This window comes from Colossoma macropomum, unplaced genomic scaffold, assembly GCF_904425465.1.
Source record: "Colossoma macropomum unplaced genomic scaffold, Colossoma_macropomum, whole genome shotgun sequence".
NCBI lineage: Eukaryota > Metazoa > Chordata > Actinopteri > Characiformes > Serrasalmidae > Colossoma > Colossoma macropomum.
Window position 1 is genome coordinate 7,579,500 of NW_023494793.1, and position 60,948 is coordinate 7,640,447.

Genomic DNA, 60,948 nt, shown 5'->3' on the forward strand with positions numbered 1-60,948 from the left:
TGGGGGACGCTACCCCCAGGCCTGGCTCCAGGGGTAGGTCCCAGGTGACCCTCTCCCGGGCAGGGTACACGATTGTCCGTGTCCATTTTTCATAGAGGATTTTTGGATCGAGTTAGTCTGGGTCTTCACTCCAGACCTGTTCGCCCTGGGAGACCCTACCAGGAGCATACTGCTCCTGACGACTTAGCTCTGAAGATCCCTGGACCACACAAGCCCTTCTGCCTCAACAAGGCCCCGATCCAGGAAGGGCATTTATTTTCACTGAAAGTTATTTGGTAAATGTTGACGTCACATGTATTTCCACAGTAACTACTTCATGAATGACTGGAGTCACAAATTTCCTCTTCGACTTGCTGCCCTGCGACAGGCTTTCACCATAAGTGCACCACATCATTTCTCACATTTTAGGCTCACTGTCTTTTAGTAGTAATGTGTGTCCTGCCCTTACCTCCCTCACACTCCTTTCTCCGTTTCACTCTATAGATCATTCTAAGCAACCCACAGTATTGTCACTATCTCTCGTGCTGGCAGACTGATTCTTGGTGGAATGGCCACGTTCAACTCAAGGGTAACAAAGTGATCATGAACACACATTTACTAAACAAATCAGTATGATTTAAATGGTTTAATGCTGACATTTAGAATATCTATCTTCTTTCTGCAGAATCTAGCTCTCTTCCAGGACATGTATGACCACTTGTTGCTCATTGCTTAGAATCCTTCACATGTTGAGTGGATCCAAACGGAGCTGGCTGAGATTGGGGTGAGTTTGACTAGCTGTGCTTTAGTCAGATCAGTAGCACTTTTTGTGATTTGTACAGCTGATGTCACAGTGATATGTGCTGTGACACTAATGTTTTCTTTTACTTTCAGATTCAGCAGTTCAACTTTATAGACATCATCTATGAGTTGGTGCTGCTTGGAGTCCTGAGAGGAGTGAGGCCTCCAGTCTTTTCAGTAAGAAATTGTTTTTTGCTGTAGAGTTTATGTCCTTCCTTTCCTTTCACCCTTTCTTCCACATTAGATAGATAAAAATAAGATAATGTAAGATAAGTTATTATAAGATAGGATAAGTTAGTGTAAGATAAGATAGAATAAGATAAGTTAGTGTAAGATAAGATAGAATAATTAGTATAAGATGGTATAAGATAGAAATAAGATAAGTTAGTATGATAGAATAAGTCAGTATAAGATAAGATAGGATAGGATAAGTTAGTATAAGACAGAATCATCTAAACATCTCTTTCTTCGACATTCCAGTCTCAAGCCTTATTTTTCCTAGTCTATCACAGGCTTCGAAGCCAAGCATAATTCTAGCTGGCAGCCCCAGTGTTCAGTGTGTCCTATATCATTGTGTCACATACTGGCTACTAGGAGAATCAAGATTAACCAATCAGCGCTATACACTGTTCTTGGTAAGGTAATTAAATTTGAAGACTTCATTCATTTTTAGTGGAATTATCCCTTTAAAAAAGTATTATAGTAGAATAACATACCACACAAGTATTATAGATGACTATAAGACAGTAACGTTACACACTTAAAAAAAGATGGTTCTTTAAGGGTTCTTTAGTAAAGACAGTGGTGCTATATTACACCATAAACACTCAAAGAGCCATTTGCATGCTTAAATACTTCTTTGCATGGTGAAATCGTTCTTCAAATTGATGGAGAACGTGTTGTGTACGGATCTATATGGCACCAAAGAGGTTTCTGCTACTGTTACGATGTCAAGCTTGTAATAGAAGAACGCTTTTTGGTACGACATAGAACGCTTTTCAGAAAGCTTCTTTGTAGAACCATATACAACACATTCTCTATCGGTTATTACTGTCTTTTTGGCTGCTGTAAATCCAGGCAAAAAAAAAATACAGTAGTATTTATACTTTTTTAGTATATTAGACAGTACCTTGAACAGAGGATCAGAATACATCCACAATAGGACACACCTAAAACATGTGCATATACAAGCCAACTACTGTTGAGTTACAGTAAGGGTTGTGCCTAACTTTAAATTTAGACAAAAAATTAGGTATAGCATATGCCTTTTGTATGAACTTAAAATTAATCGTTTGGTGTGGTGAGATCCAAATGGTGACCCATTTAGGTTTCCCAAAACAAAGAAACTGTTAATTAAATAAATAAATAATAGAGATATGTTAAATCATTAGAACAGAGTTACAGTAGTTATTCACTCACAAAAAAATACTGCTGTATCCCGTAGAAAACAGGGCACATGCTTTTTTTGCTTCTTAATGACGATTCACAACTACAGCTCAATGAGAAACAGAGGAAAATTATGTTTGCTGGTTTGACCGCAGCAAAAAAACTGATAGTTCAGCGTTGGATGCCCCCTTATATGTTGCATAGTAGAAAGTGGTTATTTTATTTTCATGATATAGTTATGATGGAGCTTTCTACTGCTAGAATTCACAATGCTAAGGCTCCAACGATCCAAATATGGGAAAATCTGGCTAGTAAGATTAGTGAATTACTTAATGCATGAGTAAAGGGTGTGAAAATGGTAAATTAGGGATATAGAGTAACTTATACTGTAATGCACGCAAAGACAGGACGGCAGATTATTCTTTTTGTTTTCACTCTGTTAACTCCAGCAAAATTTATTTATTTGTTTGTTTATTTTTATTTTATTTATTTATTTATTTATTTTATTATTTTTTTAAATGTGTCAGCAAGGGTCTGCATGCATACAAGTGCATGTATCTATGTATATGGACGTATATACTAAGCTATTGTAGATTTATGGTGTGTATCTTGTGTTAATTGTGGCGGTTTTCCAACTGGTGGTGGGTGGAGGGGAGTTGGGGGTGGAGGAAGGGAGTTCAGGGGGGAAAGCATTTATTTGTATCTGTGTTGTCATTGTACATTTTGTTTCTGTTTAGTATTGAAAAAAAAAATTGTTCACAAAAAAAAAGAAAACAGGGCACATGCAATGTTATTTTTGTGGCTTGTAACATCAACTGATACACTTTGGTATTTATATTTTATATTTTAATTTTATAGTGTCAGTTCTCAATCTCATTGTTCTCAACACTTCTAAAATTTGAATGATTAGCAGAAAATCAGTCTTAAGTAGGGGTGGAAATCTCCAGACACCTCACGATTCGATTCAATTACGATTCAGAGGGCTCCGATGCGATTATAAAACGATTATTGATGCATCTTAATTCATCTTTTTTTTTCTATACAGGATTTCTTTTTTCTCACTGTGTGAGGACTTGGTACTTTTAAAGCAAAGTATTTGTAATGCTCCATAATGAATTTATCTCCAATATCTTTTTATTAATAAAACAAATGGAAATGATGTGGCGAGTGAACTAGAAAGCTCTCATTCACTGCTCTAGTCTGGAGCACATGAGACACTGGCTGCCACTCATCTGTGATAAAATGCGCTGTTACAGTGAAATAAGATTTTTTTTTTTTGTAACTTCGGGTTTGGTGTCGTTGTAGAGAGTGGGGGGATCACTGTGTCAGTAAAATATCTTCGAGACTGGACGCTGTATCTCGACTCCAAAGTGTGCAACATAGCTGCAGGTCACATAGCAACGCAATCTCGCCTCGCTAGTCGCTAACGAAAAGACAAAGAGACAAATTTAATACGAACATTTGAGATTAATGGACTTATTCGCATTTATAAGCAGCGCAGTTGGTTTCCTGGCACATTAAACCTGCAGTGAGAGACTGTCAAACACTAAAAAGTTGCGAGGCTGAAGTCAGCTTCTCTTTCGATTTCCCTGTTCCACCTTAAATGGTGCTGTACTTACATTCTGGCGCCTCAGGCAGAATTTAAGGTGGAATGGGAAAATTCGAACAAGAAGCTGGAGAATAAGAAGCGACTTTAGCCTTGTGAAACAGTTGAACGTTTACTGTTCAGCTTTTGAGGAAAGTTTTCTGGCAGAGATGGGAGGAAAGCGGCTATAGCTGAATCTTAAAGCAGAGCGAAGTAAATCTGCGCTTTGGTTTATATTTTTTAGCCTATACTAGGACATTATCACATACTGAGACATACTGGACATTAAATGTTGTGGCTCCCAAGGTGGTTTGATTTTTGTTGAAAGGACAAAATGTCTCTTCTTAACATTTGTATTGCGACTCCTGACCTGACCTGGCTTTAACGCAGAGGGTGCTGGTCGGATTTCTCGCTCATCCAGTTGTGTTTTTGTTATGTTCCGCCACAGACTGTCCGGGTGCTGCACTTCCGCACTTCCAAGTTCTGCCCTTTGCGTTCCGTCAACACTACATTATAAATGAAATATTTAGAAAATCGATTTTTGACATTTGTGAATCGATTCAGAATCATCCATGTCCGCATCGCGATGCATCTAAGAATCGATTTTCCCTCCACCCCTAGTCTTAAGTAATATAAATATTGTAGCACTCAGTGCAGAGCTATTAATAGTTTGCAGGATTGGTTTCTGTTAATTACCTAATATTTATTTTTATTAGTTCTCTCAATAAATCATATTGTTTTTTGGCTAAATGTTAGGTTTGGATATGGTTTTCATAATTTTTCTTGTTCTAATCATGATAGTTTCTTGTGTTCAGATTTACCAGTTCAGCATACATTGCTGTCACATTATCAGCTGTGGATGATATGCAGTGTTATTACCAATACCAGTAAAACCAATATTTCAGTTGGGCCTCAGTGAAAATATAAAAAGGTATAAAAATAAATTACAGTAAACAGATCATACTTCTCATGCATTATTCACTCACATAGTAGACACCAAGCACAGGTTAATGTCATTGGAACTATTGAATTCTTTGACGATTTGGACGTGCTCTTTACACTTGGTGGTTCCATCCAGCCAATGGTTCTTCAGACCCTCAGCCATGCAGTAGCTCTCTAGAACAACCAGGAGCTATAAGAGGAGACCTCAGGCTTAGAATAAGCCCTTCATGTCTAAATAGTGGATGGGTCCTTTTCCACTATGTTGGGCTGCCATGTTTCTACAGAAGCCCAGAACAGACAAACCAAACACTGGCTTTAGAGACCATGTGTCAAACACAAGGCCTGTGGGCCAGATCAGGCTCTCAACACAATTCTCTCCCCGCAGACATATTTAGTAATTTTCTATTAATAATTGCCTGTTTTACAATGTGCTGTACTACAGTCCCCAGTATGCACTGCAATGTTATGTGCACTCCGACTCTCCTACCCCAACAGCAATCTATGGGACAGCAGTTACACCTCAATTCTATGCAATTCAGTGCAATTCCACACCAGTCATATCACAGAACTGTAGCGAACACTGGCTGAAACTTTACCCCCAGGCTGAGTGTTTCTAACGTATCAACAACCCAAAGTTAAGGGCCTTTTGGCTCCAGCGAGTCTGGAGTTGAAAGTGTAAATCTGTCACTTAACACTCCCAACCCCCAAACCCAAGAACCAGCACCCCTCTCCCTCAACCCAGGGGGCAACACCTCCCTGGAATATTGGTCACATGGCCCTCCAAAGTCCTGTGGACAACTTTATCTTTAAGTAACAGAAAGTACATTTCTAAGGTATATGTCCACTCCAAACTGCAACCATTCGTTAGAACTCTTTTTAACTAAACTAGACATACCAAGAACGGATCTCAAACGACAATTTGGACGGCAAATTTCAACTTTCTAAATTCCCTAGGGATCTCAAGCATGGACCCACAGCACCCCCAAGTGGTGAAACCGCAAATTACCACATCACCACCGTAAGGACTTGTGCTTATAAGGAACCCAAGAAACTTCTTGCTTTGTCTGCTTGATTATCAACATTTATATAATCTGTAAGCAATACTACTTGTTGTATTAATCTTGTTGTTGTGTAGTACCTACATATTACATATCTTTTTCTATTATTAAGTGCTAGAAATACATAGAGTATAACTTTGATAACAGACAGACCCAACCATTTAATTGCTATGAGTTTAGACCATTGACCAATATGTATCCTGAATGTGGTTTTCTTTTCTTCCTTTGTTCCTTTCCTTTTATTGTCAATTTTATTTTTTTTTATAAATTGGGTCATATTCAGATATGATAGGCAAATATTACCTGTGTTCTTTGACATGTGTTGTGTATCAGGTAACAAGGGTTAAACTCTCTCTTAGAAACATGCCTGAATATTCTAGTTGTCATTCCTTGATTTTGAAAGTTAAACCAATTTGATGATATAAGAATGTTTCTTTTTCTTTGTTTAAACTAGCTGAAACAAAGGAGGCAGTGATTCTGGGGAAGGCATTCCTAAAATTATGCACAACCAATCAGAGTTGGAAACAATGAGTAGCTAGTTAACCTTAGGTGAGGAGAACCTATCAGCACTCTGGCTCCACCTCCAAAGGGTAGGGCCTCCAGTTGAGCGAAACCAGAGTGCACCGCAAATTTCGGTAGTTCAGTTCAGATTCCTGCGTTAGCAACAGGTGGATAGCTAAATTTCTAAGTTTGTGCCGGCCTTGGTCAGAAAGACAGGTCAGAAGTATTAGAACGCTAAATTTTCAGATCTGAAACCTTTGTTTGTTTTGTAACTTGCCTGTTCGTCTACACACCTTAAGTTAACCACCCTCAGAGAAGGAAGGTGGATATTTCTTGTCTGGCCAGGGAGAATATATCCATAACTTTCGATTCTGCTAAAGAGAGGTAGTTAGTTAAATAAGTATCACCAGCCTCAGAACCCTGATTGCAACCTGAACCTCGCCAGCGGAGTGGGAGCAGTTCTGACGCCACGGAGACCCAGCATCGCACCCGGAGCCACGCACTGATCTGCGAACAGATCGACCATCGAAAGGCCGCCCAAACTCCACCGTCAGACGGCCACGACACACCTCCGCCCAATCACTGACGGAAAGGCGCGTGCCCGCACGGAGACGCAGCATCCACGGCCAGCGAGGAGAGGAACCACCGCGTGAGCTCCAGCCTTCGATCGAGTCCGTCCTGAGACGACCCCGCCTGAAGTCAGCCCCCGACTCCAACGTAAGCTGGTTCCATCAATTTGCAATCAGGGCCCTGACGCCAATTTATTTAATAAGAGAACTTATATAGGTACATCCAGCCATATAGTTACTCCCGTCCAGGCTTAGGTTAATTCTCTGGAGGCTCTCCCAAGCGACTTCCCAAACCACACTGCCTCATACCGGTTAGCCGTCAATCACTCTAACTTACTTGAGCTATTTTGTCTTTCATTACTTTGTTTTGTTTTGTTTTCTGGTATTATTTTCTTTTGTTTATCATTGAATGTAGTCCAAAAGTAGTTTGATATTTAGCCAATAAATTCCCTTTTCTGAAGCATCCTTGGTGCGAGCATTTCTCTCTTGCCCTGGTCTGTAGACTTCAAATAAATCCGGGTTACCCCACACCCTCACATAAGGTTCTAGCAATAATAATATTAAAAATTGCAAAACCCGTTACAGAACACACTTGCTGCATTTCAGCTGCAGTTCAACCGGTATAAACACTAAACATTAGCTCAACAGCTCAGAAATTGTCTTAATGAACTTGCAGCAAACAAAGGATGCCAGGTGCCTAGTTCAAGTAGATAGTTCAGTTTAAAAGACTGAGCACCTGGGGACATTTAAAGTTTTAATATTTTTTCATGTAATATTTCAAGGTTTACTACAAGTGTCTGTATTTCACTGCTGACGTTTTCACAAATGTTGAATAATCAATGGCCAGTTTGGGTTATAACACAACATTAATTAAAATTGAAATAAAAACTTTTTCAAATCTGGCCCACAGATTTGTTGAGATTTTCTAATATCGCCCTTTTACTTGTTGAGTTTGACGCCCTGCTCTAGGCAGACTCCTTATAACTATGGTCGAGAAATGAAGACGTGTTAACTTCAACGGTTATTCTTCAGAGATGCTGTCATAAAGTGGCTGTAACAGCTGGCCCAGTAAAGCCATCTGGGGAGGACTGGGAGAGGGAGTGCTGGAGGGGCGAGAAAGTCACCACTTCAAATTATAGCAGGACCACCATTTCTGGCGCATAAACGGTTTAAGAGGAATGTAAAACGTGTGAAATAAACATAAACTAGCAGGCTAGCCAGTGAAAAACAGGATGCGTAGGGCTTAAAAAGTGCTAAGATTCGTCATGAAAATGCTTAATATATTTTTAAGTTTAAAAGGTCAACAGTGCTGCCCTGACAAACTGTTGAATAATTAAAAAATCAAAACAATAAATGAACTTAAATGTGCAACATGTCCAGAGCAATGACTGTAAAGAGAGTCACAAAGTTCATCTTTACATTTCAGATTACAAACAATCCATTATTTTAATAAATAGACTCTTACTCACTCTCACATAGAAATGTCTTTAGCTCTTACATGTACAGAACTGGATTATAGTACAGTTATTTACATATGTATATATAAGTGGGAAATAAACATTGTAAATAAACACTGAGCCACACTGATTGTGACATTTGAATAGTAAGCTGGGAAATCAGATGTGCAATTTTTCATGGTTCATTGCAGGAAAAAAAGATGGTACTGTTGGCCTATGCATTAACTGCCCGAGCAATTCACATTCATAACAATGCCCAACATACATCAGCTCTATGAAAACAAAACAAAATTTTGGGTCTGTTCACAGAGCAACAGCATTTCTCAGCATCACTTATTAAATGTTAAGAAAAAAAAACTTAGTAAATAAGAGTTAAAAACATGTAAAATAAACAAAAATACACACGTGTGCTCAGCTGTTTTTGTAATTACAAGTATATCATGTACACTACAGAATCAAGGGGTTAACAAATTATAAAAAATTACAAGCACGCAGTAGAAATAAGCAGACATATAAAATGGAATCTGATCACTGTGAAAAATAAATGCACAATGTAAGGGTTTAGGACTTAATACTCTCATACAGTATTGCTACGTGTTTGGGGTTTTGTAGATCTCTTAGGGCAGAATCCCTTTACAGATATTTTATAGCTTTTGGTCAAATGAATGAAGAGGATGAAATAAAAACATATGTACAGGTATAAACCATGTTCAACATGATGTTCAGTAAAAAAGGAGTCCTTTCAGAGACCTTATGTACACTATTTGATGCAAATGTATTACAGCAAATGAATGCTGGCCACTCTCAGATGCATTGTGCCATGATATCAGTGTTCTCAGGCATTTTGATTTGGCCAACCTCATTCGGCTACTGGTACAGTCCATCCTTCCCTCTGCTTCTAACAGCGTATTATTGCTATTTTTTGGATTCTTCAACATGCCTTGAAGCTTTTTTTCCTTCTTCTAAGATATAAAAACCAAACACCAATACAATCTCAAGCTACCTTGTAAAAATTCACTTCTAGTAATGTAAAGATCTAGCTCCCCCCATTAAAAGCCCTTTGCAAACCTTCCAATACTTTTATCAACCATGGTCAAATTTTGACGTTTCTGTCCATGATTACCGGCTTTGGGGCCCTCTCTCTCTGACCCGAAGAGACATTGACTGCCTGATCAGCTTCCTCGCCCTTCCTCCCACTCATTCATTGACTGGCTCTGTCCATCTGTCACATCTCACTGTCAGAAAGAGGTAACACATGTCATTTCATCAGCGAGCTCATCCTCGTCTCGGCCCCTGACTGGCTCCTCATCGCTGTAGAGGGGTCCTAAGTCTGTGTGGTTGAGGAAGCCCCCTCCAGAACTCCCCGTGCTCCCCCGGCTCAACAGGTCACTCGCTGCACTTTCCATTTCATCTATGGTCATGTGACACGCATCAGCAATCTCTCGCTTAGCAAAGGCAACAAATTTGGGGTCCTTTGCATAAAGGCCAAGGCCCTCGGAGATTAATACCTGAGGAAGAGCAGAAATTTTATTAAGACAGGGACTTACTATTTACTAAACAATCTAACATTTATTTGAAGGTGAAGTCCCAACAATAAGGAAAAAACTTATCAGCCTCATCTAAGTTTCTTTTTACTCATAATATCCTTAATATGGTCAGAACCCACACCTGGACAGAACACACACATGTACACTCATTCAAAACAGCTATAATGTAACACCCAGTCAAAACAGGCAAATCAGACAGCAAGACCTACTAAATTGTAGGCTTGCAGTTGTCATGTTAAACTTTGCAAAGAAAATGCATTTCTGCCAACGGGACAAAGTTATGTTGCTTAGAGCATCAATGCATTTCAATTCTTTGAGTAGGAGAAAACTACCAGCTTCAGTTGGGGAGTACCCTTCATTGCCAGTTCAATTTCTATGAGAGCCACCAACAAGCCAGCGAATAGCAGCCCTTATGTAGAATCATCAGCCTGTTAGATGTAAGTGAGTGAACCAGGTCTATGAGGTGCTGAAAATACTTCAGTAGGTACTTGGGGTTGCTTCACATCCAGCTGGGATAACCAACCAACGACTACAGACTGCGATTACTTTTGGTAAAAATGAAGTCGAAGACTATGGTACACATAATCTATCGTCTAACAGCTGGAGAAGCATCTGCGCGTGGAAGAGCACTAATGTACTATATCACTGTTGTCGGAAGAAAACCTCGTATCTCCAAAATGCCAACTTTACAAGAAAACCTACTTTACTTTTAATGTTAGCTAATGTAACCAGACTTTTTTCCAAGTTATTTTGGGCTGTTTCTTTTGGTCCATTCCTCATTAAATTTACAAACAATGTAAAGGATAACGGGTATCTTCAAATTATGTCAAAAACTGAAAAACAACAAAAATGGAGATACAAGGTTTTCTTCCGACGGCAATGATATGTAATACAAGTTTTAATGTACATAATAAAATAGAATAGCTATCTTACCGCCTCCACCAGGCTGTCAGCACTACCTCTCTTCTCACTGTAATGTGGACTGAGCTGGGTGGGCACTCTCAGAGTGGTGTATGCCCTGTAAGGCTGGCCTGTTCGCCCACCCGAGGGCCCTGAGTACCAGCCTGGTCGCTCTGCCACAGGTGCATTAGCACTTCCAGCCTTCTTATCCCAGATGCCCACACTGCCAGCACCAGCTGCCCCCTCATCCTCGACCAGAATGAGTGGAGCGTACAGCAGACGACCCCGTCGGGGGCTGGGGTTTGCCCAGGAGGCCGTGGAGCCCATGGAGGAGTGGCTGCTGCTGCGGCGGGAGTCATAACTGCCATACGGCTGAGAGCAGACAGAGATGAAAGAGATAGGGGGGTTAATAAAAAGTAATAAAAGAGTGAGAGAAAAGCCATTGGATTTAGAAAAACTATGAAATCACTTATAAGATTGCCTGAATGTGTAATAATGATTAGACATCAAGCATGCATAATTATATTGTTATTAGTTTGTTATAATAAAATTAGACGAATAATAAAGTAAAGAAGACATCACATGACACAAAACTATCAGTTCCAACATGCCTTTCTATATTGCTGCTGTCATATCAAAACCTTGTATGATTTTTCTCCACCTGAAAACGTCAACTGCCCTACACATTGTGTAAATATTACTTTATTACTTTTAGGAAAACTCATGACATTAATATGCAAGAAAGCTATGTTTTTTCCTCCTCCTATAAAGTTACTTTTTCTGAGATACATTAGAGTTCGGGATGGGTTAAAGCTGGAGGGTTCAACCAACAAAGAGGGGAAGGGGTACTGGCTGGAAAAAGCCTTTTCATATATGTCATCTTATACTGTGATTTACCTGCCCTTGTTTCTTTAAATAAGACAAAGTATGTTCTGTTTAACAAACTATAACTTTTGTATAACAAACCGTAAACTTCACTGTTCTAATAATCATTTATACATTTATACAGGATATGTTTCAACCTCAGATTTTGTATCAAACCACTTTCATTAGCTTTGCTGTCATCAGTTAGCATTGGGGTCAGTCCCATCCCTTTCAGACTCTGAGCTATTTGGTGGTTTCTGTCAAAATGCACAGCTCTCTAAAGTAGCTATTTTCCATCCTCAACTCTGTAAGACATGAGCTACTCAGTACTACTCGTGCTCACTTGCTACATGCAATGCTTGATCGTTTACTGCTAGTTTTTGAAGCAGAATTATATTCCCTTGAACAAAACTCTCCTCAACAATTACCAACTACATTTGCAATATCAGGTCTCTGCATATCTCCACATATCATCTATACATATTCTTACCATCAGTGTAATGTCGCCATTTGCATTTGCATAAAATATCTGTCCATCAGAAGCTAAAACGTTACAATTTTCTCCCATAACAGCACTTTCACTAGCCCCGTGGACCTGGCAACCTTGACGATGGATATGCATGCTGTACGAAACACAACACAGCAATACCAATAAGAAGGGAAAGCATGGAGTTCTACGTAGTATCTTCTTCTGTAGGTGTGCATGTACTCTGCCCTCATCACAGACTGTTTGTTTGACATGAAGAACATACGTGGATGGAAAGAAAATATCGATAATAGAGATGTTAAGAGATCAACGAGTGAGTAAAAAGGGGGTAATGGCCACTTTACAAGGGGATAGTTTTTGTCATTTTGTCAATTTTTTAAACAAGGTAGTGGCATCCCATCAGCCACCCCACACTGAGCCCTGGTTACACATCTAATGCGTGGCTAGTACAGCATCTGGGGAGAGGTACCTGTGAGCGTGCCCTGCAGGGCGGAGAATTCTGGTGGTAAGTGCCTGGGATGGGCAGATCATCATTGCTGCCCTGCCTCCTCAGACACTGGATGTTAAAAGATGGCTTCCGCCCTGGGAAAGAAGAAGAAAAGGAGGACATGCTAAAAATACTGTCTATATTGTTACCAAAAAAGTTAAAACAACCGGTGGGAATGGGTTTCCTGTGGTTTGTGTTCATAAACTGCAATGCTTAAAGGAATCATTGGTTGAAAGAGCTGATATATGGGAGGAGAGAGTAAGTGGTATTATTAATTGTACCAGTGGGGGTTGCAGGCAGCAGACGTCTCCTGGCTGTCCTCCTGGCCTCGCCATAACCATTTCCATAATGATTATTATACGCAAGATGCCCATCATAACCATGTTCTCTATGGCCAGGATACACAGGGCCCTCCTCTGGGTATCCATGCCTGAGGAGAAAACAAGGATATCTCTCCATCTTGAAGGAAAGAACTTTAACTGAAAGAACACTGCTGAACCTCAAAAAACAACAGGAAAAGTTTGCTTAGACTACCTTAAGGATTTGATAAAGTATTGCACAATGGTTGTGATGTCCTTTTGCTGGTACTATTGTGAGCAAGATAATTCTTCAGGGTGTAACTGGATTTAACACATACAGAGTAGATAAGAAAAGAAGAGGACCTGTCTCTGGACGCAATGGCCTCCTCGTCGTCCTCCCTACTGTAGAAATTCTGCTCCCCTGGGTAGCCCTCCTCTCCATCCATTCTCCGAGAGAGTGGAGAGCTGAAGCGGTCCCTGGAGTCCCTCCTGAGGAGAGGAGAGGGCACAATGTGAGGACAACAGAAAAAAAGACTAATAAAGAGGTGGCCATTATGTGACGGTGTGGACTATATTCAAAGCCTACCTTGGGTTCTTGTAATATGAAGACCTACAACACAGCAGAAAGTAAAACAGAAACAATTATAGCAGATTGCTCAGTGACTGAAAATACAGGATAATTATTTCTGCATAAATGATGTCAGAACAGACAGCAAATGCAAACTAAACCCCAAATGTATTCCCCGAATTCTGGACTGAAGCATAGACTCAGAATTCTGCATATATTCTAATAATGTATATTGTCTGTATTATTTTTCTACCTCATTTCAACTCAGCAAATGTCCTTTACATTGTCTGAAAACTTTTCACATTAATTTACATTAAAAATGAATAATGTTTTTGCCATGTAAAGTTACCATTTTTGAGATTAATGATTTTTGGACAATAATAATATATCATAATAATTCAGTTATTTACTCAGTAGTCCATATAGCCTTCATTTTATCATTTGGTTTACTTATTCATTTGGTTTTGTATTTTTATTTTACATTTTTTTACTTCATATTTGTATTAATTTATTTAATGCATGAGCTATGATGAGAACAATCAACTAATCATCAAGGTCTTTCTTCAGGAACACTGTTCATAATAGTGCAAATGAGGCAGATGTTTAAATGAAGATTTTCTAGATACTAGAGAGCAAATGGTCCTGGAGATCATATCATATATTGTTTGGTTGTACGGCCAAACATATTCATGTGTTACCCAGCCATATGTAAGTGAACGCTCAGTATAGTAATTCTTGTATAGTATAGCATTTGGCTTTGACTTTATGTTCTTCCATACCAATATATAATAAATGTCAGTGGCAAATTATTATTAAGCATTTCCCTCATTCATTTGGAAAAATTTGTTGAAGATTTGGAAACAGTATCTCTGACCTCTTTGGTGGCTGGTCAATCATTCCATTCTTATTGTGGTGATGGAAGGAGGAGCGCATGTTCTCTCCTCTTGTGAAATTCTCCTGCTCCAGTACACTGCTGCCATTGGCCGTTTTGGCTAGGGAGGGTCTGCGAGATGGCCCCCCATTGGAAATGCCCTCTCCTGGGGCAGAAGTACCAGTGGGTGTGGAGGCCAGTCTCTGCCGGTCTTTGGCTGAGTGCTCAGCGTGACCTGTGTAACCTTTCTCATTCTTTAAGAACAGAGATGTATATTTAAACAGGAGAAAATGAAAGGGAGTATGTTATCCGTTATATCATCGTATATAACACCATGGCTATGATTTAATTAACACAGATCATCACAGCTGAGATGTCTGTTGCGATAACACACAACCTTTCTACAACAGTTTTGCAAACTCAAAATAAAAATGCAAAGAAGCCCCGGATATTTAAAAAAAAATGTGTTAAATATTGGCAATTCATTTTACCCACAAGTGTGTACAGCAGTTTAGAGTAAAGTATACTGTTGTGCCTCAGCAACTGGTAGTGAGCGGAGTAAAACAGGTATGGCGTAAAAATGTGCTGTTTTCACACATAAAAACATGAGTAGACCACTTTTTAACCAAAACAACTGTTGTATAAATAACAGTACCTTTCTGTTATCTCATCAGTAATCAGAAAATAGGAGAATAGGAGAATTGTTTTTTATAGATTAATCCATGTGGCACCCACCACAAGTCTCCCCTTAAATACCTTATAGTGTGCATCATTCTCCTCTTGCTCTTCCTCCAGGCCTTCTTCGTCCTCCTCGAGGTCTGCATTCATGGCCAGTCGAATCTCTGGCCCTAGATCTTGCAGGGTGCGCAGACCCGCCTGACACAGATGCACGCGGAGAAAGAGAGGGGGCCACAGTATATATGCTGCACAGGACAGTGGCTTACAACACACAAACATGCATTGGGAGCCAAGCTACACATATACGTACATAAAATAGGCCAACATTAATTATGTAAAGTAGAATGCCCTTTTGTTTCAACACCATAAGGGTATGGTGCTATGTGGCAGCTTGATTGAAGAAGGCTATTTCTGCCCTCTCCAACCTTATAAATGAGGCTACAAATACAAGTCCACCGCAAAGGCAAACTAATACTTGCTAATAGAAAATCAACACTGGCTTTGAGTATTCCATACTGTATGCCATCAACACTAAACAGCCAGCAGTAAATGCATCTGTGTTTTGTTTGCCTGCTGTCATTAAGTAGGTCATTTCTCACTGTGAGATCCATGTGTATGCATCTCGAGAATGGGTAGCTCATCTGTTATCTTTGTGTGTGTTCCCTGATTCCTACCAATCATCCCAATAAAGCCTTTTAAGCAGAAGTGATTCTGTTGTTGACTTGCGACAAAAGTGAAGTTTCAGGAAATATTCATGTTTACTTTCTTTGAGAGTTTACCAGAATACTTTCTTAATTTTCAGAGTATGCACCCAGAAATGGAACCCATGTGCTGACTGCCAGATTGAACCCAGTAAACAAAATCCTTAAGATGTTCAGAATGGCTTTAAAAGTTGTATTTTGTGGACTCCAACATATAGTCTTTTCTGGCATCCTCACAATAGTTCATGAATATCCCTATGCTATTATAGTACACATTTTTATACCTACCTGAACATTTTCCGATTCACGGGATGTTACTCTCCTACCTTTATTTCAAATCCTACTTTAGACATTCAAAGCCTATACAATAAATGCATTATAAATAATGTTTCAGGGTATGATAAAATGAAGTTTTAAAATAGCTAAAGTGTGGGAAGAAGACCACACCTGAAATACCCACTGCTTCCTAACTTCCTCCCTCTAAAATTCCATTTCTGTTGTTCAAAACAAAGTTTTCTGGAGTTTTTGAGTATCTTGAGCTTGAATTTTGTCTGTTGTCTATTGGGAGTTATTAAGTATCGACAGCAAGAAAGCAAGATAACTAATCAGTCAATCTGGACACTTGGCTTGCACTTCAGCAGCTTCATACAATGAACAAAAAAAAGACAATTACTTAAAATGACTGCAATAGGCCTAACTATGAATTATTGTGTGGTCTGAACTATTAATTATTTATAATAGTTTATTTATAATAATTACTTTATTTTAAACTATTTACATGATGTCCATTGCTTTTGTATTTTGTGCACAATTTTATTCAGTGCACCAAACTAGAACACTTGCCAATATTAACAGGGTGCACCTTGTTAGCTGCAATGTCTGTTGTGCAATCTCTGCCACCATAACTATGAGTGGAAAATAAATGCAGCAGTGCAATATGGTGTGGCAGGCTCTAGAAATAGCAGTAATATCTGTAATGTAAAGTTAGATGTACCTTTATGATATCAGGATCAGAGTTACTGCTTGTGATGGAGAAATGGGCCAGCTGTAATTATCAATGAATGTGCAATAGACTCCATTGTCTACATCAGGCGTCTACATGCATCACTCCTGGTCTACATGCATGGAAAAATAGGTCTAGGTGAAAAAAGCCCTTTGGAGCAGACTGGGTTAGACATGTACCTGGAGAGCTGATGGGTTTTTGGGGTCTGGATCTCCCAGACCCACTTTCTCTTTTCTCCTGCGGAACTTCCTGAAGTAGTCCTGGATCAGGAACGTGGCATAGAACTTACCCACAGTCACCTCTTCCTCTGTACAGGAGGAACAGAGAAAGAGAGAGAGAGAGAAAGAGTCAATGCAATGATCAATCAGTAAAGTGAGTAATATTTTGTGGTAGTAACTTAAAGGAATGGTTCATTTGAAAATCAAATTACCCAATTTTCTCTAATCCCTTTCCCTTATCCTAAATGTTGTGATATCTTTGGTGTCTGACTGCTTCTTCATTACTGGACTGGAGCTATGAGGCTAATATAACAGAAGTCTATATCAATGAACTGAAACTTTATGACCATGTGGAGCCGCCGCAGATAAGATTCTTGTTCCAGCACATCCCACAGATGCTTGAGTGAATTGAGATCTGGGTGATTTGGAGGTCAGGGCAACATCTTATACGTCATATTCCTCAAACCATTTCCAAATAATGTGTGCAGAGTGGCAGGGTGCAATATCCTGCAGAAAGAGGCCACTGCCATCAGGGAATACCACTGCAATTAAGGGGTGTACCTAGTCTGCAATAGTGTTTAGATAGGTGGCACGAAATTGACATCCATGTAATGCCTGAACCCAGGGTTTCCCAGCAGAACATTGCCCAGAGCATCACACTCCCTCTACCAGCTTGTCTTCTTCCCACAGTCCATCCTGGTACACTAACTTCCCCAGACCAACAACGCACATGTACCCACCCATCCAAAGAAAATGGGATCAAGCAATTGTATTGATACAAACCATCATTAAAAAATTTCTGCGACATAAGCTACAGTACCACTTTTGTTGCTTTTTGTCACCAGACAAGATAGCCTTTGTTAGCCTCGCACATCAATGAGCCCTGGCTGCCCAATACCCTGTCACTGGTTTGTGGTTTGTGTCTCTTCAGATGATTTGGCCTTGGTCAAAGTCACTCAAGTCTTCATGCTTGCCCATTTCTCCCAGATCCAACACATCAACTGCAGCAACCAAATGTTCACTTGCCACCTAGTATATCCTAGACCCTGACATGTGCCGTCTTCACAAGACTATCAATATTATTTGTGTCATCTGTGAGTAGTCATAATATTTTGACTCACTGGTGTATATCACCCAAAAAATTAAGTATTAGCTTCACATTAGCCCTGAAGCTCGAATACAAAACTGTAGAAGCAAACTTCACACACCAAATAAGACTTGACTGTTTAACTATGTTTGGGGACAGCTGTATAAATTAGATTTTTCAGTGTAGTGGACTGAGTTCCTCCCAAAGAGGAGTAAATAAATCAAAAAAAGAAAAGGTGTAAAGAAATACAATTAGGTGAACAGACTGACTCTTAAATAGACAACTGGGAGACAGAGCAACAACAATAAAAGATGAGCAGGAAACAAATTAAAGCATTTTAAAATGATTGCTGCAACACCTAACAACAACAGTAGAAACACATAAGAGATGCAAAAGTAAAATAATGATTCCAAATCACTGCCATGGAAATGTGACCCGTTAAGCTGCCTTTAAGCTCAGTGCTCAGCAAAAGCATACCAATCCTTCTCACCAGTGGCTGGGGGAATAACCTCATCCAGGATTTTGGGCTTCATGCGCTTCCAGATCTTTTTAATGATAATCCTCAGCTCCTCGTTTTCCTGGTCTGGGTGACCTGAAAACACACACCAACAAGGTTCAATACTCTGTGGTGTTTTATAATGGATCAGATTTTAACCCTACATCAAGAACAAACAAAGCAAAGTAACATGACTCAGTTTTGTACTGCTATGAAGACTCCTCTTATGGTGTTGATTGACCATTCTCCTCAAGCACAACACGGGTAAACTCATTACTGTCCAGCTGTGATAACTCAATCCAGACATATGTGATTCATCTATGCTTAATGTGTGAGTAAGTCATGTATGTTGTGTGTGTACACATCCATGCCTGCTGTACTAACCTTCAGTTTTAATCTTCAGGGCAGTTCTGACTAGGGCGAACAGGGTGGCATTGAAGGTCACCGTGCCATCTGAGTTTAGAGGCATGTTCATAGCAACCAGTCTCTGCCCAAGAGAGAGAGAGAGAAATAGAGTGACAACACTGTATGTGCATATGAATGTCCTGAATCTAAAGCTGTACCCTGTGCATTTGCATATGTTTCTGTGATTGTTTAAACTATAATTGTTGTTTTACCCTCACTTTAGGCTCAATTCTCCTGAGCATGTTTCAGACCAGTTGCAGTGAAACATATTTCATTTTTTCAGCTTGACTCTGAGCATACACTATTAGTGAAACAGGACTCAATCAAAATTCATTCTTCCAACAGTCAATGGTAAATATAACAAATAATTTAAAAAGATTTTATATTGAGTGTGTGTGTGTGTATGCAAGGGTGCTGTATTCTTTAGATGTGTGTGTGGCTTGGTGTATCTATCTGCATGTGTTGTACCTTGCAGGCCACACGGTGGGGACAGAGTTTTCCAAAACCCAGAGGAGGCTGGATCCTCCTGAGCAGAGCCACCACATCTAAGTGCTTTATGCGACCCCTCCATAAAAAAATCATATACAACACACTGAAGGGTGGGCAAAGAGAGCGAAAAACACAGACATGACAACAGAATACAGAGAAGTAGATCTTACTTGGCCTCAGGATCATACTCAGACCAGATCCTTTTGAACTCATCCAGATGATGCGGCCCCAGAATTGACCAATCACGTGTCAAGTAGTCAAAATTGTCCATGATGACAGCAACAAAAAGATTGATAATCTGGGAATGTGGAAAAACACATATAGTAAGTAATGATGACTTGTTTATGATGGATGTGTAAACAATGCCTCAGTGACCAGATGAACCATAAATTTATTCAGGTACTACCACGTATTTCCAAGCTTGGAATCACCATTTAAAACTTTGGAATCACTGTTTTCATTCATATAAAACCCATTTGTTGTAGGTACATGTATAGAATGATCCTGTTAAGATGCTACAACTTCATAGGTTTCTGTAGGAAGTTGGTAAAAAGGAAGAACATTAGATGTGTCATCTCATATTTTACAAAAAAGTGGTGATCAAGTTATAAGGTTGATAACTTATAAAGGAATTACTGTGAATAGATAATTATAGTACATTATTTGTCATTTAATACTTTTTTGATTTTCTCAAAAAGGTAAAATAAAAAGTAAAACGTTAAAATACCGGTTAGTTTCTAGCTTGTAGAATTTTAAATTACACTGTACCAAATAAAAGCAATTGTTACTTCAAAGTCTTTCCAAATTTTTTGAACAATAGTGTATATAATATTGTGTGTTTATGTGGGTGAAATGCGCATGAATGTAAAAGAGTTCTGTGTTACCAGGAAAAGCACAAAGCATGAAGAAACTGATGAAGTAGACAATGGCAAAGTTGCTGCCACAGGTAAATTCCTCTCCAGGCTCATAATCTGACTCTGGGTCACAGCGCTTGCCTGGCAGACTGGCTAGCATAATCTCTTGCCATGCTTCACCTGTGGCACACCTACACAAATGGACACAGCAAGTGAGTTGACGATGAGACCCATTTTCAAGACAGTTTCAACAAGAGTGCAGCTGTATCCCAGCTTACACAGGTGGTACGGTATGTAATAAAATCTCTGCTGTGATCTCAACTGTTTCCTGTGCATTCCTGTTGCACTCGTTCACCTGAAGAGCAGCAGCACAGCTTGAGGAAAGGTCTGGAAGTTGTTATTGCGGTTGATGGGTGTGTAGTCATGCATGGCAATTTTTCCAAAGGTCTGAAAGAGAGAAAGCCAATCAGATAAGCATTCAGAAATTCAGGCCGAACAGTGGGTTTATGTTAACATTTACAATGTTTATTAAATGATACACATGTGCTTATTCAGACTAATCTGAACTTGTAATCCCTGCTCCACCCACCTGCATGCCAATCACAGCATAGATGAAGAAGATCATAGCAATGAGCAGTGCTACATAAGGAAGGGCCTTTGGGACAAACAGGAATGAAAAAAAAAACATTGAAATGTTGAGCCTTAACATAGAGAGAGTAATTGTGTGTGTTGGTGTGACCCCTGACCTGAAGAGATTTTACAAAAGTCCAGAGGAGCGTGCGAATGCCTTCTCCCTTGCTGAGCAGCTTAACCAACCGCATCACACGAAACAGACGGAAGAAAGTGATTGACACACGAGAACTGTCCTCTGAGCTCTGTGGAAAAAAGTTAAGAAAATAAGAGAGGCAGATGAACCTTTCTAGAAAAAAACCTACAAATAAGGAGATTTTATGGCCACTACCACTAATTTCTTGACTAACTTGAAGGTTATTAACTGTTTCCCACCTTGCAAAAATATCATCTTGAAAGTCTAAATTCAATTGTAAATGTGAAAATGGTGACAATCAATTAGTTGTAAACAAAGCTAATGCTGATCTTGTCTCTTATTCAAAATATGTATGAACTGATCAACATATTTCATATTTTGAGAAATTACACAACTGTCTGTTTTATGATGCACCGTGTGAATAGTGATCCAGAGAGCTTGGAGACTCACACTAAACTCTGTAACCACAATGTCCACCACACTGCCCACCACAATTAGAGCATCAAAGGAGTTCCAGGCATCAACAAAATAATGCTGTGAATAAGACAAATGGCTAGTATCAGTTGTAAAATGAAACAGCAGGAAGAATGACAAATACTGACATTATGTACAGTACTGTGCAAAGGTCAGAGACCACTCTTTCATTGATTTAGTTTCCATTTAAAACTGATATTAATTACTTAATTGAGTTATTTATTTTTGAACACCAGAAAAAAAGCAGAAAACTTTTATTTAACAGAAAACTACAGAGAAGCCTCAACAACTAAATAAAATATCAAATTTTAAATTTTCCATTATAACAGTTTTCATCATTTTCTGGAGATTTACTTCCAGTAAATCGGCAGGGATGTTTTTCCTCTCAGTTCTTCCACATCTTCACATAAACACAGTCCAGCAGCTACCCTGTCTTCACAATAAGAGTCCTTATTAGAATAACCCAGCAAATATTTCCTTCAGTCATTTTTGGTGCACATCTAAAAGAGGATTGGAAAAAAGATGGAAGAAGGGTGGAAGAACGATGAAGGAGTTAAAGTAGTAGTAGAGTGCACAAAAGTAAAGAGTAGTCAAATAAATGTTGCTAGTGTTGAATGTCTTTGTGACTTCGCTGTTTTTTTTCTAATACTCAAAAATGTATAAATACTTAATGGCCATTTTGAGTGGAAATTACAAGAAACGGAGGGGTCTGGCTTTTGCACTGCACTGAACATAGATCAATATTACAAAGCAAAGTAAATACAAGAGATATGATATGAACCCTGAGCCTGAGGGCTAATAGCTTGACGATCATCTCTATAGTGAAGAGACCAGTGAAGACCATGTTGAGGATGTCCATGACGTAGCTGAAGAGTTTGGACTGTTCATAGTGCTGAGGAGACAGGAGCAGGCAGAGGACCCATTAGCAAACTTATTCTTACATTTAAAACCCCTATAACTAAAGCTCAAAAATCTTTAAGGTCTAATGTTAAAAATCTTTAAGGTCTAACCTTTATGTCTAAAAAGGTTTTGCCCTAAATGTGTCAGCCAACCGCAAATCATTCTAGCATTCTAAATTTGGCTGAAAATAACTTTTTTCTTGAATGAAACAAGTCATGTATTCTTCATGAAATCTCTTCTGTGGCTTACCTGAACTGCCAAAGTGACTGTGTTGAGGAGGATCAAAACAAACATGATGTACTCAAAACCTGTAGAGTTGATCATAGACCAGAACTTATACTGCACTGGGTTCTTGGGGATATACAGCTTCAAGGGCTGGGCTTTCAGAGCATATTCTACACACTGTCTCTGTTGGAAAAAGAAACAGACAAGCCTTTGAAGAACAAGAAGGTGTCTTAACATCGGATCATGAAAGAGAAGACGCTGCCGGAGGTTCTTCAAATATTCCTCCTCTAACCTGGTTCTTGTCGAGCTCACAGTTTTTAAATTCGGCTTCTCCTTGCTCACGGAAAGTGATGATGACAAAACCCACGAAGATATTCATCATGAAGAAGGCGATGATGATGATGTAGACAATAAAGAAGATGGAGATCTCCACACGGTAGTTGTACACAGGGCCATGGTTCTCCCCATTTGCATCTATGGCTTTGTAGAGAAGCCTGAGAGAGATCATGTACAAAAGAGAACATCTATAACCCAGGGGAAGAAAAACACTATATGTGTGGAGCCAGACTTGATCTTTGACCTTTGCCAGAACACATTGGGAATGCAACTTACGCAGGCCAGCCCTCAAAGGTCGACACGGTGAACAGGGCCATCATGCCCATCAGCACGTTGTCAAAGTTAAAATCACTGTTGAGCCAGAGACGCTCCCGCACCATCGGGCGACTCACATCGCCGTCTTTATAAACCACGAATGTGCCTCTGCGTCACACACACATACAAACACACTGCTTGAGACCAAAACTGAACAAGTTTAATATAAAAAGATACATTATTCAGTATCCAGAGATAAACACACTGACAAGCTACGTCTGCACTTCTTACTTGCACTGTTCTGGTGTGTGTTTAGCTTCATCCGTGCAGCGATAAAATTTACCCTGAAAATAAGACGTATTTCATTCTATTAGGACAAAGCTCCTGCACCACATCAGCACATTAAGAGATTCTAGTGATGTCTCCTTTAACTCCTTAAAATCTGTCCCCCAGAGTAGCAACTTATACAATATGGGTAGGGCTGTTTACATTACTATTCAAAAGCTTGGAACTGCTGTTCAACACTAGAAAGCTGTGCGTAAAAATGAAGTAATATGTGTCTAGTATCATGATCAGGGCCAAAGATGATTTTAAATTGACTGAGAAAGCTGTAAGATGTTGCGATTTAAGTTATTCTACAAATTATGTTTAGAATTAATTATATTTCACAGAATTCTTCAAACATTTAATGAAACATTTAAAAACCTCTTGGAGAATGATCTATAACATTTAAACCCATACTGTGTAAGTTATCATTTTATCTAAAATAACCAAAATTGTTAACATAAGTGATTGCAAACACTAAATGCATCAGCATTTAAAATTGGAGCTTTCTTTGTGCTACTATCACTATATAAAAGAACCTAATAAAAGCACCCGCTGCCTTTATGGTTGGATGCATTGTGATAGTTTCTGAGCTCTAGTGTGCATGCATTCAGAAGAACACTTGCACTGTTAAAGGCTTATCTTTGATGTGCTTCACCAGAGTTATAATAAATGAAATGTATAGTATATTCTTATTTATATGTTTGCTTGCACAAAACGTTAGTTTGTGACATAAACAAATGAAAAAAACATAAATTTTCTGGTTTGTCAGCTCATGGTTTTATATATAAAAAATAAATGCAACGAATAGCATTAAGAAATGGCAATAAATATTAGAGGAGAAGATTTTATGCAATTAAAAGACAGAAATCTCATAAAACAGCATGAAAATTTAAACATCATGAACACGCTGCATGTACTATAGTGGAATATCTATAGTGGAAGACATTAAGCTGTAAAGTACCTTAAAGAGCTGAACGCCAATGCAGGCAAACATGAACTGAAGCAGAGCAGTGACAATCATGATATTCCCAATGGTCCTGATAGCCACGAACACACATTGTACCACATGCTGCAGAGACATGCAGAGATGCAGTTATCAGAAAGAGAAACATTGCAGAAATGCATTACACTCATACACACAAGCACTTTCTCACACAAAGTGGTACCTTGAGTCCCTTGGCTCTGTTGATGGCTCGAAGAGGCCTGAGCACTCGTAGCACTCTCAGGATCTTGACCACAGAGATAGCACTCGAACTGAAAGAGTGGCAGAAAGGGCGCAGGGTTAAAGCGTGTTCTGATGTCCTGTTGTTTGATGTGAAAACTGCTGACCTTGAACCTCCACCCATAGTGTTGGTATAATGACATGCTTCTGTCTGCAGAGTGTATGCATATTATTAGAAATAAGTAGATATTAACATAAAAACAAAAATCATTGATCATTAAAGCCATAATTCTTTACATTAATATTATAAGCACAGTTCATTAAGCACATCAAGCACAATCATCGTTTCACCATCCTCAATATCTGAATTTAAAAATAAGGTTTACACAGGCAGATATACTGGCCAGCAAGCCGGTGAATGCTAACTTAAAATGAAGAATTTGTGGCCAGAATTAAAGAAACATATTTATTGTGTTGTATTTACAATAACAATCATGGTTTAGTACCAAAAAACAGTTAACCAATGAATTAATGTGAAGGGAGCGTCCATTTTTCGCAACGGACAGTTTTTAATCATTCGATTCTATAGATCTACCTTGATCTTTATCAGGCTTTAATCAATTGGCCCTGTTTGTTAGTGCAATTGCTAAAGATCACTGAGCTTGTGCTGAAAGCTGCAGCTTTTTAATATATGTTTTCTAAATGAGCTCTTCCAGTAAAGAATGAACTTGTGCTGTCTGCCTGTCGTGGAAATTGATGCTTGATAGAACATCACATCCTTCTGAAACTCATACTCCAGCCACACAGACTCTTTCCTCCTATTGACTCTGAAATTTTAATTCATTTTTTTTTGTAGTCATCATTGTTATCTGATTCTTTTTTATTGTAAGCTCTGCCACTGGCACTAAAGCCGTATTTTAATACCTCAACCATCGCAGCAGGCTGAAAAAAATGCTCAAAGTTCTAGAAAGAAGCTTGTTAGGTAGAGAGACAGTAGAAAAGCACAGTCTTTCTTTGTCCACCAGAGGGCACTCCCTGTATCTACTTGGTCATGGCAGCCTTTTACTGCATCTCTCATCTTTTACTTTCTACTAGAAGACACATATTAGATACAAAGTAGAAAATCTAAAACAACTTGAAAAGATCATAGATCAAAATGTGGTTTAGAATGTGGAGTTAGACTCACTGAAGGAAGAACGAGACCAGAGAAACACTGACAACCAGCAAATCCAACAGATTAAACCAGTTCCTACAGAAAGAGCCTTTATGCAGGAATGCCCCATGAACAGTCATCTATGGAGAGTGCAGAGAGAAAGAGAGGAGGACAAAGAGATAGACAGATGAGAGACACTGAATGAGAAAGAGATACATTTTTTGAAGCCTACAAAGTCACACAGCTCTTCTAACACATTAGAAGAATTTGAAGAAAGGTACCTTGAGAAGGATTTCCACTGTGAATATGGAGGTGAAGGCATAGTCAGCATAGCCCAGGAACTAGACAGAGTGAGAGAGCCAGGCAGAACGAGAGTGTCAGAAGGAAAGAAAGACTGAGAAGATTAAAAGACAGACAGATGCAGACATGATGAGACATCTATAAATAAACCATGGCATCCCCCTCTGTCTGATGCACACGGAGGTGGCTGATTGTATGGTGCAGGATAGCACTTCCTCAGCTGGCATGAAAAGTCACATCTAACATGCCAATCAGGGCAGCTGCAAAATGTGTGTATTTTGGCCCTTGTCCCTCAGTAGGTCATCAAGGGCACTATATACAGAAACTGCCACAAACAAGCTTCACTATGTGTAGTCTTTAGTTACAAATCACTGAAATACTTGGAAAAACTGTAAAATTAATAAAAGTAAGTGAAAAGAGAAACAGATATGCTATGTTAGATGTATTTATTTGCATTTACTCTTCTAAGAGGTGAATTTGGTTAAACTGAACTGAATTTGTTCTCTTATTGCTGTGCGATCTCTGATAAAGCCAGGCACACTGAGACAGAGGCACCTAAAAAGAGACATAAAAATATTTACTGTAATTCTCCAGGCCTGGTCACGCAGTATGTAAAATGCAGAGACAGCCAGTGTTTTTGGGTTCAGGCTTTGGAAATAATAACTTTAAAAGTAATTTCCAGACAACATTCATGCTTTATATAGTCTGCATCCTCTTGTCTATGAAACTTTACATCTCATATAGTCTATATAGTCTATATGTGTCATGTATGCGATTCTGTGTCTGTGTATGCACATGTGTGTAACTGACTTACTTTGTTCCTGGAGGAGTGCGCTCTGATTGGGTCCTCAGCAGCAAGAGAGATACTACTGAGGATGATGAAGAGCAGGATCAGGTTAGTAAAGATGTGATGATGGATCAGAGTATGACAGCCTACTCTTATTCTACAGAAAGAGGGAGAGAGAGTGTCAGAGATAGAGAATAGAGGCAAAGGAATAAATACCATGACTATAGTACTACTTGCAAGGATGAGATTTACATGGGGAACTTGGGTGATATAATTTTACCACAAAATCTATATAATGTTTATGATTGATTAACTAAAACTACAGGATTTACACACTGCCATCACACCAAAAATGTTACAAGTAGAAGAAACGCCTGAAAATTTGCTAAAACTTTATTACAGGGCAGTGATTACAAGGCTACATGATACATGAGCCCTTCATGACAACTGACCCAGACCTACATAAACATTTATAAACACTTATTCCAAAAGCTGTCATTTATCATAAAGGTCAAGTTGACATAACATCTATCCAACATAACATTTAATTTTTTTTCTGACATCAGGTTTTATCATGATTTATCATAACCGCATTAGTTGGTGATGGAATTTAGCAAATTTATGCACTGGCCAGAGGTGTGGAGGAAAAATCTGGAACCAAACTTTATTCTTGTAACTAGCTCAGGATATCTACTTAAAAAAATTAAAAAATAAATTCTTGTTACATTTGACAGTATTTATGTTTATTTGCATTTATTCCAATGTTATATAGTGTTTTTATAAGCACAAACAGGTTATTGGCAGGATAAATGGTATTTATTTAAATAATGTGTAATGTGCACAGTACTTTAGACTTGGCAGCTCAATGTCCTTTTCCACAGGATATGATGGAATATTTGTCAATATGGCAATATGTACAAGATTAGTTTAACCTGGGGTTATTTCTCTAGTTATTTTTTATAGTATGTAAAAGCCAATGTAATCTTTGCTGATGCATAAGTGCATAGTTCATAAAAATGACTGATATTCAAAAGGGATTAAAATAACAGAAAAGCATCAGTAGTAATTACATTAACCCCACTTCCCTATCAAAAAAAATCCCATCTGTATAATACATTAGTTGTCCCATATGTATATTTGTCGGAGCGTGTTTGTGTTTTGAGTGTGAATATGTGTTACTCATGCTTACGGGTTGGTCTTGCTAAGGCAGAAGAAAGCACTGCCTTCTGGAATGGGCAGGACTTTTTCTTTAGGTGGAGCAAAATCGGCCACATTCAGCTGAGTTCCTCCTTCTTTTGAGACAAACACAGACAGAAGTAGGCAGGGAGAGAGAGAGCAAGCCATTTGATAAAAATTCCAAAAGTAATCTGGTTAAATATGAAACTATGGACCATAAATCTAAAAATATTTTGCTTGCCTTCATCATCACCATCGTCATGCTCTTCCTCTTCCTCATACTCATCCATGTCCACCTGTCCAAAGAAAACAAGTAAAGAACATCAAATGGTCACCTGATGGTCTACTCATCCACTACAGAGAAGCGTTAAAATTTTACCTTTGTTTCTCCATTCTCTCCTTCTTCATGGCCCTCCTCTCCTTCTTTCTTTTCTCTGTAAGCAACATAAGACATACACTTATACACTTAATGGACATTCACAGGCAAAAACAGCCCATAAACTTCAGAGTCATCTTTATATTTAGTGTTCTTGGCTTCACTGAAGGCCTCAGTGACCAAATGTTTTAAAGAAGAAATTTCTCCTTAAAATCCACTTACACATTTTTCACAAAGAATGTGTTATTATTTGTGATTTGTTCTTAGGTAAGGACAGAATCTATGTACACTCAAGAGCACAAAGACGTGAACAATTCTGTGGTTTGAGAACACATCATGAGACTTTTTCTTAGGACCTTTCTCAAGAATAAATTCAAGAATTAAGGGCCCATTGTTCTTGGCACAAGAATTCATAAACTTTTATAAAACTATACAACTGTTTTCTGTTCACAGAAAATGCACAGTAAAATTATATCATGAGCATATAAATGGATTCATGTTCTTTCATAAACACTCATCTCAACCACATGTCTCTCCTGTGACTAAGCATTGATTCATGCTAAATTGAAGTAGCAGACTGAATTGGCTGGATCCTCACTCTTTCTTTTTCTCGTCTCCATCTCCTCCTGCTAAATTGTCCACAGCGATAGCCAAAAAGACGTTCAGGAGAATGTCTGACCGACAGTAAGTTAAGGTCCCAGCACAAATGCAAAGACAGAGAGACATGAAGACAAGCAACATATATAGACATTAGGGATGAATGATATGAACACAAATTTATCTCACAATATAAATACGCTATCTGGACAATTATAATATGATATCATAATACAATTCTCTCATTCAACCTCAGTTATTTTCGTTTTCTCCTGGCACAGCCTTAATTCTATTTTACACTTCCCAGTCAGTATCTAAAATTATATTTCACCATTTGCTGTACAAAACAAAAGCAGCTTACGATTCTGTACTAGTGTGTAATGTAACATTAAATGCATTATGGAAAAACAAAGGTTTAAAAAGGAAATCTATCTCCCATAATGTAATAACCTGCATCAACACTGTAAGTAGAAAATATTTGTGGGTTACTCTTTTTGGTGCATTTATAAGAACTGTATTAAGTTCATGCTTAATTTGTATGGTGGGTGGGTTGTATGTAGCTTTGCATTCTTGGGCCAGTATCTGAGATGCAATAAAATCTATATCATGGAAGAATGTCACACCGATATTCACTTTTATACTGGTATTCCTCCAACTCCTAACAGACACACCGTAGACATAAATCTAAATATAATATTGTTAGTTGTGTCAAAAGATAATCCTGTGCAAAAATGTAATATGCAACATTATATGACTGAAGTGAGCATATTCAGTGCTTGTATTCTAATAACTCCACATATTTGATTCAGCCTGAAAGGATACAGTTACCACAGATGAAGAGAATGACAAAGTACAGACATACAATCATACCAGGGAATACAGGGCCTCCATATGCCATAATCCCATCATACATCACCATGTTCCAATCTTCACCTGTCAAGATCTGAACACAAAGCACAGACATGCTTACTCACTAGCCTCAGCCACACCTACACCACACCTAGAGTAATCCTAAAATATGTAATTTCTCTTACTGACATAATTAAATTATACACAGCTCAATATATTTAAAGTATTATTAAAATGTCAAATAATATTTGGAAAAACCTCTCTACAGACATCCCAAAAAAAACAGAAATAAAAATAGGACAAAAAAGTTGAGCTAAAAGAAAGTTTTAAACACACATAAACTAATGACCTAACGAACACTTGGACAAATGGTTTTGACATAATGAGACAGTTAATAGCCCTCCTCTGACCTGAAAGCAGGTGAGGAGTGCCTGAGGGAAAGCATCGAAGGTGCTCCTCTTGGTCTGAGTCTCATCAAAGTTGAACTTGCCACCAAAGAGCTGCATTCCCAGCAGCGCAAAGATGATGAGGAAAAGGAAGAGGAGCAGCAATAGAGATGCAATGGACTTCATGGAGTTCAGCAGAGAAGCCACAAGATTGGACAGAGCTGTCCAATGGCTATAGGAGGAGGCAAGACCAGGAGAACAGATAGACTCAACACATGAAATACTTCGAAAGGACATGCTCAATCTCAATCACGATAATGGTGACAACAAAGAAACAGAAGAGTGTCAAAGCAGTAGTAGATAAGCTACAGAAGTTTACCAAGTTTAAATTCAGATTCCCTTTTCAGATTAAAAGCACAGCCATTGTTACTTCTGTTTTCTGAGAGTAGAATGCGTACCGTGTGACTTTAAAGATCCTAAGCAGACGAACACAACGCAGCACAGAAATGCCAAGAGGTGGCATGATCTCCATCTCCACTAGTACTGTCTCCAGAATACCTCCACACACCACAAAACAGTCGAAGCGGTTGAAGAAAGCTACAAAGTAGACCTGCAGACCCAGACTGTACATCTTCAGCAACATTTCAACCGTGAAGAGAGACAGAAGAACCTTGTTGGCAATTTCTACAGAGAGAGAAATAAAAATAGAGAGAAGGCAGCAGTGATGTCTTTTTTCATATAAATCATGTTAATGGTAAAAGGATCAACTGGTGAGAATAAATTTCAACACCCAATGATAACCCTTCAGCATATGTAAAGATGTTGTTCAAACTGAGAAGAAAGCCACATGATGAGTTTAGCATCAAAAAACTGGAAATAGCAACCAAGCTTCAGATTTAGCATGAATGACATCATTTTGTGAGACTGTTTTGTACAAATGGTTGGTTATTTGTTCAAAGTGGGGGATAAAATTTGATGTGTCATGCTACAAACTACAAAATTTTCCACATGGCATAATGGAACAAGTGGACAGTCAGGGGTTTAGAAAAGAATGCTCAACTCAAGACTTTTGGGCTGCACGTGTGATTTCAAAGAGCTCATTTGATTTGATTCAGAGATGACTTCCACCCTTTCTCTGAATGAACTAGAGCAGGGCACAACGTGCAAGAGAGAAGAGGAGAGAACAATACACATACCCTGTACATCAGTGAGCCAGTCTGGCTGGTTGTAGTGCTCTGATGCACTCAGAGCTGTGTTGAGAAAGACAAGAATCAGCACCAGCCAATAGAACGTGACAGATTTCACAGCTTTTCGACATGTCCGCCGAACACCACGGTTCCACCGACGCAATGTGCGGCTGAGGATACATGCACACAGAACACACTCATTAACAAACCAAAGAAAATAAGGCCCAAACACAGTGAATTACAGTAATTAAGTTTTCAGCTGAGAAAACTAAACAAAACCAAAGCTGACTCAGCAGCATGAGTGAAATTGTACAGGGTCAAATGTTAATAGGCATTTATGTTACAACAGATGTTCATAGAAGGCTTTAAAATACAAATCACTTGGTAATGAACCAAAATCCAAATACATAAATTCTTTCTGGTCACACTTCAGACAATTCCAAAAATGTAATATTCCCTTAGGCCATTAACATGGCATTTCTGGATATCTTGTGGTCTAATCTACCAGCAGAGGTTAGTGTCTCAGAGAAGACTCCTAGACTTATACTCACCAGCAAGCGTTTTTCATTATGTGAGCGCTGAGGACAATTAAAAAGAACATGCAACAGAACACAGAAATAATGAGATCAAAGACAAATACAAGACAAAGCACCCAATGCAGCATGATGGAAAAAATGGGATACTGCAGCATGACTACCAGCAAAGCAAAGAATAGCCTGTTGACCTCATCTGCAAAATTGACCCTTCGTTAAACCCCTTCCCTAAATACCAACTGTCTAATCATAAGCTTTAACCAGGCCTGGACATCTCTAACAAGCTTTCAGAATTTTAGCAATAAGCCACAATGTTGTGCAAGGTGTAAGCTTTTAGTTGGGGAGTAAATTTCATGTCTTAAAACAAAAACACAATATAAAAGGTAATTAGACAGATGAATTAAACTGTATTAAACTGTATTAGACTGCATTGCTAAGTAAACCTGCCAAAAAACACATAAACCCTGCATACTAGGTAAATGGTCAAGTTAGCTAGCTAGCAGTCTAACAATCCAGAGCATGGATTAAACCCACAGTATGAGAACAAAATTCAGAGAAATTTTGGAGTGAAATTTAAAATGGTAATAGTCTCATCACAGTTTGCTTGCTAGCTTAGCTAATATTGGAAAAATGTAACAAGATCAGTGCGACATACAGTATAGACTAAATATTATCCTTAAGATGCATGTACTCATATATTTACTATCACTGCAGTAAAGCAACAATTCTAGACTTTCATTTTCCCATCTTCAACAGCTATTTGTTGAGGTTTCTCTCTTTTTTAATTGTGATCTGTCTTCAGCCTCTGTCCTTTTACTTTTAGTATCATTAGCCAGCAGTACATAACAATATTTTGTATACTGCCATGTACACCCTTCAAAAACATAAACGAGGCCTTTTGTCTGTTCCTAGATTAAATTATTTGGCTGTACTGCTCCAAAGATGACTAATAATGGGATCAATCTTCTACCCTTGTCATTAAAATCTCCATGACAAACATGACATGAAAGCTTTCATATGCAGCATCGAAAGGGGGCGGGGCTTAGCGAAGGGTCAGTTGTCACTAGAATCTAGTATCATGCATAAAAAACAAACTAGATATGTGTGTGTATAAATATGTGTTACCAGCAAGCAGCACAACAGTCAGTGTGTTCTTCCTCTATATTCTCTGTGTTCTCAGAAGCTGTTTCACTAGCTGGAAGACTTGCTACAGAAAAAGAGAAGAAGGGATAAAGAGAGACAGACAAAGAGAGAACGATAAAGAGACAAAGTGACAAAAAAAAGACAAAAAGACACAGGGGTACAGTGAAAAAGACTGAAAGAAAGACCAAGAGAAACATCCCTGTTTCCAATGGCAGCAGTACACTAGCAGAGTTTTGAAAAAAAAGGCAATCAATCTGAAACAGGGTCAAGCCATTTACTGTGAATCAAGTAGAGTGTGAGGCCCAGATGTGATTTTGTACAATTAGACGAAACAAAGTCAAGGAGCGCTATATTTAGCAGACAGGCGGAGCTGCAGGCTGGCACAGCTCCCTACGATTGGCCATACCGTGGGTTTCGTTGGAGTGGCTGAACCAGCCAAACTTCCCTCGTTTTTTATCAGCCAGGTCACGGAGGGTCACACCTGAAGGGGGAGAGCAGGGGGGATTAGTGTTAATGAAAGTATGAGAAAGACATAAATGCATCTCTCCAAGACACTTTCAACAACCAAAACCCCTCCCAATACTGCACCCTTTCTTTGCTGTTCTCATATGAGGAAAAAAACACCCTATGAACTGCAACCACTAAACAGAGGCATCACAGCTCCTTCAGTTCAACTTCAACTTCAGAAAAACTAAGAACAATACTGGCTACTAATTGCTGTATATGAGTTTATTTGCATATTACATTCAGCATAGGTTTTCAATCTGAGTAACTGAAGATGCATTTGATGACCAAAATCTTAGCAGGTTATTATCCAGATACAAGTCACATGAATTGACCAGATCTAAACAAGGTCATAGTTACTGCTGGTAGTGACAAATTGTTCAGTGGACCAAATGCAGATTCTAATTAACATCATATTTGTGTTCATAAGAAGAAGAGATATTTTAATATGATTTGAATTTGATTTTAAGAAGTTAGTGTGTATGTGCACTCTTATTTTGTGTAAAGAACATTTACCACATTTTTTGTCATGTCTTGACATCAAAACATGGAAAAAAGTCAAAAGTACAGACTCAAAGCTGTTAATGCAGAACATAGGTCGAATGTAAATGTAATAGTATATAAACAATAAAAGTAAAAGTTTAAATAATAACTTATAAGGGTTAATAGTTCATGAGAAAAAGAGACAGAAAGGCCATGGAAGAAAATTGATCTCAGTGAGTTTGAACACTCACGTCTGTTTCCATCCTCGTCAAACTCATCAATGTCCTCAGCCTGTGTGATCCAGTCCATGTAGCCACACAGATCCTCCTCCAGCTGCTGCTTCTCTCTCAGCTTCTGGAAGTCTCCACGTGCTTTAGCCTTCTCTCGTTCCTTAGAGAATTCACTACACACACACACACACACACACACACATTTACACATAACAGGGAATATCAACACAAACATATACAAACCAAATACATACACACATGGCTTGTTAGACAGCCAGTGGAGCAAACACACATGGGTACATGCTCTTGTCCTCTATTTGGCACTTAGAGCGTGACCTGGGAGGACAGTGACAGACTCAGCATTAGGCCTAGCTGATAGGACGATGTAACTGAATACAGACAACTTACATGTAACTCAGTGATGATGGTTCAAAAGTGATAATCGAAGTGTTGGGAAAGAGAACTAACAGAAAACTATAGAGGACTAAATGAATTTTAAACAGCTTGTTATTTAATGTGAAATACTATATACATTTAATATTTTATATCCTTTTACTGGTAAGAGAATGGACTACTATGGAGCAATAATAAGTCGTTAGTCTTTGCTGCTTATTTCCCAGAGTGTGACATATCATCTGAAGAAAATTCTTGACATTTTCTGTACAGCTTAAGTGTCTCAATGGTTCAGGTGAGTTCTGATAATTACTTCATGGTTTCCCATGCTGAATTTTAGAACCCCCTTTACATGAATCGCAGAGATTTTTCATGTGTAAAGCCTGTGGACTTTAGTCATCCCTCTTCACATCTAGCGGTCTAAAATTTCTCCAACAGGGGGAGCGCTTAGCAGGCAAGTGACTTTTGTGTTTGTTCTTTAAAGAAAAGAAACAGCCTTTTACCCCAGCAGGATCTAACAAAAACATTTGTTTACAGTAACAATATTCAGAACGAGAGGCTAAATAGTCTATTACCAAAATAGTTGAGTTACTCAATATTATATTATTTAATGTGACTTCCATTAAAGAATTTCAATAAATTCAGTAGTAAACTCAGCGTATATTTGAGCATTTGAACATTCTTAATGACAAACCTCTATCAATCTGCTTAGTCCTCATATTCTCTTTATGATCCAACCAATCGTATCATTTAGCTGATAACCTCAGCCAATATTGAGGCCCTGCAGATTTATTGTATCAGCAAAATCCCCATCAATAATTCACTAATATTTAGAGGATTCTTTTATATCATAGTAAAAGAGCACCTCTTGTGAAGAAATTGTTCACTTTTTGGAAACCTGTAAAAAGACAACATGCTAAGAACTATTTACTTCTAAATCAGTAAAAAAAGGAAAAAATCATGGTCAAAATGACAAAAACATGGAAAATACTAAAGAGAAATACACTAACAGAAACTTTTAGTTTCTAAAAGAAAAAAACTAAAAGAAATTTTTACTAAATCTTATCCACCGATATTATTGGTTATGGGAATTTTTCATTCTTAAAAGCTGTTTTGGTCACAAACTTTTTGCATCTGTCAGGCAGTAAATCTCACATAAGAACACATACAACATGTACACACACGTGCAAGTTCACACATAAGTACATATGTAGAAACAGAAAAAAAACGTTAGTGTCTTTTCTACTTACCCGCTCAACACACCCAAAACAAGATTGAGTACAAAGAAGGATCCGAAGATGACCAGACTTACAAAATACACCCATGGCAGCTCAAAACCTATGGCATCATTCATCTACATCAAGAAAATACACATGCACACACATACACATAAACATAAAATGAGACCATCAGCCATTTATTTACTCATTTCTCTAATTTAAATCAGTAACAATTCAAGTAAATTTCCCAAAAACCATGCCTATCAAAAATGAACACTGAATTTCAAATGTCAGAAAGATGACAGGCGCTTACCCAGTACAGGACATCGGTCCAGCCCTCCATGGTGATGCACTGGAACACAGTCAGCATGGCAAAGAAGAAGTTATCGAAGTTTGTGATGCCGCCATTTGGGCCATCCCACTTTCCCCTGCACTCCGAGCCATTAAGAGTGCACTGACGACCGTGACCAGCAAACGCACACGGCACTGGTTCATCATCTGCAAACTCGTCTGAAGGAGTGAAGGACAGATTCTATTAACTCTATTATTATTATATTATTAATCAATTGAATACAATTATTATGGACCTAAAAGTCTCTTATGTTTTAATAGATATTGCCAATAGTAATTTTTATCAAGACGTTTCTAGAAAGTATGTACTAAATTTGCATATGTATATACAATACTGTGTTTTGTTTATTTCATTTCTTATCAAAAGACATAATAATTTTTATTTAACAGAAAATTACACAGAAGCCACAGGTACTAAATATAATATTAAATGTTTCATTGTTGTGTGTGTTGACCCTTTGCTTTTATTACAGCTTTCATTCAAGAGACTTGCTTTCAGTTTTAGTTCATGTTTTATTTTTCCACACCTCCAAAGTTCAGTCTTAGACATCAGTTACATTTTCTGCTTCTCACAATCCAAGTAATCCCAATGTATTCAGTGATGGTGGTCAGTTTATTGTTCTTTTTTTGTCTATTTCCTTTTCTTAATAATGGCTTCTTTAACATCCTTTCAGACTCATATTGTTGAGTTGTTTTTGGACAGAAACACCTCTGCACAGATTTTCTTAGATCTGAAGCAAGAGTACAGCTTAATTTTCTCCTATATCTGATGGTGACAGTTTTGGTGGTCTACCAGGTCTTGCACAGTTGTTAGGAGTCACGTTTTCTTTATATCTTTGAATAATTTTTCAAATTTTTCAACTTCAGTTTTGAATATATCTCCTGAAAAACGCACTGGTCTTGAACTGATAACTAAAATTACATAATCGAAGGGTTCCCTGACCTTTGCACAGTACTGTATGTGTGTGTAAGAGTATGTGTAAGTAATGACCTGTGCCCGTAACGTAGCATGTCTTATGCATGCGGCCGAGGAACAGCTCCAGGCCAATTATAGCATAGATGATGATGACAAACAGGACCAGCAGAGAGATATGCAACAGAGGAACCATAGCCTTCATTATGGAATTCAGCACAATCTGCAAACCTGCACAGAGATATAGAGAGATTAGGATACAAACACATTCACAGACTTGCTACAGAAACTGAAGAGAAACTGAAGAAGATCCTATTTATCTTCTTTCTATTAATAAAGTCAGCTCAACTGTATCAAACTGACACCATGAATGTTTTTTCATAGAGGATTTGGTTTAAATCACTAATGTTACAGGGTTATTTGTCCTGATGGCTCTGATCTTCTGATTTACTGTACAATAATAGGACTTTGGGCTACATTGATGATTCATGTTCTTCTGAAGGCATTAAACAACTCCACTGGCTGAAATTATCATGATTCAAGCTTAGTCATGACACTACAGCTACTGAATGAGGCAGAATTACAGCAAGGGCACAAAACACTGGTGCCACAAGCAACCACTACATAATTATTGTCAAGGTCAATTGGCCTTTGCAAATTAATAGGCCAAAATTACCCACAGAAGTGTTACAACAGGCAAATAATTACCCTCTTATAAAGAATTAAGTGCTAATAAGAAACTGATTGAACTAACTAGTGTGGGTCATAAATGTGCACTGATTTAGGGTTTATTAATGGAAATAAAAATCTGTTGTGTACACACATACACACACACACACACACTTACTGGGCACTCCTGAGACGAGTCTAAGAGGTCGTAACACTCTGAAGGCTCTGAGGGCTTTCACATCCAGGCCTCCAGGTTTTCCTGGCATGTGGTGTGCTTCACCAGGCTTATGGGTCACCGTCTCCAACACCACACTAAACAACCTGCATCAAACACACACAGAGGATCTCATGTAAAGGTTTGTGCAGCCCTGGTCAAATGACATGTTGTTTTTGCTGTTTGTTGATTTTCTACATGAAAATACTCATAAATTCTCCATTAAATTTTCTCCCCAATTAGGTTATTGTCAATTCTACTCATTAGCTTTGTCTCCGTCAATCACACAATGACAATTCTGTTATGTAGGCTAACATATAATTATACTCTCTTGGACTTTCAGCCATAGATGGCTGCGGCATCCCCGGGGACAGAATTTACAATGATATGGACACTTGGACCGCTGAGCCAGTCAGGAGCACGGTGTTCAAACTTTTGAACACGACTGTATGCTGAATTCACAGTTTATTAGGTATGCCAAATTATTATGCAGGTCCACAGCTGAGCAGACGTTTTTGGCCGTGGACCATTCTCAGCACAGCACATTGTATTTGCTGGTACAAGTGTTTCAAACACAGCATAGTTGCTTGGATTTTTAATAAAGTTGGCCTAACTTTAATTACAACATGTTAACCTTAACAAACCAAGCATCTCACCAGCTAGAATTTGCCGGTGGCCCCTTAAACGTCTAAATCTGCCATCAGAAGAGTTATAGTGCATGCATGAGCACGCATGAGCACACACGTCCACAGTGAAATTTATCCACATGTAGAATTAGTGTCTTCTATGTACTACCATGTTTCTATCACTGTATAAAAGATGCATAAGACTGTACTGTGATTTTTTTTTCAAGCAAGCGCACAAGCTTATTTAGAGTGCAGCTCAGATCTGTAAGTATGACTGATGTATAAATTATATTCCTATTCATATATTTGCTTGTTCAAACATGAAATTTGCGAGACAAGCTGAACAAAAATCTACAAATTTTCAGCTTTGTTAGATCAAGTTCTTTACATATTAAACACACATAACAAACAGTACTAAATTAACATGGCAGCACTATTTGTACATCTGGCTGCCAGTGTATGCTGGTATAGTGGCTATCCTTAATCATAAGCTGAAGAATCACTCAAAGTTCAGTTCAATTTTACTTGTATAGTGCCTTTCATAATAGACACTTTTTCAAAGGAGCTTTTCAGAGCCCTAAGCTCAGATCCTAATGAGCTGAGAATGGCAGGGATGAGCCAGAGTTCACTGAGCTGCCTTGAGGAAGCAGCCTTGCATACAGAGAACACTAAATGGCTCTCAGAGATCAGCCGTTCGTTGCATTAGTAAATCAAACCCTATGTTCACCAAGTGCAAACTCTTGTCATACAGAATGCAGCAAGTGTAGGCTTGAATCAAATGATGATAGAATCCTGATACGTTGTACTGTGAAATAATCACATTTGTATTGTAATGTTTGATTTCTTTTCACCCGCAGGGCAAAGTAGCTGCTGTGAGGTAAAAGCTGGATTCCTATATGCCAGCCTATTATTCAAATTTTCCATTCAAACTTTCCCTTCAACTGTTGTTCTATTTAAGGTGGAACAGAAGAATGAATAAAAAGCTGGCAACTAAAAAGCTTTATGTTTTCTCCTCACTCTAGTAAGCGCAACTTTTAGATGATGGTTTAGCGTAGTTGAGGCATTAGCATTGATGCTAGCGTTGAGCAATGTCAGTATACTGTAACCATTTGAACTACCACTCTTTGTTCATCATTATTGTACTCCAAAACACCAAAGTGCTTCCAAACAGAAGATGAATGTAAGGCTGACTTTGCTTCTTTCAGCTCAAGTTTGCTCTCTCCACTCACCATTTCAAACAGCTTGGCTAACCAACCACCAAGGCAGGCTGATTGTTTTTTAAGTTTGTCATCATGATTTGCAGGAACAGAACCTTTTTTTTATAGAGAACTATGGAAACCATTCCTGGAATCATGCATTTTATAGCATGAAATACAACTGTGTTCAATTCACAGTGTGTATCGACTCTCAAAAAATATTAACAAGCATATTGTGACATCCTCAGTTACCACAGAGCCTGCTTTCCTGAAACAGGTTACTGGAAAAAGAGGCCACAGAAAGGAGCAACCTCTCAGTCATATTTGCAGCTCTTTTTTATTTTGGAAAGGGGCTCTCACTTGCCACACCAGCCCCCCCCCCAACAATACCCCATTTGCTGATGGCTACAGGGCACAATTGGATGACAGTATATTGCACACAATCTCAGAAGCCTAAGCCATTGGTCTTCATAATAATAAAGAATATCTGCTAGTGCTGACTGATACGCCTAAATTACTGTGATATACCTTGAAATATATATTCAGAATCAGTAATGCAACATGGTCTGTATTATTTTCACCAAAACAATTTACAGTGGATTAGGTGAATACCCTGATTCATCAAACTCCCACAGGAACACTAATCTAAAACTGTGACTGGTCACAATGCTCACAGTGCACAGTAGATTCTGCCTACTGCAGAAATATCATAATAATAATTGAGCCCCTCCATTCAACTCTTCTTTTGGATTATCAGATATTTTATTTTCTATTTTATTTTGTACAAACTTTTACTTTAAAAAGCCAAACTATTCCTTATGTTTTAGTGACCCCTTTATTTTAAATACAGGGCACTAAACAATGCCATATCATACTAATATGATGTTTATAAAATGTGTCCCATTTACTGATTTTCGTTGCAAAGCCACAATTATCAAACAATATATTGTGCAGTTGTAATATCCACAAAAAAATCAAAAACTGCTAATGTGGCACTGACTATAAAAGATGCTTTATTGATAGCAACACTAATCCTACACCCACGCACACACACAGGAGCAAAACTGAGGGAAGAGCCAAGTCTGTCTAGGTCAGATTAAGAGACAAATAGGGACAGAGGAGGAAAAGAAAGAGAGTGAATGAGAGTGAAGCAGAAAGAGAGAGTGTGAGAGAGAGAGAGAGAAAGAGAGAGGATTGACCAGATAATCCAGGAGTGAAAGAGTGAGTGAAAGGGAGAGATGTGGAGGAGATGTGGAGAGGGGGATGAGAAAGAGAGCGTAAGCTACAGCAGGGGAGGGTACAGGCAGGGCAAAATGGAGGTGAGCGAGTAACGATGATTGCACAGGAAAGTGACCGCAGGGTATCACCTCACCTGAATAGAATAGATAATAAGGATGAAAATTAACAAACAAGTGATAGCACTTTAATGCATGCAGACACACAGAGAGAGGAAGGTCACAAATACAAAGTACCCCACAATTACGATGACAAAATCCAGCAAGTTCCAGCCGTTGCGTATGTAGGAGCTGGGGTGCATGACCAGTCCATAGGCCAAGATCTTCAGAAAGGTCTCAACAGTGAAGATGATCAGAAACACGTACTCCACTTGCTCCTGTAAACATACGCAAAGGAAGCAGAATCAACAACACGTTCTGTAGAACAAACACACACTGAAAACTTTTAAATTAGCATTTAAATTAGGCCTTTACTTATCAAAGGTTTCTCTTATTAAGTTAAACCTGTGGAAAAGAACTGCAGTAAATGGTCAAACCAATGTTTTTTGTGGGAGGGGGTCGGGTATTTGATTGACACCGTCTTGGGGGTTGCTAGGATGGCAAAAACATTAATAAACACAAAAATAATAGCACTTTTTTTAAATAAACACACAATAACACTTTTTTCTTCTAGTAATTATGCATTTCTAACACTGACACAGGAGCAAACAAAATGATAGCATGCAATTTGAAACTTGATGTTGGTCAAATAAAAAAGTGCTGTTCACTAAAACTTGTCATTGTAGTATACTGTCATGTTTAATTTGGTCATAAACCGTAATTAGTGTTTTTCCTGATACGTGAAGCTGCTTTGTCTAATATCTGAAAGCTGCTGCTGTGGTCTGATGATACCCTAAAACGTACTTCGTAACATAGCTGGCTTTTTGTACAGGCATGATATGTGCCTGCCACAATGGCACATAGTGCCCAGCGCACCAAGCATTTTCAACCAGCTGATCACAACAGCCCGGTTTCCAGAACAATCTTAGCTATGAAGTATGTAGTGCAGTAATGTAGGACATCACATCACCCAATATCTTTAATTATGTTTCCATGTGAGAATGCTAGTGTCTGGCTGTGGTTTACATGAAATCAGACAATTGAGGCACAGGCCTAGTTTAAACAGTGTTTCAACATGCTGTGGGAAAGATACCACATTACATCACCATTTGTTTTCTGAGCATTTCATGGATATTATCAGTACATAAAGAACACTGACCAACTGCATGTTTCATTACAAAGAAATCTTAATTTGATAGTTTGGTACAGCATAGGATGTGAAACATAAATAAAAATCAGTATATTAATATCTTTTTTTTATCTTGTTTTAATATTAAACGTCTGATATATATAAATATATATTCATACATATATCTGTATTCTATACATGCTTGTTCCTTTGACACATTCGTGTATTTATGGGAACCTGTTTGTTGTATATGTGTGAACTGATGTACCTGCCTGTTTGAGTGTTTGTTTGTAAGCATGGGTGACCTGGGCTGATCTCCTATGGTGCATTTAGATTGTGTGTGCACTATTCAGCAGAATCTAGAAAAGCAGTGGGAGAAAGAGTGAGAGAAAAAAGAAAAGGGGGAGAGAGAGGGCTAGTCTTGAGCCAGTCCACTGGACTTTAAAATAGGGAAAGGGAATTTGTGAGCATTTCAAAGGATTACCAATCTGTCATCATCATCCTCCTGCTCTCTCTCTCTCTCTCTCTCTCTTTCTCTCCTCTGTCAGGCCAGATTGGCACAAAAACCAGGCTGCACAGCGCACTATTCTGACTTTCAGTTTTCTTTTTTGACAAAAATTGTGTATTTAGGAATTCACAATATGATATGAAACTGAAATCGGTAGATATTGCTTTAAGAAAAAACATTGGCTTCAGACAGATGTTTAGATTTGATGGACATTTCAAACCAATATTTCTGTCTGGAAGAGCAGAGCAATAAGTGATGCTGGGCTACTGTTCTAAAATTTTTTTTATTGATTTTACAGCATTTGTAACCCTCTACAAATAACTATTATACTTCTGTGTAATGATAATTCAAACATTTTATAAATGTTCATGTATCAGTATCAGCAGACATGTCCATGAAAAATACTGGATACTGGATGGCATCGCTCCACAATTCCCATATTAGTGGATCCCTTTCCAATCCCATTTTGGTGTACGCATTTGAATCAAGTTCATTCACTGTATTACTTTCTTGTAGACATGCATTAACTAGTGAACCAGTAATAACATACCAATATGATGGGATATCAACAGTCTACTGTATGCAAGGATTGGGTAGATGATGATGAATTGGCTCAGTGAAAGAAGTGACAGACAGTGCACACACACACACGCACGCACATACAAACACACACTCATTAACGACATCCCTCCCCCTCTGCACCTGGACTCTGCAATCTGGCTTTAAGCATCCAAACAGAGGTGGAGTGTGCATGACAAGGGGGTGGAGAGAGAGAGAGAAAAGGGGAAAAAAAGAGTGATGGAGTGATGGGGGGAGGGAAATGAGAGAGGGGGAAGCAGAGTAAGCTGCTTATCAGGACCAAGAGCATTTAGAGCAGGCAAACGAACAGGCAGTTACAATCTCCCCTGACCTACCCCACCACCAACGCCATCTCTCTCTCTTGCGCTCTCTCACTTCTAAAGCCATTCTTTGTACTCTCAATAATGCTATTCTGCACCTTGTGTGGGGCTTAGCAGGGTCCAATGAGTTCTTCAAGGACACTACTTGTGCTAGCTTCATAATTATTTTTATCACATTATTTCTTTATACATAGAAAGTCTATTTCATGGGGAAAATCCCAGTGAAGCCCAGGTCTCGTTCTCAAGGAAGCTCTGAACCGGATATTGATCCAGTCCTGGAAGGCTTTCCATCAAATGTCTTCTTGTCCACTGCCCTTAAGCAAGGCCAAGCTGACCACTGCCACATTGTCTCCCCTACATGTCTAGGTTAACCTTAAGTTAACCTAGACATGTAGGTTAACCATCTACTTAAGAAGTCGAAAACTTTCATTTTAACTTGAAGTCATTATGTAATTACATATTTCTTTACACAGTAAGTTACATTTGATTTGCATTTTGTATCAACAGGTTTAAGTCAGCTACTTCCAACTATTTGCCAAGAAATCAAGAAATGCAAAATATGTGGCAAAAATGGCAAAGGTTTTTTTTCTTCATGCAAAAACATTAAGTTTTCATCCAATTTAAATCATATTAAAAATATATCTCCCCTTCTCAATACATGGCCAGGAGAGAGAACACAACTGGCCTTAGCAGGTAAGATGGCCCTACCTCTCTATCCATTGTTTCACATGAAGCTACCCAATGAACTGACAGTTAGCATTTTCCTCCAAGCACAATCAGCTGTCCAATGATGTTGCATTGGCTGCAGTTCAGAAAGATGCAGTGTTTGATTTGAACAGTGTCTCGAAGGAAGCACATGCTAGGCCATGACTAAACTGGGGAGAACGCTGGCTTAAATAAAATCTCCTTTTCTACACTAATGTGTACTGACTGAAGTTTAGTTTTCAATGGGCTGTGAGTAAGTAAATTACAGCATACATTTGTTACTGCCAGCAATGGCCGCAACTTCCGGCACGTCATCACAACTCAATCCAATTTGTTTACAATGGGAAGCATCAGTTTCATCCGGCACAGTCGCCAGGTGCATGATGCGTCCGTCACATCAAGTTCGGGGAATGTAGTGCATTGAAAAGTTGAGCAGATCTCCGAATCCGGCCAACACGATGTGTCTATCCAATCAGGAGGCAGGTGGTGTTCGCGTGATTCCTGTCTACAGCCTGATGTATAAGACACTGCTACTGCTTTTCAAATGTTACTGTACAACACGGAAGACCACCAGCAAAAGCCCATGTATTTTAACACAACCATTTACCTGCAAAATTTAAAATCCAAACAGCAAAACAGTTGGTTGGATATTAATAAACTGAAATGACTGATGTAGACTGCAAATGCTAATCAACGACATAAATCCTAATCTGCCCAAGTTTACCTTATGAACATTTTGGAAAGTGTTCATTTAATAATGCATACTAAGTAGACTTTCTGATTATTAAAAAATTAAATATTAATTACATAAATATTGAATTAGCATGTCTAGGTTTCAATGGGACTTCTTTGTAACACTCATATACAGCCAACTGAAGAGGGAGGACTCGTTTATTTCAGTTCATGCATCAGAGCAGTGTGAATGCAGCATGAGGGTTAAAAAGGACGAGATCCATTGTGATTTTGGAAATTGACTCTCATCAGTAATATTAGTGAATAATATAATATTACCTGATCTATATTGAGAAACCAGTCAATATATTGGTGCTGTCCTTTCTGCCCAGCTTCCTTCAGTTTGAAGCATTGCATGTTTGAGTCTCTCTGCTCATTGCAGTTTCTCTCCTTTTTCATTTGCATGCAAATTGCCCCTCTCCTATAAAAAGATCCAGCAGTTCCAAAGGGACTAGCATAGGGCTAGGCCTGAGGTGGGACTGTACATGGTCCTGATAAAAACAACTTTATTAGGCACTTCATTCTCTGTCTTTCTCACATAAGCCCTAAAGAATTCCCTCTTAGCAGACAACAGCTGCATGGTTCACCAAGCGTTTGGGCACTAACTCTCTTGCATACATGACAGTAAGACAGCCTTGAGAGTTGCGCTCACGGACGGTCCTATAAACTCAAGTCTTGTAAAAAAGGAAGCATGCAGTTGAAATATACTGTAGATGAGAGATGCTTAAAAACTGAGCTAAATTTATTTTAACCTTGTAATTTTTAAGGATAAAAAGTGTCTATTTCTGCCTATTTCTAATCTATTCTTTTCTGTTAATTACATGACAATGATGTTGCTGCATTTACATTGACATGCAGAGAACATTTGTTTGTTCATGTCACAAACTATCATTTTGAACAAGCAAACATATGAATAGCTCCAATTCTACGTTATTTTACTATGGCCAATCTGCAGACATTAACGGAGACATCGCTAAAGTTAGGTATGACAGGGTTAACTGCCCTCATGAATGGTCTAATAAACACAAATGTTGTAAGGAGAGAAGCATGGGGTTGGAAACTATTGTAGTTAAGAGCTGCTTTAAAAAAAAGGAGCTAAATTTATTTTAATCCCCACTGAGCAATGGTGGCCCTGGGCCCTTCTTGATCTGTGGTTGGTTCTTCTCTTGCAACTTGGTGACCTTTTTAAGTCAAGGCAAGACTATATGTTCCACAAGATTTGCACTGCATCATCCTTTGCACAAGCCTCTGAAGGGACGTAGTATTCCCAGGATAAGATGCTGTGTTCCTTTCAGACCGAACATTAGGGGTGCAGCGATATACACATATTACAATACAATATACATTGTAGTTTTTTGATACAGTAAGAAAAAGAACTTTCTGGTTTTTTTTTATCCAATTGCCAAAACAAAAACATAGCATCATGTAAAAGCAAAATTAACACACCAATTTAGTTTCTTAGAAGACTTATTTAGTGTAAATACACCCAATATTGTAAGTAGTTTTGGGGGAGTTTTTGTCTCCTTTGTGGTTGTCTGTTTTAGGAGAATCTATTTTTAATAGATTTTATTTTTAATATGACAGCAGAAACAAGGCATGCACTGGCAACAGAATATTTTTATTGGGGTAACCGTGCGGAAAATAATTGCAGAAAACAGTTAAATAGGGTTTGTTTGAGGGGGGATATATCAGTCCCTTTGCTTAATCTTTTATTTGACAACAATAAAGCTCAAACTCACACACAAATACTGCATATGTGCCCATGTCCATTGCCAACTTAGAAACTGTCTCAAAATTACTGTTGGATGCTGGGCTGTCTGTATCCACTGAGCTTAGTCTGATGTAATAAAGCAAAGATATGACAGTGTTTCAGATTCTCAGACACCGTAATGTTAGCAACACTGCTGGTGGAAATATATCACTGTCTCTTAGCAGTTCTTACTGTGGAGATGTAGTTGGCAGTGTCGCCTTTTTACTTTATTTGTATCTTTTATCTAACTATATATTAAAATAGTGTCAGAAGATTCTAAATTCAAATTTTCAGTTTTATTCTTTAACTTCTCCTGTTTTTCTTTTTTAACGATACAGCAAAGAAAATCTCCTGTCCAATCTTTTCTTAAAAGCTGCCATCAAAAGCTCAAACTTTATCATTTTCTACAATGACTGCTTTTTCAAACCAGCCCAATCTGGCAGAAAAACTATGAAACTGGGAACCTTAAACACCTCTTCTGTATGTGTGTGCGTTTTGGATGGATGGAATACAAATACTGACAACAGACATTGTAAGCGATGTCACATTAAGTCAGAAGGGATGGAAAGACAGGATGGAACAAGGGGGACAGATTGTCATTTTTTGAGTGGTGGGGTGGGAGGAGTCCGAGAGGGTCTGTTTGGAGCCCCCTCAAATCGAGTCCTGACCAATCCACAGATGGCTTCTTGTAGGCATCATATCTGCCTACAACACTGAGCTTTAAAGCTGCACTACATCAGTTTCATCTATGTGAGGTACAAAAATGTAGTATTAATGTTTAAAAGTTAATTTATGTTCACCTGTGTGAATCTTAGGCCGCTATTCCACTATCGAGCCAAATGGTTCTCAGGGCCGTACTGGGCCATTCCGCACTGGTCCGGACTCATGAGACCGGTTACGGTTTCTGTTTCCATCTATAGCAACATACACGCCACCCACCACAAACATGTTTGATTCTGTCTGTCACTCTAACTCCGGTCTCTCAGCATGCTCTCATCTTGTTTATCCTCTAAACGGGTGTTATTTGAACATCTGTTATGAAACAGCCTGTACTGTGGTGGGTTTTACCTGTAGCCGAATAACTACATTAGCATTAGCGTCACCCTGCAGGGTACAACTCAAAGCACCACAGAACATTCTATTTTTTATCTTTCTGTCACCTCAACACCAGTCATTTGAAATTGTGCTCTCAGATACTCCTCTAAACAGGAGTTTTTTTCATTCTTAATCTAACAGAACAGGTCCGATTTCGGCTTTCTGTCACTCCAACACTGATCAGTCGACTTTGCTCTCACTATTATAAGTTTTTGTCATCTATACTTGTGATAGCAGAGCAGTCAGTGCAGTGGAAAAGAGGCCTTACTGGCTTGCTATAGTTTGCATGAAATTAAAACAATAAAAAAAAGAACATTCTTTAAATCTGTGGAAAATTAGTTTTACCTTTCTAATATATGTCAGTATGTCTAACATGACAAAAGTTCTTCTACAGTAACATCTAGTGCACTCCACTCAAGGTGTGTATTTTCACACCAACTTCTGTATTCCGTAAATATTATCAAGCATATCATGATACTCCTACTGACTATTACTAAGATAACCCACTGCCTCCATAGAAACTGGAGCTATGACAACTTGTAATGCTCCCTGACTGTAACAGCTCAGACAAGCACCATGGCAAAGTGGGGATGATGGGGAGGGGAAATGATTAAAATCGCTTTTTTTATTGGATCAAATTTGAAGCACTCAGAGAGATTATAATCTGTATGGGGAAAAGGTGATGGAGGGGCCGAGCATGTTCATGGTCTTGGCTTCACAACAGGATTAAAGTATTCGACTGAAACATCTGCAGGAAAGCCATTTCTTTATCTCCACAAATAGCCACGTTCAGTTCTGTTAAATAATGAAGGAAGACTTATTAATGTATAAATTCATGCGTGTTGTGAGACTGGATTAAATCCTGTTGTTTTAATTCTAATATATCACATGACTCAGTGACTCGCTGGACCTACTGAACATCCTTGCCTACAGCTTTAGCTCCTCCCCAGCATGTGTGTGTGTTTTCAGAAAGTAGGATAATGTAAACTCCGTGGTCTAAACAGCAGGACTCACCAGAAAGCCACGTGTTGGTGGATTTGAACACAGTAGTGAAGTGAAAAAGAACCATAGGAGATAAACTCCCATGAAAACAATTATATGGTTATGTAGCATTTCAGAATGAATTTCTCTTCTTCTTTTTAAGTCAATAACATATGTTGAAAAAAATGATCTTGAAGCATAACTTTATGTACTGATAACTTGCATTGTTGGATGAAAATATGTGGTATTCCTTGTTCTTTTTTAGTAGCATAAATCAGTGGTACTGCTAGCACATCTCACACAAACATTACACTTATCCAGACTGAATTATACTGTTTGATGGCATTACCTTTTTGACTATACAGTATTGTGCAAAAGTCAGAGCCCACCCAAGTGTTAGGAAAACAGGAAAAACATATTTGAAGTTCTAAGTATAAAATCAAATTTATCAGTTTTTAATTTTGTCAAGTCTTTATTTTGTGCACCTACCACCACTTTAACTCTTTCATTCTTCTGATCTTTAAACTAACAAATTAAAACTATATCCTCCAAACAAAACCTGTTCCCAAAACTCTCACTTACATTATGTTCCCCGTCAAAGATATTAACATTCACACAATAAGCTACCCTAGCACACCTTAGCTGCCTTGTAAATTTCTCTCCTATGTGCATCAAAAATGGCTAAAAAGAGATCTTCTGAGAAGATTAAATATAAGATCATCCACTTGCTTAAAGAAAGAGAAAGTCAAAGGGAAATAATTGAAAAAAACAGAAGTTTCCAAAACTGGTATTCAAAACATTACTAAAAAATACAGAGAAAACGGAACTTCTAACAACCATCCAAGACTTGTTAGACCACTAAAACTGTCACCACCAAATGAACAATACTTAAAACTTTCATCTTTGAGAGAAAATCAAGCCACACTCTTGCTGCTATCCTTCCACTGTGTGATAACAACTCAATGCTGTGAGTCTGAAAAAAATTGTAGACCTTGAGCGGGTGCCACTGCTCGCCAGCCCTCTGGACCGGCTTGACCACCACTGAGCTTCTTGCTGTACAACGCAGTGCAAACCTCACCCTCACAATCCCGACCCCACTGATGCTGCTGTTGCATAAACTAAACTTATCAAATTAATCATTTGAACTAACCAACCATTTAAACTAATCAAATTAATCAATCACCCATTACAGAACTGACTCTGTGTGTTTTTCCTTTCTTTCATTTCCTTTGCCGAGTTGAACAGCTGCCCATCCTGTGCGTCTGATGCTTCTGCCTTGATCGGGTGCCACTGCTCGCCAGCCCTCTGGACCGGCTTGACCACCATCAAGCTCCATGCTGTACTACGCCGTGCAAACCTCACCCCCACAACCTGACCCCACTGATGCTGATGCTGCCGTCGCTGCTGCTGCATGAACTAAACTAATCAAATTAATCATTGCTCCACTTGTTTTCCCTGTTTTTGTACTAACAATGTTTACTATCCGGTGTCGACCAGAGGAGGATGGGTTCCACTTCTGAGTCTTGGTTCCTCTCAAGGTTTCTTCCTGTTCCTAGGTAGTTTTTCCTTGCCACTGTCGCCACTGGCTTGCTCATGGGGGCTTGGACCCGGATTTCTTTCTGTAATACTCATTTCTTTGTAAAGCTGCTTTGTGACAACACCTGTTGTAAAAACCGCTATATAAATAAACTTTACTTACTACTTACGCTAAGAAAATGTTACTGAAAAGGAAACAGACAAAAAGAATGTGTGCATTAAAATGTTAAAACTGGGCATTGGAGATGTGGCGTGATGTTTTATGGACTGACGAGTCTAACTTTGTTTTTGGGATTACTTGAATTGTGAGAAGCACAAAATGCCATCAACTTTTAAAACTTCTGGAGGTGTGGAATAATAACAGTAGAGGTTGGACACATTTTTGAAATATTTTATAATATATTTATTTGTTGAGGCTTCTGTGTTATTTTCTGTTAAATATGTTTTCTGCTTCTTTGCCTGACACTGAAAATTGATCAACTTAATGACAGTTTTGACTGGAAATTAAAAAAATGAAAGGGTGGTCTCTAACTTTTGGACAGTACTGTATTAAATGTATGTAATAAATTAATAACATTGATAATAAAAAAAATAGCTGTCAACGAATAATATTATCTGTTAGTTGGCTTGACAATGCTTCTGCTTCCCATTTAACCTTACATCAATGAATTAAAATATTTATATATATATATATATATATATATATATATACATACATACATATATAGATAGGAGGAGACTGCAGTGCAGGGTTGTGCAAAACACAAAAAGTCAAAAATAAGGAAACAGCACTTTAACATGGTTTAAAAAAGTATTTTTGTACATTGTGTAAAACCGTGCTCACATGGCACGGCAGCATGACTATTTTACATGAGCAGAAAAGACACTGCATCCACTTCAGGAGCTCAGTCTACAGAGCAATGCCTAGCACACACCACAGTATTTTTTAAATCCTAACTGATGTTGAAAATGTAAAAGGCAGTTCCACTCATTTTTTTCATCTTTACCCACACTGTAGTCATCAAAGCTCCCACACTACAAGACTTGTTCTGAATAAAACACCTCACACTTTCACATTATGCTCATAAATCTGTTGTCTGATCTGTCCCATCTCTCAGAAACTCGTAGAATTACTCATCAGCAGAAGACACAGGCTGCTGTGTTAGTTATGTGTGAGTTTAGCAGAGGAAAAGTGAATAAAATATATAATTTATTTGTATTTGTGCAGTGTAGATTAGGATAAAATTCTTTTTATCTTTCCACTCATCTTTGCTCTTCATTCTGCTTGGATCTAATTGGTTCATGCACAATGTTAGCACAGTGTTATGTATTTGAGAACAGCACTATACCAAACTATAAGATGCAGAGTTGTAAATACTCAACATATTCAATATATTTTTTTTTCATGATAAATGTTGTTGGAAGTGAGAAATACCCACACACACACACACACATACAAACACACACACATTTTCTAATCCGCTTATCCTTCTGGGTCGCGGGGTGGAGCTGGAGCCTATCCCAGCTGTCAGTGGGCTGAAGGCAGGATACACCCTGGACAGGTCACCAGTCTATCACAGGGCAAACACACAGACATATACATTCACACACACACACTCACACCTAGGGGCAATTTAGTATGTCCAGTTGGCCTGGCTGCATGTCTTTGGACTGTGGGAGGAAACTGGAGCAGCCAGAGGAAACCCACACAGACACAGGGAGAACATGCCAACTCCATACAGAAAGGACTTTGGTGGAGTGAGAAATATCAGTGCTATATTAAAAATAACACTAATTTTATGAGAGAAATTAAAAAGTGTTTTCCATTACACAGCTGTAATTCTTTTCAAAAGCTCTTTAGTTCCATCCCTTGTTACAATATTTAACTTAATGGCTTTCTTGGCTTCTTAACTAGTTCCACTTCACATAATACAGTAACTGAAACAATAGTTGAACACCTAACCTGACATACTGTATGAATGAGCTAAACTGAGCTTTATGTTACTGTAGAAGTGAAGGGAAGCCAGAGTTTGTTGCATAAATACACAACACACGCGTCAGCATGTGTAAACAAACACATACACAAACAAGCCAAACATGCAGAATCAGCCGGAGTTCAGTTCTAACCCTGCAACACCTGAGATCTCCAACACACATCCCAAATGGGTCAGCAGGAACTCGGTCAGTATATTGTCCTCGGCACTTCCCCAACATGAGTGATTATGAAACCACTGCGTTTGGAATGGGAAGCCCCCTCTGTCTCTGTCTCTCTCTCTCTCTCTCTCTCTCTCTCTCCATCTCTCTTTTCCATTCTTTATTGTCTCTTTGTCTTCTCTCTCATTTTCTTTCTCTTTGTTCAGCAAACAAGATGTCAACAGCTACTGATTATTTCAGTCACTATCTTATTATATATGATTTTATATATATGACATGATTATATACTACGTTACGTTGTCATTTTGCCAATTCCAGCATATGGTGACTAAAGTAATTAGCTAGCTAATGCACGTCTTTTAAAATCAGCTAAATTTAATGATTTAAATGTAAAAGGTACATGGCAGTCGTTTACAATTCCAACTACTTAATTCTAAGTAGGTAATTTGTTATGGTATTAGACTCGGCAGTAGCAAGTACTAAAAATATGTACTCGTACTTAAATGTTTGCAACAATTGGTATTGGTGCATCCCTAGTAGACAGGGGATTTAACCGTTGTTGATCAAGCTAAGTGCTATCATTAGCAACGTAGACTCATAAAACACTGTGTTCAATGATTATGTCTGAAAAAACCTGACAAACATTACAAGCATTCAAAATGCTACATCGGATAAACTAGTTGATTATAGGCTACTGAGACAACATCAGTTAATGACAAAAAGCTCTTTTCCCCATCAGAGACTGTGCCTATTGAAACCATACAACGAAAAAAGAATGGCAAGTAAGGAATCTATTAGCTTGGAGGGAGGAGTAGCAGACATGTAGAAAATCCTCAGTTGTTATATAACTTCATTTGAACCATGAAATGTGATTATCTGCACACTGGTTAGGATCTCACTTGTCCTTAAAAGGGTCTGAGGGGGCAAAAGTTTACAGATCTACGTACAGCCAAAATCATCATTTATCTTCGAAGATGCTGCTGAAAAATGTTGCTGCAATGGCATCTCTCATTTCCACTAAAATTGCTATACATGCATCAAATAACATTTTCACTCTGTTAATCCTCATCTGTTCTAAATTACCTCCCACTGTCACTGTGTCATTAGTACTCACCAGGTCATGGTTAGTAGAATTGGAGTCATCCTCAGGAAAAGGCTTGGACACTCCAAGAGCCACACAGTTAGCAAAGATAGCCAGAAGAATAAAGATATCAAACGGTCTGGACAGTAAGGTCAAGGAAACAGTGTATTATTTATAGTGTTTCTGTTATTTTGTTGAGATTTAAAAGAAGCTGATGTTAGATCATTCCTATAACAAAACTTCGGTTTCAACCTTTTCACGCATTAGAAATTACCCCAAATTCTGACCTGCTTGGTTTGCAGTTTTATATAGAACAAAGTTAGAATTTGACCGAGTAAAACTGATCCTAGATCAGCATGTCTTGGCTGCCTTTAAGCACGTGCCCTATTAATCCTTAATACTGAGCAAACCACAGCTGGGAAAAATCCTGTATAGGATTACTCTGTCGCTTCTAGAATTAAACAGAATTTTAAAAGCAGATGCATCGTCACACTGCAGTTTAGCTCAAAATATACTTTTATCTGATTCTGACCAACCAACTTCTCAAGCCATAAAAAAATTTCCTCAAACACCTCAGCTGATTTTTGCGTGAATATTTCCAACCTAATCTCTGGGTTGCACAATTGATTAGTACAGGCAATATTTCAGTGTCTTTCATTGTACTTAATAAGCTGGTGGCAGTTGCTTAATAAGGTTGCTGAATAAGATGACCAGTAAACATTTAGATTACAGTGCAAAAGTCAGAGATTATCCTTTCATTTATTTAATTTCAAATCAAAATGACCATTAAGTACAAGTCTTTACAAACATATATTTAACAAAAAATTAGACAGAAGCCTCAACAACTGTCCTCCCTTTGCCTTTATTAGTTTCATTCTGTTCGGGAGTCTTGTTTTAAGCTCATCTGTAGGGATATTTTTCCACCCTTCTAAAGCTCAGTCTTAGCAGTTGGCTGTATTTTCTGCTACTCACTATCTAAGTAATTCCAAACCTACTTAATGATGTTGAGTTTTAGGCTCTGGGACAGTCAGTCCATTGTTCTAAGAAAACCAAAAGCTTCTCTATTTGATAAGTCTGTCTTGATCTTCTCAGTAGTGTGACTGGTGTTGTTAGCTTGCTGTACGATGAATCACTTCCCACCCAAACATTTTACAGATGATGCATGTATGATGAATTAAAATTTGTTTGTACTTATCAGCATTCATGATGCCCTTGGTCAAAAACAAATCACCGACTTCTGAATTTTCTTCTTTTTTGCCTGTTTGCTTTTCTCAGTACCATTCCTCCATGGATGTGCAGCCAATAATATAGAGTTGTCATCTCACAGTGGAAGGACTGACCTATAGATGTTTTCAGATCTGAAAGTGAGCCCATTTTCTCTATATATCTTTTAAACATTTTCATTCAAAAAATGAATAACTTGTACTTTTTTATTACAAAAATGTAATTTTTGTATAGGCAAAACTTGTTTTTTATGGAACACTTCATGACATCTTCTGTCAGAGCATTTAATTCATGCTTTTAAAGATGACACTGCTTTTCCAGAGGGCAGACTCTGTGGTAATACATAATACAGCAGTTTTCACAGGCTCTGTCTGACAATAAGTGCATAAATGCAAGAAAACCCTAGAGAAAACAAACGTAACAAGAACTGCTTTTTCTTTGTTGTTCCAGTGCTCGAATGCTGGTAAGAGCAGTATTGAGAAAACATTCTCTAATGTCTGCCTCATCTTAAAACCTGTACCTGTGTAATGGTTTCAAATGTGCATTATACAGCCACATATTTCAATTGTTTTTAATGTAATTCAGAGGTTTATATTATAACTAAGTGTTAACAGTTTTCTGTTCGATTCTAAGTACACAGAAACACGCTGAGAATATTATGGGGACTGGCTCAGCTAGTGAAGGATACTTCCACTCAACGATGGACAGTGCGGCTCGGCGGATGGGGTTGTTCAGCTTAAGGCAGAAGAGGGCTCGTGGAGCACGCTGCACCTGGTTGGAGCCCTGAACCTGCTTCTTGGCATGCTGACTCTTCTTCTTCTGTGTTCCAGTGGAGCTGGTGGTGGAGTTGAGCGTTTCTGTGCGGTTCATCCTTGGCTTTCCTTCTTCGTCCCACTCCCCCTCATCTCCCTCTCCACCTCCCTCCTCCTCCTCCTCCTCCTCCTCATCCCCTTCTCCGCCACCCTCCTCCGCCTCTTTGGAGTACCCATTGCCTGAAGAGAACAGAAAGGAAAGGTTTACTTTGTAACAAGTTGCCCTCCACTCTTGCCTGAGAAGTGTATGTTTAACAAATATACAGTGTATCTCAAAAGTAAGGAAACACCCATATAAAACGAAAACAGTTTGGTAGACAGTGATCCAATTTCAGAAACAAGCTGTGGGGGAAGGGAGAAGCCTGTTAGGCCATGTCACCAATATGGTGGCCATCTTGAATGCCATCATCTTGGATTCAACTTGAGTTTTACAAATGGGAAGGCAGATGTGTGACACATCAAACTCGTAGGAATTTCACCAGAAAAACAGTGATGTGCTTCATGTCAATGTAACTTTATTCGTTCTCATGTTAAAACAGTGTTATTTCTTCTGTACAAGCAATGTGAAGGATGGCGTTATCCCAAGCAGAGCATGTTGAGATCGTGCTGAGTTGAGATTAACAATAAGCAATAAAGGCAGCAGCATTTAAGTAGTGTGACTACCTGATCATAGAGGTGTATGCAAGTTTGAACACCCCCCGGTCAAATTAGCCTGCGTGTTTTGTTGATTTTCTAAGTAAAAATAAGTTAAGGGATTCTCTACAGGGAACAAATTCCAATATGACATTTTTCTGCAAATTTTATTGCACAACTCCTCTTTATTTTCTAGGTGTAATATATTGGAAATAAAAAATATATATATAATATACAATAAACAGTACTTGTGCAATAAAATATGGAAGTGTGAGAGGATGTGTTACCTGATATTCACTTACACTTGGATCGAGAGCCTCATTTACATGGAGTTTCTAAAGCAAACTCTATTTTAAAGCTTCATAATTCTATGCATTGTTTGTTGTTGTTCAGTTCAGTTCAATTTAATTATTTGCCCTTTTCATTCAATTAATCATCCAAATATTCAGCAGACTACTAATATAATCAAGAGTGACAGCCCTACTCAATATTAAAGCAGTGGTTGCCTTATTGTGCACAAGACTACATGATTTATTGCTGAGCCAAAGCAAGGGGAATATGTTACTTTGCAAGGTTACTGAGTGCATTCGGTAAGGATGGGTTTTCTAATCAACCACTGCTTCTGATAAGGAGGAGAGCCCTACAGTAGGTGAGGCGAGCCATATTGTGACAGCTGTGACCTACTTCCCAGCTCAAGCAGAGCGAGTGTGAGCGAACGAAAAGGATTGTGGGCCAGAGGTTTCTAGGCGCTCTATTACCTGTGGACTCATGTGGCTAGCTGCTGGCTAACAGCTAGTCTGGCTAAAGTACAATGGGAAAGAGAGACAGAGAAAGAGAAAGTGGGGGGGGGGCACTGTACTGACTGTACTGATGACTAATTATAACTTCATTATTACCATATAGTCTGAGCCGAACTAAGGGGAAATCGTATCAAGAAGAGATAGCATTATGCTCTGCGGCTTTCAATAAGCCGCTAAATGAGCAGGAGGGAGGAAGAATTTAACTTGTGTTGGAAGTTCATGAGGTGAGCTATCAGGCTGCCTGCGGTCTGATAGAGGCCTATTTTAAATGGAAATTGTGGGGCTAATCTGACAGCCACAAATGAAGCTGTGAACTGTCAGGAAGTCTTTATGTTGCTGGTACTTAAAAGCACCTGCTGTAAAAGGCTGTGTGGGTAAAAGAGACACTATGATAGAAAAAGGCTTTATAAATGTGTAACAGTAGTTGTTACAACAGGCTACTTTCCAGAAAGACCATATTGTCCCTATTGTAACAAAACCTCATATCTCTGAAATGGTAACTTTACAGCAGAAGGAAAAAGAATTCTTAAATGTAATGTTTGCTAATACAATAATTTTATTACAAGTAATTATGGATCATTTCTGATTTGTCATGAAACATGATGTAAAAAACAGAAACACAAAAAACACTGATGTGACAGCGACAATATATTAACACCATTACAATCACTTTACAATCATTCTAGAATGCTCTATAATGCTCTAGGTTGTGAGCATGGAAATATACCTTATCCATTTTTATTGATACTTTCCTTATATTATACTTGTACTATATGTTTCTCACACTTACTTGTTTTTAGAATAATACATAGTATCTTACTCAATAGTGGGATCTTCTGTGAGAGTCTTATGATCTGGAATTCTTAGTATTCGATTTATAATAATAGGTGATATACACATTAATATCATCCAAATGATGAACACGACCATTGTCTGTAACATCCTCTGAGAGCAGAACTAGGGTGCATTATACTTGAACCACTGTACTTCATTACTACACTTAAGTGTTGTTTTGGAAGATTTGAAATTTACTCACATATTATTGAAATACTGTTACTTTAATTCAGTTAGATTTCCAAGAGAAATTTAACTGAATTCTCCTTTTCCTCTTATATTTTCATTTACACCTCCAAAGTAAAATCTTAAAGGCCACAAGATTTTTATTTTTCTAAATTTTGTATTGCCATTTTTTTAAATAAAACATCTAATCAGATTTACAAGATTTACAAGATTTACAAGATTTACAAGATTGCCATTAGTTGTCATTTTTATCTGTTAAAACATTTCTTTTTCACTTTTATTTGCTTGAGTATGTTTAAATGTCAGTGCTTTTCAGCTTTCATTTAAGTATATTTTTTGCATACTTTTACTGAGTAAGATTTTGACACAGTACTTATATTTCCACTTAACTACATTTTTTCACCCCTAGAGAAGAACACACTGAGGAAATGCCTGTAGGAAAAGCCTGTAGGTTTGTCTGTTTTGGCAGCAGGGCTTTGATGAGGACAACATAATGGCTGATTATCACAAATCATTTAGCTAACACCAGCACTGACAGTGAGATGAGGGAAACCATCAACTTAATGACATGTGATTGCTAATCATGCTAATCATTATATAGCAGGCTCTCAATATACAAGGAACAAATAAGAGGTGATGTAGGAGGTAGAAATAGCATCTATCTACCTTCTAATAAGAGCAACATTGTCTTAAACAGTTGGTATTATTCAGTGTCTTTCATAAAAAAGCAAAAGGCAACCACCCAAATTTTTGAATTTGTAAGATTTTCACAAACCACAAGCGAGACTGATTATGAACTCATTAAAGAGAATATCAGGAGCATTAGTTATGAACACATGTGACCTCATACATTACTCCTAGATTGATGACCATCGGAGCAACTGAGCAAAGTTTCTAGTTTCATTCAATTTCTGAGAGCATATCAGGGAGCTTTCATCGTGTTGCAATTTCTAAAGACGTGTTTGGCCCCCAAAGCTACTACAAAGTAGCATGTAGAACATACAAAGTTTACAGAATATGCAGAAACTACACGATGTTTTCACAATTACAGGCGCTACAATAATACTCATCGTGGACATATTCTGGAAAAGTGGAAGTCAGTTTGTATTAAGTATTAAAATGCATTACAAAGACTATAATACACCATGAATTACGTCTCAAATAGATCGTAATGATCTGATGTAAACCAGAATACATTTGGAAGTATGCTATAAATAGAGTGCTAAAGTACTCTAGGTCAAACTAAATATGAGGTTCATTAATGACATTAATGTTAATGTTACGGAAAGCAGGAGAGTTATCTGGACGTCTTATAGTCTTCGAGACTGACAATCGAGACATTAGTTTAAGTTTCCAACATGAAACACTGGCCTGGTTAAATTGCTGTATCAAGATACCGACTTGGTTATTCTACAGATCAACACTAAGTCGTAAGCCGAAACTGAAAAAGATAAATATGCACAACGTGGAATCTGGCAGATCGCAACATCTGGCCCACAGGACGTGACAGAGAGGGAAACGGCTCCATCATTTCCAACAGAGCTCGCGGCGGATAACCTTCATCTCTCATTATGATTACTACGGTGAACATCGCTTTGCTCCTATAATTAGCAGACTTTTCTCAGTTGCCCTGAAATGATGCCGTCTATTTGAAAGTTACTCCACTGTTCAAGATTTTCATTTAAAAATCTGGACGAAGATGCTCCGCAAACAAGTGGGGGAAAACACAAAAAGTTAATAACTTCGGAGAAGAGAGAGAGAGAGAGAGAGAGAGAGAGAGAGAGAGAGAGGTGCAGAGAACATTCCAGACTTACTTTTCCGGTTCTCCTCGTACATGTCGGAGGTCAGCTCTCACTTTCACCTCGTCGGAACAACGTGCATGATGTTCACCGCCTATTCTGCCCACTCACGGTTGTGAAACACATCTCCAAAAGCCACTGAAAGAAGTTCTCGCCGAAATGGGGAAACAGCCCTAACGCCGGTGTCGTAACGTTAGTCGTCAGCGGTGTCCTGAGGTAAGGTCACTTCCTAACGGATTTTCATCGCGTATCGATGTGAAGTGAATAAATTCTTCAGGAAATTTCCCACGAGACCCCGGAGCATCTCACAGAGGCGGTGTGAAACAGTGTCCAGGAGAAAAGCCACAAGTTTGAAAGCCACCGAGGCCAGAAACGGTCAGTGTCTGACAAATATAACCGTAGCTCCGGCTCCCTGTCGCTCTCTGTCTGTGTCCGCCGTTTAAGCCATCAATTCAGGATTAAAGAGGAAAAAAATGAGTCGATTAAAGGGAACGGCAGCCTGGAAACTTATTAAAGGGCGGGATGATGGGCGGGCGGATACACGGAGCGTCGACAGAAAACGTTGGGCTTGTCTGTGCTCATTTCCCAACGCAGCGTAGGGGACGTTTACTCGCGCGCAAAAGGGCGCGTGAGCACACGATGCCTTTCCCGCCTTAAATTTTTTCCCACCCGTATTCAGGAAAGTCCCGCCTCCCTCTCTAGGATTGGCCAGTAGTATCCCTCCGTCTGGGCTATGATTGGCTGATAGATCACACTCATGCGCGGCTTCTAGAACGGCAGAATGCTGGTGAAC

The 60,948-nt window shown here is 38.6% G+C and overlaps 1 protein-coding gene across 1 annotated transcript; it reads right to left on the bottom strand.

Moving 5' to 3' along the window:
- Positions 1–8,619: 8,619 nt before the first annotated feature.
- On the bottom strand, positions 8,620–60,708 carry cacna1fb (calcium channel, voltage-dependent, L type, alpha 1F subunit). The gene is made up of 48 exons (XM_036578336.1): positions 60,171–60,708; positions 55,780–56,083; positions 53,901–54,006; positions 41,436–41,575; positions 38,106–38,248; positions 37,337–37,489; positions 36,308–36,504; positions 36,025–36,128; positions 34,403–34,554; positions 33,571–33,645; positions 33,147–33,228; positions 32,040–32,066; positions 31,498–31,658; positions 30,760–30,985; positions 30,326–30,533; positions 29,889–30,009; positions 29,068–29,143; positions 28,473–28,527; positions 28,335–28,389; positions 28,107–28,209; positions 26,945–27,074; positions 26,112–26,171; positions 25,864–25,970; positions 24,682–24,769; positions 24,477–24,584; positions 23,480–23,532; positions 23,210–23,356; positions 22,890–23,091; positions 22,622–22,780; positions 22,254–22,364; positions 21,449–21,532; positions 20,979–21,107; positions 20,822–20,887; positions 20,588–20,679; positions 20,268–20,423; positions 19,549–19,680; positions 19,358–19,454; positions 18,869–18,971; positions 18,479–18,580; positions 16,863–16,990; positions 15,058–15,177; positions 14,305–14,555; positions 13,449–13,472; positions 13,226–13,351; positions 12,845–12,993; positions 12,546–12,658; positions 10,759–11,097; positions 8,620–9,786 (listed from the first exon to the last, which is right to left on the bottom strand). Exons 1-48 carry the CDS (start codon positions 60,190–60,192, stop codon positions 9,517–9,519), a joined length of 6,156 nt encoding a protein of 2,051 aa, XP_036434229.1. The 5' UTR covers positions 60,193–60,708; the 3' UTR covers positions 8,620–9,516.
- Positions 60,709–60,948: the final 240 nt, after the last annotated feature.

Excerpts from the sequence above, each read along its gene's own strand:
- cacna1fb (XM_036578336.1), bottom strand. The coding sequence starts at position 60,192 with ATGTACGAGGAGAACCGGAAAA. Across the intron at positions 30,010-30,325 it reads CACTCCTCACCTGCTTTCAG|ATCTTGACAGGTGAAGATTG; the intron begins GTCAGAGGAGGG and ends CTTTGTGTTCAG. Across the intron at positions 11,098-12,545 it reads CCTGCAGGGCACGCTCACAG|CCGTATGGCAGTTATGACTC; the intron begins GTACCTCTCCCC and ends GTCTGCTCTCAG.